The sequence below is a fragment of the Phaseolus vulgaris genome, chromosome 10, assembly GCF_051622355.1.
Source record: "Phaseolus vulgaris cultivar YP4 chromosome 10, ASM5162235v1, whole genome shotgun sequence".
In the NCBI taxonomy this organism is placed as follows: Eukaryota; Viridiplantae; Streptophyta; class Magnoliopsida; order Fabales; family Fabaceae; genus Phaseolus; species Phaseolus vulgaris.
The window spans coordinates 11938879-12010967 of record NC_143507.1 but is presented as its reverse complement, the minus strand read 5'-3'; the positions used below and the strand labels follow the sequence as shown (position 1 = coordinate 12010967).

The following is a 72089-nucleotide window of genomic DNA, read 5'->3' as shown; positions in this document are numbered from 1 at the left end:
GCCCATTTTTCAGCTTGTATACATGGTTAGGATGTTGATGATCTTCAAAGCTCAGTGGTTGTTCAACATAGACTTCCTCATTGATAATTCCATTGAGGAAAACACTCTTATCATCCATTTGAAACAATTTGAATCCACTTAAACAAGCAAAGGCCAGCAACAACCTTACAACTTCTAATCTTGCAACTGAAGCAAAGGTTTCACCATAATCTATGTCTTCTTATTGATTATAACCTTTAACCACAAGCCTTGCCTTGTTCCTTGTAATTACTTTAGATTCATCTAGCTTGTTTATTGAAAACCCATTTGCATCCAATGATGTTCTCCACTTAAGGATCCCTTGGAATTCTCCATTCCTTTGGCAACTCTTCCTGTTGCAGAATTTCAACTGGTTGTTTCGCAGAATCAATCGGTTGTTTTGCTGGACAGGATTCCAGGTTTTCCAAGGTGATGCTCTGCTCATCTTCTTCTGTATAAACCTTTGTAGAACCCTGATCACTATGAATGATTTCATCAAACACCACATGGACAGACTCTTCCACAATTATAAGCCATCAACAACACCATATCAGACTCTTTATTCTTGAAGTTCCTTTACATAGGTCATGAATTTTAACTTGTCAAGAATATGAGTAAGGTGGATATGCTCTTGAACCATAAGCATCACTTTGATCATTCTTCATCATAGCACTCTCTCTGAAGTTTCTCTTTTGATCAACACTATGCATGTGCCAAGGATGTCTCTTGACATTCAAAGAACCTTGCAAGACATATACAATTGAAAGTACAGGCACAGAGACAGACCTTTCTTTTGATGGTTTTCCCTTTAGCAGTCACTCTTCAAGTCCAAAAGTGATTCTTGGTTGCCAAGGATACCTACAACAAAAGATTAAGAAGCAAGATTTGGTCCCCTTATGAATTTGGGTCAATGATGTTAATAGGAACCTTAGAAACCTTAGGAACCCATTTCAAAATACCTTTAGGAACAGAAAACCTTCTTACTCTACAAAATCTAATAGTGTTGCCCCTTTTCATGCAATAATGACAAATTTCAACCGGTTGTTTCGATAAAACAACAGGTTGTTTTTCAAAGAAACTTGAAAAGCGTTTTGAAACAGATTTGTTCTTGCTGTTGGATTAAACCCCAACCCAGCCTTGCCAAAAACACATTTTTGAGAAGCAAGAACAGTTTCAAGATTGGATTGGCCTTTGGAAAGATAGTGAACCTTCTTTTGAAAAGATTCACAATTTTCACAAAAGCTAGAATCACACTTGCAAGAAGAGTTTTCGTAAATCATTTCCAAACTTTCAAAATCTGTTTTTGAATGGTTCAACTCTTCTTCCAAAGTCTTGACTCTATTTTCCAACGAGTTGTTTAAACCTTTCAACCGTTTATTTAAAAGGGTCAACCTATTAGCTTCCTTATGAGTTTCATTAAAGGCTTGAAAAAGTTTACTATAATTTTCAGCATTTAAAGAAGTACAAAAACTTACACTACTTGCATCATCTTCTTCATTGGCCATCAAACATAGATTGGCTTCTTTTTTATTTTGCTTTCTTTTCCTTCTTGCTTGACTTGATTCAGATTCTTCTTTTGTCATAAGACAAACCTCCTTTCTGGATTCTGAAGAGAAAGATTCAACAGAAGATTCTTCTTTGTCCATCAAGGCACTCCATGGATTCTTGTGATACAATTCAAGGGTATTCCACATTTCTTTTACAGAACTACATTCTGAAACCTTGAACAATTCATTAGAATCAAGTGCAGATACAATGATGTTCATAGCTACACAATCAAGATGTTCTCTTTCAGAAGAAACATTTTCAGATATAGGTATGAGATAGCTATTTGTAATAACATTCCAGATTTTTCTATCTATAGATTCAACAAAGAATTTCATTCTAACCTTCCATTATTGATAATTCAATCCAGAAAATAGAGGTGGCCTGTTAATTGAGGCACCCTCCCCAAAAGGTAGTTTTTCAGCCATAGAAAAAAGATTTAGGATTGAAAACTTGAATAACTTTCAAGAACTTAGCTCTTAATGCCAATTGTTAGAATATATGGCCTTAAATGAGAGGGTGGTGAATTGTTTAAGATGGATTTTCGCAAACTTTGAAGGTATAATGAAAATCATTGCTGAATTACAAAGAAAAGAATCAAGGAAACAAATACCCAAAACTGTTTTAAGATGATATCAGAAAAACAATCGGTTGTTTTGTCAAAACAATCGGTTGTTTTTATCAGCAGTTAATAAAAACAACTTAAAATAGATATATGTGAGATCAAGGAAAGATAGAATCACAAAAACAGATTTATACTGGTTCACTCTTACACCAAGAGCTATATCCAGTCCCCAGAAACCACTGGGTAATCCATTATGCAATCAAAACCAGATTACACACATCACACACCAAAGTAGTGACCTTGAACCCCTCAAGAAACACACTACCTTTGGCAAACCACACCAAGAATGTTGATCTTGAACACCTCAAGAACACACAACACTCCTTGGCAACACAACTACAAAAATACAGTAATCAAGGAAGAAGGGAATAGAATACACCTGGGTATTACAAAGCTTAAAGATCAGAATTACAACCCAATCCTATTTCACACACTTAAGAATGATCCAAAGCACTTTCAAATCTTGGAAAAACTGTTTTGATGAACTCTTTCTCTTACTCCAAGATTAGAAGCGTAAAACCACCTTTATATAGACCAACCAAGTGGTCAAAAACATTTAATAAAGGAGCCAAGTTAGTTAGGATCATTTAAAACATATTAAAACCACTTAGCAGAATTCTGTTAAGGTTTTCAGGAAAACAATCGATTGTTTTGGTTTGACAGCAAAGTCAACCAAGTTTTTCAAAACCTTTTCAAAAACTGCTAAGGTAAAACAACCTGTTGTTTCAAACAACCTGTTGAAATTTTGACAGCTATTTAGAAAACACATCTTTTCAAAAGGTTAAAGATTCAAGTGAACTTGGATCATCTTGAGGAGTGAAATAACATGTTTCAAACAACTAGACAACACACACACACCCAGCAGCAAGGTCTTCAAGTTTTCCTCTTGAATTTGGAGACATCAAAACATCTTGTTCAACACATTAGTGGTCCGAGTCAAATGCACTAAGGTACTATGTGGTGAGGAATCAATGCCGAAAGGGGTTACTGGAAGCATTCCCTAAGGCTGCAATGAGGTAGATCAGATTAGGGTAGAGTTAATAGTATTTCTACCCTAAGGGGGTGGTCAATTTGATCAATGCTATTGGTAGAGTAACCCACAAGTGTTAGTCTTTGAATTCAAGTATAACAGCGTTGTCTTCTGTAAAACGTTTTGATTGCATGTTATTTTTTACATATGATGTGATGGATATGCATTGAAACTATGTGAGTATATATACTTACATAAGGATATTACTTGAGAGTTGTTATTTTCTAATCGTTAGTTTATCATATGTTTCCCAATTGTTAGGCCTACTACAATCGTGGATGTTGCAAGTGAGAAAATGTTTTAACAACTGAGAGGGATGCTTCTAAATTTCAAAAAGTTAAAATATGAAATATTATTGTATAAGATGTACATATATAAGTTTGTTTCACGTTATAAAATCTTATACTAATAGTGATTTCTTTTATAGTAGATACATTTTTTTATATTGTTTACATTCTTATTAGTCAATGCAAATTATTATTGTAGATTGTGTGTGGTAATAGTAATGATTTCTAGGATCATTATACTTTATTCATATATCTTATAAACACTAACTATACTCTAAGGTGTTACACCTATTTTTGTATTTCTTTTTGGATATTTCAAAAATTTTGATGATTGAAAAAGATTTTTGTTTTATTCTCTCTCCTCCGAAGGGTTTTGGTGCGTCTAGGGTTTGTGTGTGTGGTCATTCATTCTCCAGCTTGGTGGTGGACGATGGTGGCACAGGGGTCATGGGTGCTGATCGGTGGCGGCGCGACAGTCTGCAGAGACGCTGGTGGTGGCACGGCGACTATACATCTACATACAAGGTGTATTCTTTCCTTAAATATTTTTCTTTGTAAAGTTGCCACCTTTTTCATGTAGCCAGTTTAAATTTGTGATAAACTTCGGATTTTTATCAAAATTTGTGGTAAAGTCAAGATTTTTATCAAGGAACGTGTGCGAGTGTTGTTGGCAGGGAGTGTCTAGGCATTGCATACAAAAAAATTGGCCCTTTTTCATTTAGTCAAATATAGTTTGTGGTAAAGTCAAGATTTTTATAAAGAAACGTGTGCGGTTGTTGCTGGTGTTGGTGCCAAGGCATTGCACACAACAAAAGTTGCCATCTTTTTCATGTAGCTAGATCTAATTTGTGGTAAAGTCAATATTTTTATAAAGAAACGTGTGCAAGTGCTGCTGGCGATTGTGGTGTAGGGTCAAGGGTGTCTTTTCTTTGAGTTTTGTGGAACTTCAAGAATGGCGAAGGCCTCTGCCAATTTTTTAATACATTGGGGTTGTTTGAAAGAGAACGAAGTGGTTCCAACTAAGAAGGTGGTTTCCACGCAAGGACATAGGAAAACCTTTGCTTAGGCCTTGGGCAATACTTGTGGCATCTCTTTGTCCCAACTACCTACTGTTAGGATCGATGGCTTAAACAAGAGGGGGGGTGAATTGTTTACAAAAGATTTTCACAAATACTTTGCTTAGAATGAAACTTTAACAATCAACTAAGAAAAGCAATTCAGAAAGCCAATCATATTACCAAACAGAAGCAGATATCAGAATTATAATCGGTTAAAATAATGATTTAACTGGTTGTTTATGACAGCGGAAAAATATCAAACAGTTATGGAGAGAAGAGATAGAAAGAATTACACACAAGGTTTATACTGGTTCACTCTATCCCAAAGCTACATCTAGTCCTCAGTCAAACCACTGAGTATTTCACTATGTAACCAATCACAGATTACACACACAACACAAAGAGGTGACTTTGAATCCCACAAAGCCTACTCACCCTCTTTGCACACAGCCAACACCTCAAGCCAAAATCACACTGACTTTATAGGATTTTACAACAATTTTATAGAGAGTAATATGAACAATTACAAGAACCTAAACAAGGGTAGAAAACACCTGGAATCATAGTACACCAGAAACCCTATTGATCAGTTCTTGAATCACAACAAAGCTCAAAAGCAATCTTGTTAAAACTTGGTAAAACACCTTTTCACAAATAGTTGGTAATCTCTCAAATCAGAGTATCAAGTTTTTTCTGTTTCATCAATCATTCACATTTGAAAGAAGACTTGTTTTATATTACTTGAGAAGCTACCGTTGAAGGCAGATTTGAACAACCAAATAAGTTAAAACAGGTTTTCAAAAAACTGTTATGAAAACTTACATTTAATCGGTTAAAACTGTGATTTAACCGGTTGAATGGTTTTGACAGTTATACAACTAATACAAAAACTAGTTTCAAAACACATTTGCCAGCTAAGTGACAAACAACCGATTATCTCGAAACTTTAATCGGTTGTTTTTCCCTTTGCATGGAAAAACACTTTAATCTTTAAAACAGATTGAAATAAGCTTTGTTTGAGAATCAAGACTGATCTTACAAAGATTCTAAACCCCATAACAAAGCCTAAACCTAAAACACAACACAGCTTCAGGCTTCATGAGGATTTGATACATCAAAGCTTCCCATCTTCAACACCTACACCTTGTATCAAGGGGGACATGGTTGTTGTCCAGGTTGAAGAGGAAGATTACTTGGATGCTCTTGAGGATTGCAAGACCCATCTACATGGTTGGATTATTCTATCTAAGAGGGATAAACCTCTCACACACCTTGATTTAACTAAAAAGTTGCAGCTTGTATGGAAGGTTATTAGACCGTAGAAAGAAATCCCTCTTGGGAAGGGTTTTTATGAGTTTGAGTTCTCTTCTTTAGAAGACATGCGATGGGTTCTCGATATGGGTTCATGGCAATACTATGAAGAGTACTAAAATCGAGGCCTAGGTTAAAATCTACAATTTTCCTTTGCAATATTGGAGACCAAGGGCGATATTTTCCATCGCTAGAGGCATTGGTACTCCTTTTTCTTTGGATGATCATACCATGAAAAAGATTAGGGGTTTATTTGCTAGAGTGTTGGTGGATATTGATCTTTTGTCCTCTCTTCCAAATCAGCTCTTAGTTCAAAGTTCAAGTTTTGTTCAAAGTTCAAGTTTTGCATTTATAGCCAACGTGGAATATGAATGGCTCCCTCTATTTTGATCTCACTATAAGATGATTGTGTTGGGTTTAATAGTGCCAAAGTTCAAGAGGGGGGGGGGGTGAATTGACCTTTTAAAACTTTCTCGCAGAAACAGTATTTAACACAGTTTTACAGAAAATAAATCGATTTATGTGAAAATGAACAGATTTATTTCAGCACTGTTTTTGTTTGAAAAGCTTTTAATTCAGCAAGATTAATCACAAGATTATGCAGTGAGAATTTCCAACAGCACACACACAAATATCAGATTTGAAAAGACAGTGAAACACAAAACAGCAAGCTTCAATTTCAAGCAAGTGATTAAGGTTCAATTGATAGCATACTAATTAATTGAGTGACCTTTGCAAACAAGCTGTTCCAGTGGCTTTTAACAGACTATGAGTGTTCTTCTTGATGTCAAGCAATTTTTCAGAAATTAAGAACGATGAATCACAGAACAGCAAGCTTCAACTTTAAGCAATTTGTTTAAGGTTCAATTAATAGCATTGACAGTTTCTTGAGCAACTTATCACAGTCAATCTGTTCCAATGGTTTTTAGCAGATTATATATGTTCTTATCAGATTCAAACACCTTTTTCAGAAATCAAGAACAGTATGCACACAGCCCAGAAAGAACAGATTTATTTTCAATTGAACAAATTTATTTCTTTGTTGTTTTATCAATTGTGCAGAAACGAAATTGCAGAGAATGAGAGAGAATGAACACAAGCAATTATACTGGTTCACTCAACTGAGCTACATCCAGTCTTCACCAACAACAGGTGGAAATCACTAACACACAGTACAACCAAGTACACTTCCCACTGTTCTTGAAACCTACAAGAACTTAGGTACTCTTGCTGAAAAAACCTATTTCAGCATACACACACACCCACTCTTCAAGAACACCTATCAAGAAGAGTGTTCAACCAAACTATTACAAGAAAGAGATGTGAAACGACTACACCTGATTGAGGATACACAGATCTGCCTTAAACCAGTAGGTAAGATTGCTAGAACAGTAGCTGCACCTCACACCAAGCTTTTGGAACCAAACCAAGAACAAGCACTTTGTGATTTTCGAAATCTTTGAAGAACAAATGCTAATCCTTTGTAAACACTTAACTCTCTGCTGTCAAAACTTGTTTTTGCAAATGTATGAATTGTTTGAATTGTTGTTAAACTCAGAAAACAAGTTTGCATTTTATAGAAAACCAACTTATAACAGATTTTTGAAAAACAGTTAAAGCTGTTATAAAATGAACAAATTGAAAATCAAATGAACTGATTTATTTTCAAAAGCAGTTAGAGAATTTGTTAAGTGAGGAGACTTTAGTCAACCATTCTGGTGCTGAGATAAAACTGAAAAACGTTTAAGCTTGACATGGCACCAGAGGCAAAAAGAATCTATTCATTTATAGATGAACAGATTTATTTTTCAAAACGAAAACAGAGAAAGTTTAACAATTTAAAACTCAGTCGTTTTGAAAAGAGGAAGACTTAGTCAAAATATCTGATGCACAAAATCTAATTTTTACAAGACTTTAGCCAAAGCATCAGTGAGAAAAATGAATCTGTTTATTTAGAAAAGAACAGATTTATTTTTATGCAGTAAACGTGTTTTTGTGTAAAACATGTGAAAAACAGTTTAAGAAAACTTATGCTTGTTCTTATCACATGGCCAGTGGTTATGAGGTGAGTTACTCAGCAAAAAGCCACTCTTAGACAACCTCTAAGCACTACCTAAAACATACTTAAAGCAAAGCAAAAATACATGAAAAGTACATAAAAGTCTTCATCAAACACTACATACAAGTCTTCATCAAACACAATCTTGAAGGGGCAGCAACCATCTTCAACAGATTGGGCATGAACTTGCAAAATGTCGCATGATTCATGCTCAAGGTCGTGTTACTGGATCTCAACATAAGTCTTCTCATAAGAAAATTTCTGATGAACGGGAACATGTGAAGGTTGTGGGGGACCCCGTGGTTCCTAAACAACATAGAGTATCGGAAGAAAGATCCGAAGCCGACACTTGTGGAAGGCCCTATTGGTAATATAATTGATGTTCCTAGCGGGACTAATGGAGGGTTACCCGGGTCAACATGACTCCGATAAAACAAATGGAGGTGAGGATATTTTGCAGATATTCCTTTCAAGGATGCCTCGTATCATGATAGGTCCTCACCTAGGCAGGAATTTTTCAATCCCATTTCTGATACATATTAGGTTTTAGAACTGGGGATGGTAGGGGATTTTTAGCCTGTTATGCAAGCCAAGGGCTTTGATTCACAACTTGTCGTAGATGAAAAGGATGTTACGACTCCTATTGATGGTCATGATGTGGAGGTCTCTGCTACTGTGGATGTACTGTCTCCGTCACGTCATGCCTCTCCTCGGATGGCTAACTCACTTCTTTTTTTAATGTTAGAGGACTAGCAAACCACAAAATTATGGAGATGTTGTTTAATTTACTTAAACTGCATAAACCTCTCCTTTTTTTCTTGTTGAACCTATGATGTCGTACACTGATGCTCTAGATGTTCTTTTTATTTCTGTTAATATGCATTTGGTTGCTACGTCTCCTATCATTAATAAAGTTGTTAAGCTTTGGTGTTTGTCGGTTCCAAATCTTGTCCGAAATTTCTAGGTCAATGATCAGTTCTATAACTTGCCTTCTGCATGATAAATCCTTTAGCTTTGCAGGTGTTTATGGTGCTAACACATACTTGGTTAGACAGCTTTTGTGGAGGGATTTTAGTTTCTTCACAAGAACGTGTTGTATTTTGGGAGATTTTAATGTTGTACTCTCGGCTAATGACTGCAAAGGGGGGGTGGCTCCTAATAAGGTTTCTTGTATTGAATTTCGTGATTGGATTAATACTAACGATCTTACTTGTATGCCTTTTACTGGACCTTGTTGTACTTGGTGTAATGGGTGGAGAGGGTTACACAGAATTCATAGAAAATTGGATAGGGTTTTATGTAATGGAGTGTGCCTGAATGAATGGGATTCTTGTACTTATCAGGTTCTTATTAAAAGTTGTTCTAACCACTCCCCTATTCTTGCTAGTCTTGCTAGTAATTTTTTAAGAAAGGTTAGTAATTTTTGTTTCTTTTCTGTGGCTTCAGGATAGTTCATGTATGAAGCTTATTCATGATTCTTGGGCTAATACAATTGTAGGTTTTCCTATGTTTATTTTACAACATAAGTTAAAAAGGTTGAAAATTGAGCTCTGAGCCTGGAATAAAAATTCTTTTGGTAATGTTCACAATGCAGTGCTTCTTAAGCAGGGTCTCCTCCTTGATATTCAACAAACTTTAGATATTGCTAGTTTGTCTGATATTGATGGGCTTCTCTATCAAGAAAATATTGCTAAAGAGGAGCTTGATCATGCTCTTCACTGTCAATATTTGTTTTGGAAAGAAAGGACCAGGATGCTCTGGTTTAAAGATGAGGATAAAAATACTATTTTTTTTCCTTATTGTGGTTAAGAGGAGAAATAATTCTAGTGGGATTCATCGTCAACAGATTGATAATGAGGTTATTGAGGATCCTCAACTCATTGAGGATCATATTTTGGATTTTTATAAAAATCATTACACTGAGTCTATTTCTAATGATCAGGATATAGGTAATATGGAATATTTTATTGGTACTTATATTCCTGAGCTGGTTTCCTCTTAGGAGAATATGATGTTGATTAAATGCCTTGATTATTTTGAAATTAAGAATGTTGTTTTTAATCTTAATGGCAATAGTGCTTCTGGTCCTGATGGTTTTAGTAGGGTTTTCTATCATTCTTGTTGGGAAATTATTAGGACAGATGTTTTCACAGTTGTTCAACAGTTTTTAAATAAAACTGAGTTCTTACCATAATGAATAGTAATGTGGTATCTCTTATTCCTAAGATTCAGGGTGTTGAATCCATTAAAGATTACTGGCTGATTGTTGTTGCTAATTTAAAATATAAGATTATTTCCAAAATACTTGCGGATAGGCTTGCAATTGTGGCTGCTAGAATGATTTCTCCTAATCAATATGGGTTTGTGCAGGGTAGACAGATTCAGGATTGTATTGGTATTACTTCTGAAGTTATTAACATGTTTTCTAAAAAGGTTATAGGAGGTAATGTGGCTTACAAAGTTGATATCATAAAGCATTTGACACTCTAAGTTGGAAGTTCTTATTATTAGTTTTGACATGCTTTGGTTTCCATCCCTTGTTTATCGGTTGGATTAGTACAATTCTTCATTCAAGATAAATGGTAGTTTGGTGGGTTTTTTTCCTTGTAGTAGAGGTGTCAGACAAGGAGATCCATTGTCTCCTTTACTTTTCTATCTTGTAAAGGAAGTGCTCAGTAGATGTATTTCTAAGCTTGTGAATGATAAGAAGATTCTGCATATGGCTAGCCCGCAAGGTTATGTCATTTCCTCTCATATTTTATATGCTGATGACATATTTGTTTTCTATAGGGCGGATAATAAGTCTCTTAGAAATTTGAGTGTTTTTCTTAAAATATATGGAGATTTTTCGGGTCAATATGTTAATAATTCTAAAACTAATTTTTTCACCATGGATAATTTTGCAAGATTTGTCACCAAAATTCGACCTCTTCTTTCTTGTAGTCATGGTTGTTTACCTTTTACTTATTTAGGGGTGTCTATTTTTGTTGGTGCTCCAAAGTGTTGATTTCTTCAACCTTTGGCTAATAAAGTCAAATTGAAGCTAGCATTTTGGAAAGGTAAATCTCTTAGCATGATGGGTTGGATTTAGTTGGTTAATACGGTGATTACTGGATTTCTAGCTTATACCTTTAATATGTATAAATGACATGTTTCCCTTCTTAAGAAAGTTGAGCAGTGGTGTAGAAATTTTATTTGGACTGGTGATATTATGAAAAAAGGCATAGATACAGTTAATTGAGCTAAGATTTGTTCTCTTCTATGGAGGTTTGAAGATTATTAACCTTCATCATGAAAGTCAGAGTTCTTAAATCAAAATATAAGCATAGAATGGTTTATAGATGCTCATCTATTTGGTCTGAAATTAAGCAGTTTTATGACACTATTCTTGACCATACTTTTTGGACTGTTGGTACAGGTACTTTTATTAATTTCTGGAATGATAAATGGTGTTCTACTACTTTTTTAGCAAATATTGCACGGTTATCTGATGGTGCTAGCATTCCGGATAGAGTCTCTAAGTTTTGGACTAGTTGTGATTAGAATATTCCCTTGTCTTTACAGTAGATGCCTCCTATTTTTAATCATATCATGGTTAGGGAGGAACAAGATATTTCTAATTGGATTCTATATGAGTCTGGTCATTTCACTCTTAAATTGGCTAGGACTTTTTTCTTGGGACCAAGAGTTCCTTGTGGTTGGGGTAAATTCATTTGGTCTTCATATATTCCACCTTCCAAAACACTAGTACTCTGGAAAGTTTTTCATGGGCGGCTTCCTACAAATCAGCATATTCAGAATATAGGTTTGCATATATGTTCTATGTGTACGCTTTGTGAAAAGCACGAGGAATCTATTCAGCATTTATTTTTTGAATGTTGTAATACTTTGCATATTTGGAGTTCGGTTCGATAGATTTGTCTAACTTCTCATTTCTTTAATAAGGATGATCTTCTTTCTTTTATTAAGAGTGATGGTAGTCCTTTGGTTATATTGATTAAGCTTGTTGTGATAACTTTTTCTATTTGGATGATATGGCGTATGAGTAATTATGCTAGATTTCAGAATAAGATTGATGTTTCTAGGACTATTTTGGTAATTAAAGATTTAACTTTTCTAGTGGGAAATTCATCTAAAACTTCAATGAAGAATGATATGTTGGACCTCAACGTGATTAAGATTTTTGGTATTAATACTCGTACTGGTAAAGTTTTTCATCCTCTTCCTGTTAGATGGGAATTCCCTTCACCAGGCTGGGTTAAAATTAACACTGATGAGGCTGCTAGTGGATATCCTAGTCTTGCTACTTGTGGAGGTATTTTCCGTGGGAGTATAAGGAAGTTTATTGGTGCTTTCTCTGCGTTTCTTGAAGTTCAGACTACTATGGTTGCTGAGTTTTATGGAGTTATACATGCTATGGAGGAAGCTCAAAATATGCTGCTTACTAATGTATGGCTTGAATGTGATTCTGCATTGGTTTGTATTGCATTTACTGCTAGGACTAATGTTTTGTGGATGCTTCGTAATCAATGGAGTACTTGTCTTAATTACTGTGGGAAAATCGGGTTTAGGGTTACTCATATTTTTCGTGAAGGGAATGTGTGTGTTGATAAGTTGGCTAATTTAGGATTCATTCATAGAGAATCATTTCATGGGTATAATAGGCTTCCATCTAGTCTATTCTTAGAATTCTTTATGAATAGGTATAATCTACCTATATATCGTTTTTGTTAACATATGGGGTTTGGTCTAGTACTCTTATATTTTATTTTATTTTGTATTTTCTTTCTTTATTTAATTTTTAATAATACTTTTTTCATGTGATGGTAGATGATTATTGTTACTTGAAGTGTCAGTTTAACTAAGATGTCAAGTTGCATAATGATCCCTAACATAAAAGCTTTAAAAAAGATTATACTCTAAGTTAAGTATTGTGAATCTAAAATTTGACTTGTTATACAATAACTTTGTTCCAGATGAATTCAAGAATATATATATTCCTAAAATGTTTTCTTTACAATATTTTTTAATTTTTTTTTAGCATGTGAGAGATTCTTATATATAAGTATTACAAATAAGGTCACATTATAAGTATTTAGTATTTACAATTTCAAATTTTCTTACCCATTCCTATACATGCATTTTAAAAACCTTATTTATTAACATGATTGCTTATATTTAAGTTTTATTTAATAATGAATTGTCAAATTTTGATTGTCTCCATGTTCATTTGATAATTAGAGGTGTATCACTTTTCTCCTATTCAAACAATTTCTATGTTCTTGGAATTTTCCTTACTAATTCTGCCGCCAAAAAACTTATATATCCTGAAAAACTTGCTTGGAAACCATTAATAAATCCTTTCAAACAGTTCAAGAAACTTGTTATAATTGTATGAAATTAAAAAAAAATGTTTTATAATTGGCTGTTAATTTCATATTGTTCCAAAGCGAGTTTCCCATTTTATTTGCATCTAAGACAGGCGATCATGGAGAAAGGCGATCATATCGGTGGTACTAGTTTGTTTACCTTCATTTATTTGTGTCAATCACTATGCCTCTTTTGGATAAGATGCCTTTTCTCACTCACATCTTTAAACATAATATTGGACCATTCCCTTTCCATTAAAACCCCAAAAGTCTATAGGTAACTTTATTTCTACTTAAGGACCACACATCATACCCCTTGTACAATCACAATATATTATTCATTCACAATTATCCTCATGAAATATCACATATATCATATAAACATATTTCATAATATATAAACAAATAATATTTTTATATTATCAATTAATTGTATCAAATTAAGTTAAATTTAAAATATATTTTTTAAAATAATATTAAAATTATTTAAAATTTATGAGTTTATTAAAATAATAAAATCATTTATTATCTGACCATACATAAATATATAATCATATTTACAAGTTTAAGGATTAAAAAAGTATATATTAAAATTTTATAAAATTAAACCAAACTAAATTCAATCAATATATCGTTAATAATAATACTCCATAAAATAAATTATTGAATGGCTTTTGCCAAAATACCTTTTTTTCTTTGATTTGGTGCTTAGTAAGAAGGTATTGTTAAAAAATTAAAATTGTTTTGAGAAAATTAAAAATCAATCGAACTTCACTTTCCACGGCTGAAGAAAGCTACCCTCTTAACATCTGTCTTGCTAAAAATAGTAATTGCTTTGTGTAAGTCCTCATAGTCACAATAATTAAGATGTGTGTGGACCTCTTAGGAAAACAGCTTTTACTGACCAAAATCAAATTTTCTGCACCGACAAATTAGACCGTGAAAAGAGCATCTTATTCACATGCTATTATTATCTTACGCACACTAAATATATAACTTTTTATTTATTTTCCTTTATTTAATCAAATTTCATTTAAAATACATTTATTCAATTCAAAATTATCTGTGTAAATTATTGTCTTTTATTCTTGTAATACGATTTACATGATTGTTTTCAAAACAGAGAATTGAAGGTCTCATTTAAAAAAATCGTAAATTAAAGTCTTTTCTAAATTAATATAAAGAATAATTTAATAAATAAACTGTTTTCTTAGAAACTGAGAAAATTAAATAATTTTCAAAAATCAAAATATTAATATAAATTGTTTATAGTTGAAAATAATAATTAATACATGGAAATCAATGATTTCCTGTAGTTTTTTTATATCGCATTAACATATCTTAAAAAAGTCTATAAAATATAGACTTTTTAAATTTATGATTAATATTCTTTAAAACTATTTATTATGATGATATTTTAGTTTATTTCTATTAATTTTACATATTCTTACTTTATTTTTTTCAAAAAACTAGTGAATATTATTTTTTCAAATTCATCACCGTAGTATTTGTGTTGTTACAATAATACTTCATATTTATCATTTGTTTAACATGTTAGATTCATCATACTTTTATCTGTAAAGATTAATAAGATATTATCTATTATTTATGTTGTATCATTAATATAATGTCGTTATTAATTTACTTTTTGAAAAAATAAAATTAAAAATATTTAAAATAATAGAAGGAAATTAAAAAATAAAAAAAAATATTAGTCCTTAAGTTTAATAATGTTGCATAGTAGAGAGTGAGTAGTTGTGGGTGATGGTAGAAATGATGGAAAGATGCTGATTGAGTTAAGTGACTATCCCAAAAAGTCTCAGTCCTGGATCGGATAGCGAGGGATTTGTGAAAAGAAGTAGTAGACATAGACATATAGGTGTTCTATGTACTTCCACACCCAAACATCTCTAACCCTAAATTATGCTACCTATGTTTAGGTGTACATTTTATTTCTCCATTGGATTCTCCCCATTTACACGTGTTAGATATGAATTATGAAAAATATAAACTTTAATTTAATTTATCTTCTCACAATCAAACCTAAGTCTCACAACCTTTAACTACCACACTAAATAAATTTAATGATTGTACCCTACGGTCCTCAGGGTTGACCAAGGTCAACACGGTGGGATCCCGAGCGAGGAATCCACTAGAAGTACTGCAAGATAGAAGAGAGTTTATTTGAGGTCTATGGTCTCCGGCGTTGACCGGTCTCGGGCGTTGACTGGCCTTAGGTGTCGCCCAGGTTCAGCACCAGGAATGCGCCTAAGCCAGAGGGGTGTCCTCTCCTGATCCCATGGGTAGTGATAACTGTGGAGGAGGCGGCACAGTAGGAGGCGGCCCGACAGGGGCGTGGAGGCCTCGGGCCTCGGCATCTCAGACAACAATAATAAATAAAGACAGGTGGCTTTTAGGCCACATCCCCAGTACCAGAAGGGAGAGACCTAGTTGACGAGGGGTTTGTGCGTGAGGTGTAGGGACGCGGCAGTACGCACCACCGTTGGAAAGCCACTGAGACAGAGACAATCCGTGAAGGGTCACGTTCCAGGAGGTGATCCGCATGCATGGCACGCAAGGGAGGCAGGGAACTCCAGGGCGAGTGACTTAAAGAATGGGCGTATGAATTGGCACCCATGCAGTCACCCCCGCGCGAGTCTCGTTCTATCAGGGCAATCTTACACACTGAGAAGTCCCTAAGACTGGGAAGAGTGTCGCTAAGGAGCGCCCACAGGATACACAAGTCTCAGGCTGACACGTGGATAGGAACATCAAGAAGGTATATAAGGTTTTACGACAAACAGAATGAGGTACGTTTTACATATTCAAAGTTTGAGAGCATTGAGAGTTACACATTTCTCTGAACATTGACCTTACGGTGTTCTGCGACGAGAGGTGTTTGGTGTTTCCTGTCCAGTAGCTGACTTGACCGTCGGAGTGCAAACGGCCGCGAGGGCGCCATTTGTCTCTCTATTTTAGGTGTTAGCGGTGGAGGGAGAACAACGTTGGAATAGAAACAAAGGTGTTCGTGAAGCGTAACTCGTAGAGACGTGCGAAGGTGTCCAAGTCAAAGCGACAGGAACAATGATATTTATAATTATGTTTATTATTATTATTATTTCTATTATTATTATTTCTATTATTATTAATAATAATATTGTTATTATTATAGATATTATTACTGATATCAGTTTTATAATAATACTAATACGAATACTAATATTAATAATAATAATATTAGTAATGTTAATAATAATATTATTAATTTTAATAGTTATGATAATAATATTAACAATATTAAAAAGTTAATAATAATTTTAATAATAATTTTAATGATATTAATAAAATTAAGAAAATAATAAAAAATATAATATTAATAATACTAATAAAAATATTAATATTAATATTAATATAATAACATCAATAATAATATTAATATTATTAATATTTTATTATTATTATTTATATACATCTGTAGTCCACGATGTGTAATATTAATAATAATATTCATATAAATAATATTATTAATATAAATAATAATAATATATTTATTTTTTTATTATTATTAATTTTATCATAGTATTATTATTATTATTAATTTATGGATTTATTATTTTTATTATTATTATTATTTATTGTTATTATTATTATTATTATTAATGTTATCATTATAATTAATATTTGTTCTCGTCGATTGACCTCTCTATCGGTTGACCTCTCTATCGGTTGACCTGTGTTGAGCTCCGCTTCTAACTTGTCTTCTTTGCGTTGATCTGTCCTTCGTCTCCTGAATTGCACTAGAAAATGACTCCGTTGAAATAAAGGGGGCTCTACCTGTTGATCACACTCCGATGATCAAGTCAATAAGAGCATAAACAAAAGTAGTATGTAACTTTAGTCTAGCACTCAAAAATTGCATACCTTCACCTAGGGTCTCATGTCCCTTTTATAACTACTCTTGTAATAGTTTTCTCTCATGAGAGTCTTATCTCGACTGAAAGAATAAAATAATAACAGAAAAACTACCTGCTACGGACACCACTTATTTCTAAACGCTAACTACAGGAAAACATTATGTTCATGTGGGCACCCTTATGGTGCAACGTTATATATTTACAATGCATGTAATTTATTCTATCTCGTTCCCTAAAATGCACACTTAGGTCAAACGTGTTTATATGACCTAGCCATCACGTGCAACAACAACCACTTTAGGTTAAAAAGTATATTTTACTAATAACCCTAAACCAACATATAGAATATTACTTTACTTATTCTCCAGTGGTCTCACTAAGGTAACTAGGCCAAACTTATGACCCGCTTCGTAGGACCAATAACCGAGTTAACCTACTCACACCTATGCATCAAGCTCCAATTACTTAGAACCGAACACTTTGTCTAGCACAATATTATTATTATTAATGTGTAGATAATAATATGCAGTTAATGTTGAATTTATTTATAAATTTGTATATGTGGATTGTAGTGAATGTTGAATTTATTTATTGTTCTCACGGATTGATTGGGTCACCGGCTGACTTCAGGTTGAATATCCCCTTCTGGATCTACCTCTTTTGGAGCCAAGTCCAAGCCTCCCTATTGCACTTAGAATAAGGCTCCGCTGAGACAGAGGGTGCCCTACTTGTTTATTACACTCCGACGATCAAGTCAGCTAGGGTTCACCAAAAGCAACAAGTTAAAAAAGTGCGTCCAAAACAGTGTACCTTTTCCTAGAGACTTCCTCCCCTTTTATCACCGCTCATGCAACATGCAACAACTCTCCGTAGAGATCAGCGAATCTTAACTAAAAAACAATTATATTAAACTTTTATCTGTAACAGAAAAAACCACCTGCCATGGGCACCAATGATCTTCAGGTGCTATCCGCAGGCCCACTTTCTGTTCCCAATGCTGTTAGAATGGATGGCTTTAAACTAGAGGGGGGTGAATTGTTTAAAGAGGGTTTTCGCAATCTTTTAAAACAAGAATGAAATTATCTCAAGAAAAAATTGATAAGAAATTCAGTTTGCCAAAACAGCAATCAAAAACAGCAATACCAGAAAAACAATCGGTTGTTTATACCATCAAAAAACAAACAAAACTGAATTTAAAGAGTTAGGGATAGAGAGATTGCACACAGATGTTTATACTGGTTCACTCCAAATCCAGAGCTACATCCAATCTTATCAGAAACCCTGAGGAAATCCACTAAGCAATCACACCTTGATCACTTACACCACAACCAAGAAAGTGACCTTGAACACCTCAAGAGACACCCTCTTCTTGGCCAACATACCAACACTAAGATTGCTGATCTTGATCCCCTCAAGAACACACAACCAATCTCAGCAAACACAGAAACGAAAACTTGTTTCACAGAGTAAAAGGATTACACTTGTTACAGAAGATAATCTGAAATCAATACAAGCAGAATCCTATTCCACAAACTTTGATCAATCACAAACTTTCAGCAATCTCAGCTCTTTGAAAAACTCAAAAGCTCTTAGCAAAAAACTTGTCAAAGATTAATTCTCAAATCTGTTTTTCTGAATATATTCAAAGATGTAGTTTGTTATCAAATCTTAACAAACTCTTAAATTGCATTAAAAGATTGGTCAAAGCATTTAATGACTGGAGCGTAAGCAATTAAATCATTTAAAGCTCAGTCAAAGATAAAACAGTTTTTCTGTTATGGTCCCCAAACAAACAATCGGTTGTTTCCTCAAATCAATCGGTTGTTTTGGTTCTAAAAGTTCAACCATTTGAAAAACAGTTTTCAATCTTTTCTTAAAACATCTAAGTATAAACAATCGGTTGTTTCGACAAAACAATCGGTTGTTTTAACTTAGTTTGAAAACATTTTACTTTCACAAAGATTGAGAATGCCTATGCTTTAGATTTAATCAAAGGGTGGATTACAACACTCAAACTACCCTAGAACTAAACTAAACCAGCACAGCAACAACAAGCACAGCTAAGGCTTCAACATCCTTCAAAGGGTTTGGATTCTTCAAAGCTTGAACACCACTTGGTTCAACAATCTCCCCCTATTTGGTGAAGACAAATCCCTGATGCTTGTGTTGTACCTGATTGAATCTGAAGCAGTTCCTGCAAGATACATTTTTGAACAAAGCATAGAACTTCTGATATTTGGTTAGTACAGATAAAGTAAAAAAGATTAAACTTCAGAGCTAAATCAGAAACAAATACTACTCATCCAAACTGTTCTAACAAAAATAAAATATATAAACACAGCAGCATATATATCTCCCCCTATTTGTCTTCACAAATAGACAAAGAGAAGATATAAAACAAAATATTGTTTTGATTACATCAAAATTAAAGCAGCAACAGCAGAAAGAAAGAGAATTAAAAAAAAAAGATATAACCACCAAAAACAATCGGTTGTTTCGATACATCAACCGGATGTTTTTCCTCATTCATTATCATCAACAAACTGAAGATCAAAGATTTGATTCTGGACAGCTTCAATCTGTTCATCTAGATTCATGAAGCGTGCATCCATGTTGTCAAACCTGTTGTCAATCCTCTGGAAATTACTAACACAGAGATCATGGAGGTTTCTTTGATTCTCCCCAAAGCTATCAAGCCTATTCATCATGAGTCTTTCAAAATGAGACATGGTTTGCATCTCTTCTTCTTGATTTCCAGCACCAGCACTAGGTTCAGCATCTTGATAATCTTCAGGTGGATCTTCATGTTGAACATCCATATCAGGAGGTTCATCTTGTTCCAGATCAGCAGCACCACTAGATGAGGCACTAAGGTCACCATCCTTGCTAATCCATTTGCCACCTACTTTGGTAAAACCCATTTTGCTGAGTGATCCATTGTTCAACTCTTGAGTTGACTTGACCAACTCAGATGTTTCATCCTCAAGGTTCACTTCAAAATAGAGTAAAAATTTAGATACCAAAACAGCATATGGATAGTGATAGTCACATAACCTCAAAGCCTTTTGCATGTGCTCTTTGATGATGTGGATCCAATTGATTTTGATTTTCTTCATGATGCAGAAGATATACACCAGATCTTCCTCAGTAAGAACAGAATGATTACTCCCCCTTGGAGTTAAAATCCAAGTCACAATGAGAGCAAGCAATCTTTCATCAAGCTTTAGACCTCCAACCGAGCATGTTCTCACTTGAGCATGTTGATTCTTCAAGCAACTTTTGTAGTATTGGATTTTGTTAAAATCCTCCACTACTCCAAGGTTTCCCTTGTTGATTCTAAGGTCATAGAACTTGAGACCAGCAACAACAATCCATACTTCATGAGTTATCTCCATTTCTACACCTTTCACATGAGAAACTAGATTGTTTCCCTCAAACTTTAAATTTGTGTAGAACACCCTTACCAAATCTGGATAAATGTTTCCCTTCATCTCTAGGAACTTTCTGAGAGATTGATCCTTGAGCAGCCTTCTTACATTGTCAAGCTTTTGACTTTTCAGCCAATCAAAGCATACAACCTTGGGGTTGTTTATCTTTTTTATACTTGTTTCATACCTATATCTCTCAATAAGATCATTGTCTCTAGAAAACCAGCCTTCTAGCCTTCCTCCAGACCTTACAGCCCTGGTTTTGACTCTCTTTGAGGTGGGAGGAGTTGATTGCATGATGGCAGAGAAGAAAACAGAGAATAGCTCACTTCACAGATTTTTGCAAGAGATGTTGCAATTGGTTGTTCTTGTGGAAGAGATCAGTTGCACCAGATTTTATAGCAGAAAAAGAATCAATTAGCATTCAATTTTATTAGTGGGTACCTGATTTTTCAGAGAGAGAGGACTTGACTCTGTCCTGCACAGAAAACGTCAGAAAAATCTGAAAATCACATGGTCTTCACATGTGATCTTTGACTAGTCATTAAGGCTCTTGAATTTCCAAGATTTTGGAATATATTCCTTTATGACTGTTGTAACTTCTTTCTGAACGTAATTAGATTTCAACAAAGATTCTTTGACCAAGATTCTCTCTTTGAATTGATCTGCAACAGATAGAAATTCAAAATAGCAATTAAAAAAGATTTCTTCACAGTGCTGTCAGACCTAAAACAATTGGTTGTTTCGAAGAGACAATCGGTTGTTTTTCTGTAGCAGTTAAAACTAATTTTGAATTTTAACCATGAGCAAAAAGAGTTCAAAGCAAATGATATTAAGCATATTAAAAGGATTTTTATCCATGAGAAAGAGCTATAAAACACAAATTAAGAACAAATAAAGGAAAGTCTTATCCTTATGTTAATTCTTCAATGAGCCATGTGCTTTATGATCAAGAAGCCTCTTTTCACTGTTGAGGTCCTTTGGACAGATGCATAGCATTGATTCAGCTTCAATGATTGTCTTTTTCTTCCAAGAACTTGATCACATGACTTAGTCCTTTTCACTTCTTTAGAATTCCTGCACAAGCATGAGTTCAAGCAACAAGATTTGGTCCCTTCACAAATGTGGGTCCAATAGATTTCTTTTTCTCATTTGGAACCTCACATCCTTTCGGAATCCATTTCATGTAGCCTCTAGGAACAAAGAATTTTCTTATTTTGCAGAATCTAACCGAATGGCCCTTTTTCATGCAATAAAAGCATGTAACAATTTTCGCAAATGAGAGTGTTACACTTGCAAGAAGCATTTTTGAAATGGTTTTCCAGATTTTTGAAATCATTTTTAGAATTTTCAATCTCATCTTCAAGTGATTTCACTCTCTTTTCTAGCCAGCTGTTAAGATCTTTCAATCTGTTGTTTGAAAGAACCAATCGATTAGCTTCATCATGAGTTTCTTGAAAAGCTTCAAGTAATTCACTGTAATTTTGTTTATTCAAGGAAGCACACAAACTTACCTCACTTGAGCTGCAAGATTCATCATCATCTTTAGCAACCAAGCAGATGTTTGCTTTCTCATCTTCACTTGATGAAGAACTTGATGATGATACCTCATTTTCATCCCAAGCTATGTAGGCTCTTTTTGTTTGCCTTTCTTTTCCTTGTAGCTAGACTTTTTCTCCTTGCTTTTGTTTGGACAATCTGCCTTTATATGACCTTGCTCACCACAACCAAAACAAGTATAGTTATTGGAATTAAAATCATTGGATTTCTTGTTTCCATACCTTTCTTTGTTGTTGTCTTTGTTGCGGTTTCTGTTTAGGAATTTGCTGAACTTTCTTGACAGCAAGCTAAGGTTTTCCTCATCACTTTCATCACTGGATTCTTGTTTTCCTTTGTGCTTGGAAGCTTTTAAGGCTATGCTCCTTGTGTGCTTGTCTTCACTCTCTTGAACATTGAGTCTATTCATCTCTAACTCATGTTCCCTAAGCTTTCCAAACAAAGAAGCAACACTTAATGATGTTAGATCTTTAGATTCGGAAATAGCAGTTACCTCGGGTTGCCATGCTCTATCAAGACATTTCAAGATCTTGATGTTCAACTCTTCTTTATCAAAGGTCTTGTCAAGACTCATGAGATGATTGATGATATGCGTGAATCTTTTATGCACCTCAGCAATTGTTTCTCCTTTAAGCATTCTGAACATCTCATACTCTTGAATTAGAGCATGCTTCCTAGCTCTCTTCACCTCATTTGTTCCTTCATGAGTGACTTCCAAGGTGTCCCACATTTCTTTTGATGATTTGCATTGAGAGACCTTGAAAAACTCATCAGAATTTAAAGCAGAGGTTATAATATTTTTAGCAATTCAATCGAATTTGGCCTTTTTCTGCATCAGTCCATTGAGACCATGGCTTCTCAATGACAGATCCATCTTTTTCAAACTTTGGGACAAAAGGACCATTTTCAATTGCATCCCAAATTCCTTTGTCAAGTGATTCCATAAATATTTTCATTCTCACTTTCCAAAATTGGTAGTTCAAACCACAAAATAGAGGTGGTCTGTTAATTGAAGCACCTTCCCCAAAAGGTAGTCTATCAGCCATTTTAAAAACAGTTTTACGATCAACTTGAATAACTTTCAAGAACCAAACTCTTGATGCCAATTGTTAGAACGGATGGCTTTAAACTAGAGGGGGGTGAATTGTTTAAAGAGGGTTTTCGCAATCTTTTAAAACAAGAATGAAATTATCTCAAGAAAAAATTGATAAGAAATTCAGTTTGCCAAAACAGCAATCAAAAGCAGCAATACCAGAAAAACAATCGGTTGTTTCACATAAACAATCGGTTGTTTATACCAGCAAACAACAAACAAAACTGAATTTAAAGAGTTAGGGATAGAGAGATTGCACACAGATGTTTATACTGGTTCACTCCAAATCTGGAGCTACATCCAGTCTTCTCAGAAAGCCTGAGGAAATTCACTAAGCAATCACACCTTGATCACTTACACCATAACCAAGAAAGTGACCTTGAACACCTCAAGATACACACTCTTCTTGGCCAACATACCAACACTAAGATTGCTGATCTTAATCCCCTCAAGAACACACAGTCAATCTCAGCAAACAGAGAAACGAAAACTTGTTTCACAGAGTAAAAGGATTACACTTGTTACAGAAGATAATCTGAAATCAATCCAAGCAGAATCCTATTCCACAAACTTTGATCAATCACAAACTTTCAGCAATCTCAACTCTTTGAAAAACTCAAAAACTCTTAGCAAAAAACTTGTCAAAGATTAATTCTGTTCCGTCCGGTTGACCGGGACGTCTTCGTGCGCGACCTCAACTGCCAGCTAGGGACTCCTTCCCACTGGTTGCCTGTGGATTCCTGCAAAAAAGAGGACAAAAAGGCGCCCTAGCGGCCGTGTGCACTCCGACGCTCAAGTCAGCCAGCAAGAAACACCAAAAACTGTCCACCTACGTGTCTGAGCACCGCGTATGGCACTCTGAAGGTGGTAAAAGAACTGTGTATATGTGTGTGTTGTCTCCTTCAGGCAAAAATATTCCCCAGTCACTTGTACGTAGCCTTGAAGCACGAGCAAGCAACTAGAGAGTTCTCTGGTAAATTTGCCGAAAGTTCCAACCCTTTTTCCAACATTCTCCGCGCTATTTAAACCACCCAAGCACTTAAAGCGCCTTAAAGCGCTTTTAATTACAAACGTAACGCACTCATTAAAGCGTTTAATTAGAGAACGTAGCGCATTTAAGACGTTGAAACGCTTGGGAGTCATTATAGTACCTGAATGCTCGAAAAGGGAAACTGTATTGAATGACTTTTAATTACCTGGCACCTGACTAAAGGGTGTTTCCATTCTGGCATGGCTGTCATACACGTGGAGGGCCTCACGACGCCATGACCCCATCTGGGGGCGCTTCTGCCCACCTGGGGACGTTTCTACGTGTGAGTCCTCTTGCTGAGAGTGCTACTGCGCTAGGGGTGACTTTTTGGGTGCCAACTCGTGCCCCCAAGTATCTAGTCACTTACTTTGAGAGCGTATCTGCCTTCCTTTTGTACCCTGCACCCGGTTGCCCTGGGCGTGACTTTCCTCTTGAGTCGTATCTGCCCCACGGGCGTCTCTGGGGCGGCAGGAGCACTTCACGAGTCAGGCTGCCCTTCGCTGGTACTATTGCTATGGCCTTGAAGCCACCTTTTCCTTCTCTTTATCGCTGCCCCGTGCTATTGGGACCTGAGGCCTTCCCACGGCGTCGCTCCCTCCATGGTCTTTCCTACCCATGGGTATTGGGGAACCACGCTGTGATTGCTTTGTATCTACACTGTTTGATCTGGCGACGCCTGCACCTAGGCGACGCCTTGCCTTGGCGACGCCTTGCCTTGCCTTGGCGACGCCTTGTCTTGGCGACGCTTCCTCTTGGCGTCTCTACACCTGGGCGACGCCTTGAGTTGACTTTGACTTTCCAGTTGTTGACTTTGACCTTGACTTAGTCAACGCCCGGATACGGGACGGTACACAAGCCCCCCAGTCTTAAGCCGAAGACTTGTCTTCAGCGCAAAGACTAAAGCCTCGCCCACGCCGTCCACGTGCCTTCCTGATGATGTGTCATTCTCTGCTGACTCAGCAATTTTTCGAATTACTGACGTGACACTTTCTGAACCACAGAGGTATTCTTAATGGCTGATTGGACATCCCTGAAATGGGAAAAATAATGTCTTTTGAAGTTGCGCTTAATCGCGTGCCACGTGGTTCATCGTGCGGTCGTCTTCAAGAACCTCTTGCGCTCCCCTTGAGCGCTTAATCTTGCAACTCGTGGCATCATCACACGGTTATCATTTGATGTCCCTCGCGCTTCTCGTAACGTTCAAGTTACCCAAACCCCGCGCTTGCCACTACTGTTACATCCACTTTCTCTGAATCCCTTCTCACTGTTCATCTTCTCTGAATCTCTTCTCTCGCGACCCCTGCTCATTCGTGCTTCCGCTCTCCACACCCTTCAGCCCCAAAGGTATGGTTTTCCCCCTCCTTGATGATTCTCTTCACTGTATGAACTGCCTGGGACTGTCCATATTACTGCATTTCTTTGGATATCGTTTGTGCGCCTCTTCGTTCCTCTCGTTCCTCTTTTCTGTCATGTGGGTAGGGTTTTCCTAGGGTTCTTCCATTTTTCCCTTTTCTTCTCCCCAACCCCTTTTCTCTGAACCCTTTCTTTCTCTTTTGATCTTCATCATTGGCATTGATGGCGAAAACTAAGACCACCGCGCCTCCCCCGCTCCCTAAGTCTTATTATAAGGGCGAATACGACTGGGCTCCCGACGAACTTCTGGACGAATGTTCCCTCCTGAACTCTGTTGAGGACGTGGAGGCTCACAGGGGGGACCCTGCTCTCTATAATTTCAATGCTTTCCACAAAAATCACGACTCCCAAGTCCTGGTAAGCCGGGTGCGACCTGGGATGCCCGTTTGTGCGGACTCACGGGATACTGGGGGATGCCCCTTCTTCTTCCTCTATCAAATGGTGCTCAAGAGGGTGGGCCGGCGTCTGCCCCTCACTTCTTTCGAAAAAGAGCTACTGACAGAGATAAACACTGCTCCCGCCCAACTCCACCCCAACAGTTGGGCTTTCGTGAGGGGGTTCCAAATTCTCTGCGGCTATCTAGGTGTTCCCTCTTCTGTGGACGTTTTTCTTCACTTCTTCGAGGTAAAGAAGCAGGGGAAGAGCCTTTGGATGAGCTTTTCCGGCATCGCCGGGCGCATCATTCTTACGCTCTTCCAGAATTTGTTTAAATGATGGAAGGGGAAATTCTTCAAGGTACGTGCGACCAAGCGCGATCCTACCATCCTAGAGGGCTTTCCCCTGTACTGGACAGATAAACCCATAACCATGAAGCCCTTGGCTTTGGACGAGCTTGCCCCGCCTGACCGGGATGTGTGCAAAGCCTTGGCGGGACTGGGGATAGTCTTCGATACCGCCAAACTCATCGCGAACGAATTCAATGCCTATGGGCTTTCTACCTACTTCGGTATCTGCCCTTGATTGTTTATGACGCATTAGTTGTTGTGGTTATCTGCATATGTTTGGTCATAGAATTTTCCCTCTGCTTCCTCTGAACCAAACTTTACCCTACTATTTTTCACTGTTGCAGGTTCAGTGATGACTTCCTCGAGACGGCTGGCTCTTGCCAAATTTTTGAAAAAGGCAAAATCTACCAAGGAAGGCGGGGACGCCGTAGCCTCCGATGTGCCCACCGTTGCTTCCCTGCCGATCCCATCACCACCTGCCTCTCCTTCTCCCATCGCTGCGGTTCCGTTAGCCATGGCGTCAACCCCTGCCTCAGCGCGTCCTAACAAAGGAAAAAGGGTGTTGATAGTAGACTCCGACAACGAAGGCTCGGGTTCTGCTTTGGTTCCTCATAAGAGGAGGGCTACGGGTCTCATTGCTTCACCCGCCGCGCCCCCCGGCGATGGGAACTCTCTCAGGGACGATCCTCCCAGTGCCACCTCACCGCCGCCTCCGCCAGTCCACGAGGAGCGAGAGGAAAGGATTGACTTGGTTCCCCCACCTTCGCCGTTGCCGCATCGTGACGTAGCTGAAGCGTCGGGCTCCGCCCCTCCTGTATCAGTCCCTGGCTCGACTTCGCGCAAACCCCGGATTCCTCGCTCCATCCATAGGGAGTTGACGCAGGGCTTCACCGAAGGGATGACGCCGACTGATCCTCAAAAAGGGGGAGGTATGCCTTACTATATGGGGGCCTTCCTGGCGGTGGCAATCAAATGGCGCACTCAGGCTCAAAATGCCATCAAAGGGAGGGAGGTTCTTCGCAAGCTAAGGCAAGAGGTGGTGGCGTTGAAGGAGGAGAAGTAGAACTGGGGACTCAAGGAGGAAGCTTCCCAATCTCTGCTAAGACTGGCCCAGGAGGGCAGGGAGGGAGCTGAGGCGTACGCGCGAGAACTGGAGCAGGAGCATGCCGCTCAACTGGCCCAACTCACCTCCTATCAAATCCAAAACATTGGCCTCCAGGAGGCGGCTCTCACATCCGAGGTGCAGCGGAAAAAACTTGATGAGTTGGATGCTGCTTGGGGGCAGAAGCTGGGTGAAAAAGAAGACGCATTGAATGCTAAGGCTGAAGCTTTGAGCCTTCTACAAGCCGAGGCTAATAAGCTCCGGGTGGAGAAGGAATTCCTGGAGAAACAATTGACATCCAAGGATTCCAGGATCACCGAACTAGAAGGGGAGGTCCAAGAGCTGACTGGGGAGATGGCGGGGGCGTTTGAGGAGGGTTTCCAAGAGGCTCTGGCCCAGGCGTCCTGCGAGAACACGGGCATCAATATTTCGAACTGCGACCCCACTCACCACGTCGTCGACGGGAAGGTCGTGCCCATGGACTTGGAAGACTGAGCCGCCGTCTCTCACCCGCCACCTTCAGCTTCACACTTAACTGCTTTATACTTTACCTTCGTTTTTGATTTTATTTATTAAAAATTGTAATTCTTTGAACTATCCGTACTCTTGTTACTGATTTGGGATGTTCGTATGATTGCCTTTATGTCTTTGCCACATACGATTCTGCTTATGCGATCTCATTCTCATCTTTTCCCTTCACGCGCTTCGATTATTTTATCTGTGTTCCGCCCATTTCTTTCACTTCGTTGGGCGGTTTTGTATGATCGGGAAAGGTTGCACGTCAACCCTCACGCCCATGGAGAGGCTCACTTAGTGACGTCGTATCGTCCACGGGACGTTTCTGATACCGAAAGGTTCTTTCTTTGACCCTTAACGCTCGGCGCCACGCCTAAGGAGAGGACTGCTACAGCAGCACCGTATCGTCCCCGGGTGTCTAAAACGCTGAGTGCTATGGGGGGGGTCTGTTCCCTCCATGGTCTTTCCTTCCCATAGGTATCGGGGAACGCCCTGCCAGTGATTTGCTGGCGTTTGGCGGTCTCGTCTCCCTCCACAGTCTTTCCTACCTGTGGGTATCGGGGAACGCCTTGCCAGTAATTCGCCGGCGTTTGGCGATCTTATCTCCCTCCACAGTCTTTCCTACCCGTGGGTATCGGGGAAACAACGCCAGCAACTAACTTTGCTTCCTTCACTTTCGTCTCCCTCCACAGTCTTTCCTACCTGTGGGTATCGGGGAGGCGACGCCAGTTGGTATTTGGGTTGGCGATGCCCGTGACGTCTCACACTGGTGTCGCCCTTCACATCCTTCCGGGCGACGCCTCGGGCGTTACCTTTACTTCGACATTGACTTTGATTCTTGCCTTGGTCGATGCCTGATGGCAGCGAAGAGCTCAAGGCTTTGTCTGTGCCATCCACGTGGCGCTCCTTGTATAGCTGATGGGACGTTCCGTCATTCGACTTGATCCACGTGGCGCTGCTTGTCTGGTTGATGGGGCATCTAGTCATTCCATTTTCTGACTCCTGCTGTACCCCTGACTCACTTTCGACGGCGCATCGTACCACTGGATATTCTGCTGATACGACGTTTTCTGATTTAAACCAGTGGTGCCAGCGTCCTCCTTTCATCTTCTGCCACGTGTATCAATCGTGCGGTGCATCCATTCACGTCGTTTGGCGCTCTAACCGCTTTATTTAACTCTTCAAACTCTGGAACTATCTTCATCATTTTCTCACTCTTCATAACCTACTTGCGTTCCTTCTTCTTGCACCCTTCCTTCTTGCACCCTTTCTTCTCTGCCGAAGGGTTGTTCTAGCCTTCGCTCCCCTCACTCAACTCTTGCATTTCTGGCAGTCCTGATCTTGTTAAAGAATGTCATCTCACGCTGCTTCCTCCAGGGTTCGCCCCAAAGACTTGTACCCTTGGGCTTCGAACGAACTTCTTGACGAGTGTTCATGCTTACTCTCTACCAGGGCCATACGGGAGCACAAAGGGGAGTCATGTTCCTATGACCACCGAGCCTTCGCGAGGAGGCATGACGACGACATCGCTGTGCTCCCTTGCACTCTAGGGGAGCCAGTATGTGGAGACGAACGGGCCAACGACGGGGTCCCTTTCATTTACTTTTACCAGGTGGTGTTCAAGACCATCGGGGTGCGCTTACCCTTCTCCTGGTTCGAGAAGGAACTGCTGACGGAGATCAACGTTGCTCCGGCCCAGTTATACCCCAACAGCTGGGCCTTTGTCAAAGCCTTCAATGTTCTCTTCGGGTTTTTGGGTTGTGCACCCTCGGTTGACCTCTTTCTTCACTTCTTTGAGGTGAAGAGGCAGAGACACAACCTCTGGGTAACTCTCAGCAATGTGCCTGGAAGAGTTCTCTTCACACCCTTTCAAAGCTCGTTCACGGGGTGGAAAGGCCGGTTCTTCAAGATCTGTCGTACTGATCTTGTTCCCGACGCTCTGGATGGGTTTCCGCTGTACTGGGTGAGAGAGGAAAAGGTCCTCAAAGCCAAACCCCTCAAGAATCTGGCTCCAAGTGATCAAATAGCTTGCCGGATTCTTGCTGAGGCGGGAGGTTTTGACTCTGCTACGGTAATCAGCCTGGAGTTCAACGCTGGGACTCTTGAGAAGTACATATGTAAGAACCACTGCCTTAGGAAACTCGGCCTTCGTTACTTTCTAACTGTGCCTGTCTTTCTTCATGGTGCCTCTAACACGTCTTTTCCCCTGGTGCAGGTTCGAAACTAAACCAAGAAAAGAGGACACGACTTACTCGAGCGCTGCGGGCTGGAAAAGGGGCTTCGCCTTCCTCTAGTGATGACTCTGATGAGCGCTGAGAAATGGCTTGTTCGTGTTTTTGCATGATTTGTAGCGTTTGTGTCGTTTGTGTTGCTCCCATTGTATTGAACATTGCTTGTAACAACAACTTTTCAATGTCATACTTGATTTTTGTAACGCTACTTCACTTTGCATATGCTTCATGTACTGCACATTTTCCTTTCGTCTCGTTCTTCCAACGATGCCTGTCTTCACTTGGGCGACACCTGCTCAGGGCGACGCCCTTATCTGGGTGGCGCCTTCTTTCTGGGCGACGCCTTCTTTATTGGCGGCGCCATGGCCTAGGCGGCGCATCACATAATCTTCAAACAAGGAAAGATAAAGGCTGAAAACCAAGGCACTTCTTTTTCTCAAACTGGGTTTTCCTTTTATTAGGGTGACATCATTAAAAAACCCCCGAGAGGGAAAAAGAGCGTCCCCTTCAACTAAATTGTTACATACTGCTTACATAAGTCAACTGAAATAAAATTTTAAGTTGGCTGCATTCCAACTGTGCGGGATGGGCCCTCCATCTAAAGTCTCCAGGTTGTACGAACCATTGCCCTTAGCCTCAGTAACCCTGAAGGGCCCGGTCCACTTGGGAGACAGCTTATTCTCCAACTCGTATGGGTGGGCTTTCCTCATCACTAGGTCGCCCACCTGAAACTGTCGCGGCTTTACCTTAGAGTTATATTGCCGCTCTACTCTTCTCTTCATCGCTTCAGCTTTTATTCTAGCAGATCCAGGTTTACCCGCCTCTCTTCATTGGACTCCTCCACCACAAAGTTTTGAAAACGTGGTGAGCTTTCATGTATTTCTACTGGAATCATTGCGTCTGACCCGTACACCAGACTGAAAGGCGTCTCCATAGTAGAGGATTGGGGCGTGGTGTGATATGCCCATACAATCCTTGGCACCTCTTCCGCCCACGCCCCTTTGGCTTTCTCTAACCTTCTTTTTAACCCCCTCAGCAGAACTCTGTTTGCCGACTCTACTTGTCCATTGGTCTGGGGGTGTTCAACCGACGCGAACACTTGTTTGATTCCTACTTCAGCACACAGATTTCTCAACTGCTGACTGGCAAACTGGGTCCCGTTGTCGGATATCAGGCGCCTAGGTACGCCAAAGCGATACACAATGTTTCTCCACACGAAATGCTGTACCTTATGCGCAGTGATCTGTGCCACGGGCTCTGCCTCTATCCACTTAGTGAAGTATTCGATGGCGACGATCAGATACTTCATCTGCCTGATTGCCAGTGGGAAAGGGCCCAGGATGTCAATTCCCCATGTATGGAAAGGCCACGGGCTGTATATGGACCGCAACTCTTCTGGCGGCGCCTTGTGCCAATCGGCGTGCTTTTGGCACTACCTACACAGCTAGGCGTGCCGTGCGCAATCCTCTTTCACTGTTGGCCAGAAGAAACCTGCGCGTACTACCTTGGAGGCTAAGGATCTTCCCCCTACATGGCTTCCGCAGATGCCTTCGTGTAGCTCCGCCATTATCCTGGTGCACTCATCGCCACTGACGCATGTTAGGATAGGGTGAGTGAAGCCGTGCCTGAACAGCACCCCATCCACCAAAGTGTATCTTGCGGCATTTCTTTTGACTTCTTTACCCTCTTCAGGGTCCACTGGAAGAGCCCCATCCTCCAGGTATCGTTTATAGGGCGTCATCCAGGTGTCTCCCTTGGACAAAACACAGACCTGCATCTGCTCTTCTTCAGGCACACCCGCGTATATGCTGATGCGGGGCGCCCTCTGCGTATCTTGGGTCAAAGAGGAATGACTCATCGGCCTTCCCCTTGATGTATAAATCTGGAGGACATCCACCCTGTTGTCTTCCACGAAACGACGCGGAGCTTTGAGAGTCTCCTGGATCACTGTCCTCTGTCTACCCCCCTTGCCTGATCTGGCCAGCTTTGCGAGCAGGTCAGCTCTGGCATTCTGCTCCCTCGGGACGTGTATCAACTCAAGAGCGTTGAACGCCCCCCTCAACAACTGGACGTATTTTAGATACGCCGCCATCTGTGGGTCCTTCGCCTGGAACTCACCCGACACCTGCCCCGTAATCAACTGAGAGTCGCTCTTCACCAGGAGGTTCTGTGCGCCCATCTCCTTGGCCAAGAGCATTCCTGCTATCAGGGCTTCATATTCTGCCTGATTGTTACTTGCCTTGAAGACGAAACGCAAGGCCTGCTCGATCAGTATGCCGTCGGGTCCCTCCAAGACTATTCCTGCACCGCTCCCTTGTTGGTTTGAAGAGCCATCAACCGAGAGCAGCCACTGCGAACTCGCTTCCACCTCTTGCTCACCTCCGGGCGAAAGTTCTGCTACAAAATCTGCGTACACCTGCCCTTTGATGGATCCTCTAGGCTCCTACTGGATGTCGAATTCTGACAGTTCCACTGCCCAGCGTACCATTCTTCCTGCCACATCGGGTTTCTGCAGCACTTTCTGTATAGGGAGATTGGTCATCACCACCACCGTAAAACTGCGGAAGTAATGACGGAGCCTCCTAGCAGAGAACACTACCGCCAGCGCCGCCTTCTCTAGTGCTTGGTACCTCGTCTCAGCCCCCTGTAAGGCCTTGCTTACGAAGTAGATGGGCTTCTGACTCTGGTCCTGCTCTTGGACCAACACAGAACTGATGGCCCGCTCCGTTACAGTAAAATACAACCGGAGGGGCACGCCCGTTACCGGCTTGCAGAGGACCGGTGGCGTCGCCAGGTACTCCTTCAGCTTAACGAAAGCCGCTTCGCATTCATCAGTCCATGCAAAGCGACTGTTTCTCTTGAGGCACTGGAAGTATGGGTGCCCCTTTTCTCCTCTGGCGGAAACAAACCTCGAGAGCGCCGCCATCCGCCCTATCAACTGTTGCACCTCCTTTACCGATGTCGGGCTCCGCATGGCGATAATAGCTGCACATTTGTCGGGGTTCGCCTCTATCCCCCTCTCGGTGAGCAAAAAACCCAAGAACTTACCGGCCTCTACCCCGAAAACACACTTCTCGGGGTTCAACTTGAGGCGGTACTTGGATATTGTGTGGAACAACTCCTCCAGGTCTGCCATGTGCTACACCCTATTTTGCGACGCAGCCACCATGTCGTCTACATAGGCGTACACATTCCTCCCAAGCATTGGTGCCAGGACCTTGTCCATTAGCCTCTGGTATGTGGCGCCCGCATTTTTCAGCCCGAAGGGCATCACCTTATAGCAGTAACTGCATGTCTCAGTCATGAATGCAGTCTTGCTCTCGTCTCTTGGGTGCATCTTGATTTGGTTGTACCCTGAAAAGGCGTCCAGGAAACTCAGCACCTTGCTGCCGGACGCACTGTCTACCAAGGCGTCGATGCTGGGCAGCGGATACGAGTCCTTTGGGCATGCCTTGTTCAGGTCCGTGAAGTCAACACACATCCTCCACTTTCCGTTCGCCTTTTTTACCAAGACGACGTTGGCGAGCCACTCAGGGTATTGGATCTCCCTGATGTGGCCAGCGCTCAGCAGCTTCTGCGTTTCATCTTTCACCACCTGTTGTCGTTCCTCATTGAACTTTCTCCTTCTCTGACGCACGGGGCGGACCGTGGCGTCCATGCTGAGGTGGTGACACAGGAAATCGGGGTTGATGCCTGGCATATCCGAGGCGGACCATGCGAAGGCATCCAGGTGGCGTGAAATCACTCCTGCCACCCCTTCCTGTTCTTCGGAGCTTAGCGAACTTCCTAACTTGAAAGTTTTGCCGCCAATCTCCCTTTCTATGGCGTTAGCTGCAGGCTGCTCCCTGCTATCATCTTCAACGGGCGCCACCTCTTCTACGGGCGCCGCGTCGTCAGGGCCTTTCTCCATCGGCACATCTGCTTCGGGCATCGCCCTCTCCGCCATGGCCTCTTCAGGCGTCAACCCAGCGGGCATCGCCTCAATCATCGTCGCGTCCGCGCTCGGCGGACGTTCATACACCATGAATACGCCTCTCTTCGTTTTCAGGCTGTTTTCATAGCATTTCCTCGCCTCCTCCTGGTTTGACCTGATGACTATCACCCGGCCACTGAGGTCCGGCAGCTTCATCTTCATGTGACGGGTGGAGGACACCGCGCTCAGACGGTTTAACGCCGGTCTGCCCAGCAAAATATTGTAGGCAGAATTAGCGTTCACGACGAGGTACCGGATGCTCTCGGTGCGGGAGGCCTCTCCGTCTGTGAACGTAGTCCTCAACTCCAGGTACCCCCGGACTTCTACCTGGTTATCCCCGAACCCATACAGGCACCCAGTATAGGGACTCAACAGATCAGGGGACAGCCGTAACTTATTGAAGGTCGACAGAAACATGACGTCTGCCGAGCTCCCTTGATCAACGAGCACTCTGTGGACCTTCCTTCCAGCTGTGACGACTGAGATGACAACGGGGTCGTTGTCGTGGGGTACCACATCTCGGAGGTCTCTTCTTGTGAACACAATATCTGACTCCCAAGGCTCCCCCGAGAGCCTCTCTTCGATTGAATTCACCCCCCTCGCGTATTTCTTTCGCTGGGAGGCAGTGGGTCCTCCGCCGGAAAAACCTCCAGCAATGGTGTGGACCTCGCCAAGCACTGGCATCTCGTGTGCTGGCTCCTCTGTCGGCGGCGGCAAGGTGGCGGTCGTTGTGGAATCTGCGACATAATCTTTCAAAAACCCAGTCCTCACCAGCTCATCTAGCTGGTAGCCCAACGACAGGCAATTATCAATTTGGTGCCCGAAAGCCTCGTGGAATTCGCACCAAGAGTCTTTACGGGGCCCTAACACCTTGTCGGTCTTCGCTGGTCGCCTCAGCCTCTCAGCTATGTTGGGCACGGCGATCAAATCCTTCAACTCAACCACGAAGTTGTACCTCGCCGGTCTTGCTCTTTCTCTGGCGGGGCGTTCGCCTCCTGCTGGGCCCCGGGGCTGGGGCTTTCTGGCCTCGTAGGGGCGTCTCGCCTCTGGCTCCTTTCTCCCCGTCGTGGTCTCATTAACTCTGACGGGTTGAACCCGCGCCGGTCCCCTCGGGCGTGAGGGCACGGCGCTGGTGCGCTTCACACATACCTCCCCTTCCGAAGCAATATGCTCTACCGCCCTACGCCGTAATTCAGCGAAAGTCCTAGGGCGATTACGGATAATGGATTCTCCGAAGGGGCCGGGGCACACGCCTTTCACAAATGCGTACACGATCATAGGCTCCTCTGTTGTGCCAACTTTCACGACCTGGGCCCCGAAGCGATTGATATACTCCTTCAGGGTCTCCCCCTGATACTACTTCACATCGAGCAGGTCGTAGGAGACCGGCGGCGGGGCCTTGTTGGCTAAGTACTGTTCTCGGAACAATCGCGACAATTGGCGGAAAGATGTGATATGACCTTCTGGGAGGCTAATGAACCAGTCCATAGCCATCCCGGTCAGGGTGTTCATGAAGAGCTTGCACTTGGCAGCATCAGAACCGCCTATCAGGACCATCTGCGTGTGAAATGCAGCCAGGTGCGTCTCTGGGTCCTCCATCCCGGTGAAGATCACCTTGGGTCCCGCGAACGTGTTCGGGATCGCTGCGTCTAGGATCTCTTGTGAGAAAGGAGTGGAAAACTCCCTTGGTGGGGAATGGTTCTCCATCTCGTCATGCCCAGGCCGCCTCCTATCGTTTCTCAGGCCCTGGCGCAACTCCTCATTCACACGGTGGAGCTCTTCGTTCCGCTCATGCGAGGCGTCAAGGTCTGCCTGCATGCGTTCCTGCTCCATTTTCGAATCCGCCATGTCCTGCTGTAGCCCCCTCATTATTTCCAGGACCTGCTGCATGGATAGGACTGCTGGGGCTGCGCGTGCTGCTCTTCGTCTGGTGGGGGCCATTGTCACTCCAACCTCCTTCAGCGCTACTGCAACCTGATAGATTTTCTCGAACTTGTGATGGGACTGATGTTTTATATCGGCCCCACGGTGGGCGCCAAATGTTCCGTCCGGTTGACCGGGACGTCTTCGTGCGCGACCTCAACTGCCAGCTAGGGACTCCTTCCCACTGGTTGCCTGTGGATTCCTGCAAAAAAGAGGACAAAAAGGCGCCCTAGCGGCCGTGTGCACTCCGACGCTCAAGTCAGCCAGCAAGAAACACCAAAAACTGTCCACCTACGTGTCTGAGCACCGCGTATGGCACTCTGAAGGTGGTAAAAGAACTGTGTATATGTGTGTGTTGTCTCCTTCAGGCAAAAATATTCCCCAGTCACTTGTACGTAGCCTTGAAGCACGAGCAAGCAACTAGAGAGTTCTCTGGTAAATTTGCCGAAAGTTCCAACCCTTTTTCCAACATTCTCCGCGCTATTTAAACCACCCAAGCATTTAAAGCGCCTTAAAGCGCTTTTAATTACAAACATAACGCACTCATTAAAGCGTTTAATTAGAGAACGTAGCGCATTTAAGACGTTGAAACGCTTGGGAGTCATTATAGTACCTGAATGCTCGAAAAGGGAAACTGTATTGAATGACTTTTAATTACCTGGCACCTGACTAAAGGGTGTTTCCATTTTGACAAGACTGTAGTACACGTGGAGGGCCTCACGACGCCATGACCCCATCTGGGGGCGCTTCTGCCCACCTGGGGACATTTCTACGTGTGAGTCCTCCTGCTGAGAGTGCTACTGCGCTAGGGGTGACTTTTTGGGTGCCAACTCGTGCCCCCAAGTATCTAGTCACTTACTTTGAGAGCGTATCTGCCTTCCTTTTGTACCCTGCACCCGGTTGCCCTGGGCGTGACTTTCCTCTTGAGTCGTATCTGCCCCACGGGCGTCTCTGGGGCGGCAGAAGCACTTCACGAGTCAGGCTGCCCTTCGCTGGTACTATTGCTATGGCCTTGAAGCCACCTTTTCCTTCTCTTTATCGCTGCCCCGTGCTATTGGGACCTGAGGCCTTCCCACGGCGTCGCTCCCTCCATGGTCTTTCCTACCCATGGGTATCGGGGAACCACGCTGTGATTGCCTTGTATCTACACTGTTTGATCTAGCGACGCCTGCACCTAGGTGACGCCTTGCCTTGGCGACGCCTTGTCTTGGCGACGCTTCCTCTTGGCGTCTCTACACCTGGGCGACGCCTTGAGTTGACTTTGACTTTCCAGTCGTTGACTTTGACCTTGACTTAGTCAACGCCCGGATACGGGACGGTACAAATTCTCAAATCTGTTTTTCTGAATATATTCAAAGATGTAGTTTGTTATCAAATCTTAACAAACTCTTAAATTGCATTAAAAGATTGGTCAAAGCATTTAATGACTGGAGCGTAAGCAGTTAAATCATTTAAAGCTTAGTCAAAGATAAAATAGTTTTTCTGTTATGGTCCCAAAACAAACAATCGGTTGTTTCCTCAAATCAATCGGTTGTTTTGGTTCTAACAGTTCAACCCTTTGAAAACTAGTTTTCAATCTTTTCTTAAAACATCTAAGTATAAATAATCGGTTGTTTCGACAAAACAATTGGTTGTTTTAACTTAGTTTGAAAACATTTTACTTTCACAAAGATTGAGAATGCCTATGCTTTAGATTTAATCAAAGGGTGGATTACAACACTCAAACTACCCCAAAACTAAACTAAACCAGCACAGCAACAACAAACACAACTAAGGCTTCAATATCCTTCAAAGGGTTTGGATTCTTCAAAGCTTGAACACCACTTGGTTCAACAAATGCATCTCCCTATCTTACTAGGATTAATAGCCACTAGCCACGTGCAAAACATGCAACAAGAAAATATTGCCACGTAATAATAACAAATATGCACAATAATAACAAAATTATATTCACCGCCCCAAACATATCTATAAGCATGTTATATATAAAATTACTTTGTGTAATAACCCTACTGCGCGCTTAGGGCCTACCCTGGAAAAGAGCCATCTGCGCAGGTCTCACCCAGGCCTAACAACCGAGTTGACCTCCCATTGCAAAAAAGAACCGAGCCATCATGAAAATACAATCGAGAACCGAGCTCTAGTCATTACATTTATAAAATTGTATATATGGATGATAATCTTTTAATAATACTAAATTTATAAATTTGTAAATAATAATTTATATTTAATACTGAAATTATTGATTGCATTCGTTAGGAGTGCTCGAAATTTCGGTCCAAGCGTTTCGGTCAGCTCAGTTTTTGGGCTAGTATGGGTTCAAAGGGTGGGACATGAGCTTAGCCTAGATGCTGGTAGACAACTCGAAAAAGTTAATTAAAAGAGAGGGAATATTCAGGTTGTCTATAATACATACGCTAATTAAATACCAATAAAAGTTGTTGGGAATAAAGTAGTTAGCACCTAGGAATAAAGGTGCGCATAAGCATTATGTTTTTCTGTTATGATTATATACTTTTTGTTGAGATTATATTCTCCCTGTTGAAATCTTGCTTTGTTGAGATTGGAAAAATTCGTTGAAGGATATATATAAAAGGGGCATGAGACCCCAAGTAAAGGTATGTTGTTTATGAATACTTGAGACTAAAACTGATTTGATATTTTTGAATGCTCTCACTGACTTGATCGTCAAAGTGTGACTAACAAGTAAAGCCCCCTTTGTCCCAGTGGAGCACCAAGTACCTCGAAGCACCAATTGGAGACAAATCCTGGTCCCATCCACATTTGACGTGCTGAGAAAAATAAGGAAAGGCTTGCTGGGATCCGAAGGAAGCGATGCCCCTGCCTTACAACAACTGATGGAGGCCATGAGGGCCCTCCAAGAGACGAACGAAGAATATCGAAGAGAGTAAGAGTGAATCCAAGAGGAAGCCAAGGTCGAGCAGGAGTGGCTACGAGCAGAAGCCCGAGCTGAGCAAGAGCTCCTGCAAGATCGTCTAATGGATAGTTAGGGAGGAACATGCGCAAACCAATGAGGAGTTGCACAAAACCTCATTATATCACACCTAAAATCGCCTTTTTCTCGAAAGTAGAAGATCCAAAAAAATCATCTCGCGACATTCAGGGCTCAAATGAGCATCTCTGGAGGATCTTATGCCATCTGATGTAAGATGCTCATGGATACTTTTACAGGTACAACCCTTCAATGGTTTACTGGAATTCCAGATGGTCACATCACCTCTTTCCCCCAGTTCTCCAAGTTGTTTATAGAACAGTTCTCTACCAACAAGGTCAAACCCCTAAAGTTGTACGACCTTTTCAACGTCAAAAAAAAGGAGGGAGAGGAACTGAAAGATTATTTGAATAGGTTTTGTGTGATCAGGGTAAGGCTTCAAACACACGATGAAGAGATGATGGTCGCAGCCTTCGTCCAAGGGATGACAACAGAACCATTCAGCGATTCGTTAATCAAGAATCCAACGAAGACATTCTCCGAGGTACGTGAACGAGCTATCGCTCACATCGAGGCAAAAGAGACCATACTCAGGAAGAATGGAAGCTCGCGGTCAAAGCAACCTAAGCCCAAGGAAAGCAACTGAGATTGGTCCCTGAGGGAAAATGATACCTCCACCAAGAAGAGAACAGACTCAAGGTACGTCCCATATGTAGCCAAGAGAGATCAGCCCAAGACAAAAGCCAGGGAAGGGTTAGCAACCAAGCCCAAATTTTGAGTATCCTATAAAGAGCTCTTGAGCATTCCAGGGGTAGCAGATAAGCTAAGGTTTCCCCATAAGACAGATCGGTCCTTGGGATCATGAAGAGATGCATGGTGTGAATTCCACTAAGCATTTGGGCACAACGTCGAACGATGCATAGCCTTAGGTTTCCAACTCGCTATCATGGTCAAAGGAGATTCTTGAAGGAGTATCTCAAAGCTAACTAGGAAGAACCGAAGGAAGAGGTTGCTATCAAGGACCAAACACATGAGACACCGGTCCATGGAGATTTGAATACCATCGCGGGAGGATTTTCTGAAGGAGGAAGCATGACTTCCAAACGTAAGTGATACGCACGGGCAATGATGTCCCTGGATACAATGGGACTTGACCGCCCTACGAAGCCCACTCTCTGCTTCACGAGTTCTGACTTGGAAGACGTGTTTCCTCACGAGGATGATCCGGTAGTGATATCCGTCATCACAATGGGGAGAAAGGTGCACAGAGTCTTGGTCGACTAAGGAAGCTTGGCAGATGTGATGTTTTGGGAACGTTCACCAATTTGCAACTATCCCCTGATCAGTTGAGGCCATACGAAGGATGTTAGATCAGTTTTGCGGGAGACCAGGTAGAAGTACGTGGGTACGTTGAGCTAAGGACGACCTTCTCCGATGAAAGTGTGTCTAGAACGATTGCCATCAAGTATATCGTTATTAACGTGTCTTCTGCCTGCAACTTACTTTTGGGGCGACCTTCCCTGAACAGGTTGGGTGTAGTAGCCTCCACCTCTTATATGAAGATGAAGTTGCCCTCTTCTGAAGGCGGGGTGATCACCATAAAGGCCGAACAGAGGATGACGCGAAAATGTTATGAGAGTAGTTTGAAGAATCGAAGGGGAACTTACGTAATCACCATCCAGGTAGGAGAACCAGGATGGATTGTAGAGGCAGATGTCATCAATGAGAGATGACCTGGACTTGTTGGAGATGTTTATGAGAGAAAGATGAAAGGAAAGAAGTTCAAGCTCGGCACCTCGTTGTGCAAGGAGTTAGAAGATAAGATAATCGATGTGATATAAGAAAACATGAATGCTTTCGCATGATCATCCGTAGACATGCCCGGGATAGACCCAGATTTTCTATGTCATCGGCTTACCATGGATGAAAAGGTCAAATCCGTGGTGCAGAGGCAAAGAAAATTCAATGAGGATAAGCCCCCCAACATCTGAGAAGAGACTCAGAAGCTCTTGGATGTTGGCCACGTAAGGGAGATCCAATACCATCAACTGTTGGCAAATGTTGTGTTGGTAAAGAAGGCATATAAGAAGTGGAGGATGTGAGTCGACTTCACTGATTTGAACAAGGCTTGTCTAAAGGATTCCTACCCACTCCCGAGCATAGACTCCTTGGTTGACAATGCCTCAAGTTGTTTGTGGTTGAGTTTCCTAGACGCGTTCTCAGGGTATAATCAAATTCGTATGCACCCGAAGGAGGAGAGTAAAACAACCTTTATAGCCGAGGTCGCCAGTTACTACTACAAGGTCATGCCCTTTGGCCTGAAAAATGCTAGCACAACTTATCAAAGGATGATGGATCGGATCCTCACCCCAATGCTCGGGAAAAACGTTCAAGCATATCTAAACGACATGGTCGCCACGTTGGGAAGGAAAGATCATCATATTGCCGACCTGGAAGAACTATTTGCAACAATAAAAAAGTACAATCTGAAGCTTAATCTAGACAAGTGTGTGTTTGAGGTGGAAGCACAAAAGTTTCCTGGCTTCCTGTTGACTGAAAGTGGCATAGAGGCAAACCCCAAAAAGTGTGTGGCAATCATAGGGATGAGAAGCCCGACCAATGTGAAGGAAGTACAACAACTAACCGGGCGCATGGCCGCCCCATCTCGTTTCTTGTCGGCCAGTGGAGATAAGGGGTACCCCTACTTCCAATGTCTTAGGAAGAACAATCGTTTTGCGTGGACTAATGAATGCGAAGAAGCTTTCACCAAGTTGAAAGAGTACTTGGGCAGTCCCCCTATTCTTGGTAAGCCAATCCCAGGAACCCCTATTCGTCTATATTTTGTTATTACAGATCGAGTCATGAGCTCGGTCATTTTGCAAGATCAGGATAGGGTCCAGAAGCCAGTCTATTTCGTAAGTAAGGTGTTGCAGGGACCAGAGACTTGGTACCAAGCTATTGAGAAGGCTGCCTTAACTGTGGTGTTCGCAGCTCGACGACATCGCCATTATTTTTAGAGCTTCATCATTATTGACATGACCGACCTTACCATACGTAAGGTCCTCCAAAATCCTGATATAGCAAGTCGAATGGTCTGCTAGGCGGTTGAGTTATCCGAGTTTGACATACAGTATGAACCACGAGGGCCAATCAAAGGTCAGGTGTACGCAGACTTTATGGTGGAACTTTCATCCAAGGACTCTCAGCCTAATCCTAATGACTTCCAATGGGTCCTTGCGGTGGATGGATCCTCCAACCAACAAGGGAGCGGAGCTGGGGTCATTTTAGAAGGGTCAAATGGGCTCTTAATCGAGAAAGCCCTCAGGTTTGCATTTAAAGCAAGCAACAATCAAGCTAAGTATGAAGCCCTAATAGTCGGGATGTTGCTAGCCAAAGAGTTGGGAGCTCGGAGTCTGCTAGTGAAGAGTGACTCATTGCTCGTCACCGGGCAAGTCACATGCTAGTATTAGGCCAAGGACCCACAACTAACTTCCTACCTCAGGTACGTAAGGATCTTGAGAGCAACTTCCTCTACGTGTGACCTTATTCATGTTCCCAAAGAGCAGAACTCCTGAGTAGACCTGTGGTGTCAAAGCTCGCTAGCTCAGGGTAGGGAGATCGACAGAGGCCAGTGATCCAGAAGACATTGAAGTTACCCAGGATAGCTTTAGAAGGGTTGTCTGAAGTCGACCACTTTGAGGTCTTAGGGATAAGCTCAAGAAATAGGAGAAGGCATCGATCGATGATTCAATAAACCTTGAAAGTCCCAAGAGTGGACCCATGGGTTATTGGGGGACAAGTTTCTTGAAGTTCTACAAGTTGACACCACAGAGACTTGAATAACCCCCTACAAGCATTACCTTGCTGATGGGATACTTCCTACCGAGCCTACGAAGTTCAAGATTGTTAAGAGGAATGCAGGGTGGTATAATCTGATAAATGGAAACCTTTTTCGTCACAGTTATACCCACCCGATACTCACATGTCTAAGTGGAGATCAATGTGCCCGCATAATGGCCGAGCTCCATGAAGGCATTTGCAGTAGCCACATAAGAGGACGAGCTCTCTCATCGAAAGTCGTCCAAGCTGGATATTATTGGTCGACGATGAAGGAGGATTGTGTGAGATACGTCCAACGCTGTGAGCAATGCCAGAAGCACGTTGATTGGTGTCATGCACCAGCCAAGGAGTTGCGATCGATTTATAGCTGATGAGAATCAAAAAGATGTTGTTAATAGGAAGAATGGACAAGGGCCAAATCATTTAAAGTTCTTCTTATTAGTCTTTTCAAAAGATGAGGCCCAAGCCCAAAGCCCAAGCCCAAGAAGGCCAAAGCCCAAAAAGCCCAAGTTCATCCCATGAGGTGCAAGGCCAAGCATTAAATAAAAGAGCATCATTTGAATTACTCTTGTATAGTTGTAGGAGGTGTGGATATTAAATAAAGGAGTGTGAATATGTAAAATAAAGTCACATTGTCCATGTGACTTAGGAGAGTAGGTGTAGGTGTAGTTTTTAGGAGGTGTCATAGTAGAAAAAGGTCACACCTCCCATGTGACTTGTTTTTTGTGGGAATTTCAAATGAGTTTCATTTGAATTTTCCCACCTATTTTTCAGCACCCTCACACTATAAATAGAGGTGTGGGCTCTTGTAAAATTCAGATTTGAGAATTATAGTAGCAAAACTCTCCCAAATTGGTGATAGAGTGTGTGAGAACTTGTCTTCTCCTCTTCCTTGTCTCATCTTGAGTGCCTTGGTTCTCTCAAGTGGCGGCATTAGCTCACTTATCTTGGAGCCTTCACACTTCAAGTGGTGTGACCATCAACCAAACTCTTCATTCTCATAAGTTCCTATCTTCTCCATCTTTTCATTTCATCTCCATGTTCATATGGAGCTAAAACATGTCTTAGGTTCCTTTTCTAGCATTTTCATTCGGTATTTTAGCTTATTTCTTAACATGCTTCGGTTCATCTTCTCCTTGGCTGGTTCCATTTGATTCTTCTTCTTTTCTTATGAATTTGTTCAGTTCAATTCAGTTTTGAAGCATTCTATTCGGTTCATTTACATTTGTGCACCTTTTAATCGGTTCAATTGGCAAGAAATGGGTCTTCCGTGTGAGTTTGGTGTTTGGTGCAAGTTTTGGTGAGTTCTTGAAACATAGAACATTGATCCAATTCTATTAAAAGTGCCTATTCATTCTCCAACTCAAGTTGATTCCATAAAGTGTCAAAGAATCATCTATATCTAGCTATTGGAATCATATCAATAGCCCATGACCCTTCCATACATGAGCAATAGACATTTTAGGCCATTTCCCTTTGGCAATACATCAGATGAAGTACCTCATTGTGGCCATTGAATACTTCACCAAGTGGATTGAAGCTGAGCCAGTTACACAAATAACTGCTCATAAGGTCCAACATTTTGTGTGGAAGAACATTGTTTCCCGTTTTAGGATTTCGAGGCACCTAATGTTCGACAACGATACTCAATTCGCTAGTCAATAGTTGGGCAAAGTTGTGCTCAGAGCTCGGGATAAAATAGGTGTTCGCTTCGGTAGAACACCCCTAGGGAGTGGGTTTATTATATTTAGTTTGACACATTCTAAGATGATCTAGCTCGAGATGAATGGCAAAGAAGGTTGTCTGAAGTGGACTGGCCCATTTTGCGTAGTCAAGGTGCTCGAAAATTGAGCATATAAACTGGAAACCATGGAGGGGGGAGCCATCCTATGAACGTGGAATGTGGCCATGTTAGAATTAATGGCTTAAACAAGAAGGGGGGGGGGGTTGAATTGTTTGTCAAAAGATTTTCAAAAAGATTGGATAAGAAGGAAGTTTTAACAACAATCACAGAAGAAGTAATCAAGGAAGCCAATCAAACAATGTAATTAAAATTGTTTGCAGAATTTCAATCGGTTGAAACTTCGTTTTAACCGGTTGTTTATGGCAGCAGCAAAAACAAAATTAAATCAAACAATTTATAAGAAGTGAGAGAGGTAAAGAGATTACACATTCCATTTATACTAGTTCACTCATCCTTGAGCTACATCCAGTTCCCATATTACACACACTCAAAGCCACAAAGAGGTGATCTTGATACCACAAGAACCACTCACCCTCTTTGCCTTCACACAACCTTAGTCAGAACACCCTCTGACCTTACAAGTTTACACACTTCAAAATTACATAAAAAAAAAACTATTACAAGAATCAGAAAGGAACAGATTACACCCTAATTTACAGGAATCATAGAGCTTCTAAGATCAGACCTTGAACCAATTCACAACTACTTAACAATCTTTCAAAACTTTGAAATGAATCTCTTCTCAAAACTAGTTTCAATCTCACTTTCTTGTTGTTGTATTTGTTGATTTTGAAATCCAAAGAGAAACCATATTCACAACTCTTAAAACTAGTCGTTCTAGGCAGTCAATCATAAGCCAAAACAGTTTAAATCCAACTGGAAAAAAATCCAACAAGTTTTTGAAAAGTTGTTATAAAAATGTGACAATCAATCGGTTGAAATGTCGTTTTAACCGGTTGAATTGGTTAGACAGTTAGTTAACCAAGTCAAAAACAGTTTTAAAAACCTTCAACCAAGCTAAGTGACAAACAACCGATTATATCGTGGTTTCAACCGGTTGTTTTTCTCTTTGCTTAGAAAAACACTTTTCTCTTTTAAAATGGATTGAACCAGCTTGCGCAAAGGACTAGGAATGATCTTTACAAACAATCTAGACTAAGCTTTAAACCATAAGCAGCACAACATCAACCTTCAACACAGATTTGGATCATCAAAGCTTCCATGTTCTACAGGCCAATCTCAAGTTTGACTTCAGTTAAGAAATTTCGTTTTGATGCTTTTCTTTTGAACAATATGATGTTTAAGGTGATGCTCTTTTTCCCTTGAAAGGTTTTTTAACGATGCCACCTCGTGATAAATTTGTAGAAGATGGTTCATTAGTTTTGATTGAATAGCGTTGATATCGCACATGGTAAGTCGACCTAGCTCAGCGTAATTACGTCTACCCGAGCATAGGCGCCCTGTGAGATTAATTTGTTTTTCTGATTTACTTGAGTTAGTACATGGTAAGTTGACCTAGTTCGGCGTAAGTACGTCTACCCGAGCATAGGCGCTCTGTGAGGTTAACTTGTTCGACGATTTACTTGATTTAATGCATGGTAAGGCGACCTAGCTCAGCGTGAGTGCGACTACTCGAGCATAGGCGCCCTGTAAGATAAATTCATCTGTTGAATTAACTAATTTGGCACATGATAAGACGTCCAAGCCCATAATGAATATAGTCATTCAAGTATAAGCGCCCTGTGGAGTGGGTTTATTATATTTATTTTGGCACATTCTAAGATGATCTAGCTCGAGATGAATGGAGTCATTTGAGTATAGGTGCCCTATTATGAGGAGTTTATTTGATATGATATATGGTGAAGTTGAGTGAGCATGGGATAGGTGCAGCTACCTAAATAGACACTATGAAGTAAGGCATCATGAAATTGATGCAGTAATCATACCAATGGCTGCCTAGTAAGGGGGCCAGAGTTATTCGTGAGATTCAAGTTGAAGTAAAGGTTTTCCTAACCCCGAATGCATCTCTTTCTTTAGGTTCCCTATCTCGCCCATAAGCTTGTCCTTCTCTTCGGATAGGGTCAGTGCCTCTTGGGTCTTCTCGGTATAGAGATGCTCAGTTTTTTTATGTAAGGCGTTAAGTCGGTTGGCCTCCATCTGAAGGCGGTCCATTCCTTGGCGGAGCTCCACGATCTCCTTATTTTTGTGGTCTTCAAACACTTTGTGATCTTGCGCTCTGTCGTCGGCTAGGCAGGCCAAGGAAAACTCTTGGCTGAATAACCTCAAAGAGTCACGACGAAGGAAGTCTTCGTCATGGACTATTAACCTATTTTTGTCTTCGTGGGGTAGGAAGAAAGCCTTGCCATGAGCAAGGACGTCGAAGTCAGCATCCCATAAGCTTTTTCCGCGTGAGCTTTCGGCCTCACACTCTTGGATGGTAACGACCTCCTAGTGTGGAGCTCGGCCATCTGAGTTGGAGTGTTTCCAAGGGGGAAGTTGTCTCTCGCCTTTTTCTCTTAAAAACAAGGCCTGCATTGGTTTGGTCATCCTGGTCAGATTGGACTAGAGTAACCTCGACAAGGGCCTTCCTTTTTAATGCCAACGAATCCTTGCTCATGTTGGCAGCTGGTCTCATCTTTCTAACGCGCTAAGCCATCTTCGCTTTGCCAATGTTGGCCAACATCCTTTCTGCGAAAAAAAAAGACAAGTGGTTACTAACAATGATATAGGTACCTTTACAAGGGTAGGAAATGAGGAGTACCACTATAAGCCTTCAAGGCCCCAAGGAGATACTCTTTTGTCAGTAGAAAAGATATGTCAAAGACAACCTTCAAGCTTGTCAAAAATTCACCTATACCTTGGTCTTTTGGAGACAAATCTTCTAAGTGTCGAGCACCCTGGAATTTGGGTTTAGGGGTCCAATACAGGGGAAATTCGTCTAGTAGGGTCGGATCTCCTGTTGATGCTAAGACTTTAACAAATTTACCTTTAAAATTTTTGTATAAAGACTGGAAGAGGGTAAGCAAACCTCTTCCAGGGGCACCCATAATTTACTTCTCGTATGCTTAGCCTCGAAGAAATAAAGAAAAACTTCCACAGTTGACGAGATGTCAAGTTGTGAACACAAAATAATAAAAGCTCGACATCCAAGCTATTTGGATGTAGTTTGGCATGAGCTACATTGAGCTTGGTAAGTAGCTGCTTTTCAAAAATGGACAGGGGAAGGCGAAGGAGAACCTTCTTGAAAAAGGTGGCGCAAAAGTAGCAAAATGGACCATCGGGGTCCGACGACTCGTCACAACAGATAGGTTCCCCCTCCCTACACTCCATGGTTTAAACACACCCCTCGTATTTTTTACTCATGGTACACCCGTTTTCTCTTAACTCCCTGAGACGTAAATGGGTTGTGTAATAAGAAACCTCTTTTAAAAGCTCATTTTCGGTCCAAAGATACATTGAACCATAATCCATTGCAGATATAGCTTAAAAACAAGCATAAACACAAACAAAATACAGGAACAGTTCAGGCCAGGCAGAGAAAGCGAATCAAATTAAAATTATAGTTCAGGCAATGCAATCGGTAAGATGAACAAATAATTGGCAATAAAGGTTAGTGGAGGAAAATACCTGGTGCGATAGAGGTGGGTGATAGCTCGACGGTGAGAAGAAAGCTTTTTGAGTAAGAAAAGTTATGAGAATAAGAAGGGTTGTGTAATAGGTTAGGCAGAAGAAATGGGTTTTTAATTATTTGAAGAAGGAGATGAAGCGGCAACGCTTCCTCGTCGTCGATGCGCGTGCCACGTGGACACTCTAGATTTAGTGTGGTGCAATGTCTCATCAGGAAACGCTTCGGTAACCGTGCCTCACCTACTCTCTGCGAAAGCGTCTTATCAGTTGCCAACACTAGAAAGACTCTTCGCCTAGCTAAGCTCAGCTCGAGCCTGGGGGGCTTGTGTATTGGTCAAGAGTGCTCGGGACCTCGGTCCAAACGTTTAGGTCAGCTCAGTTTTTGGGCCAGTATGGGCCCAAAAGGTGGGCCATGAGCTCGACCCAAATGTTGGTTAACAACTTGAGAAAGATAATTAAAATAGAAGGAATATTCTAGTTGTTTATAATACATACGCTAATTAAATACCAATGAAAGTTGTTGGGAATAAAGCAGTTAGCACCCAAGAATAAAGGTGCAAGTGAACAAAATGTTTATTGTTGTTAAGCACTCGAGAATAAAGGTGCACGTAAGCAGTATGTTTTGCTGTTATGATTATATGCTTTTTGTTGAGATTATATTCTCCATGTTGAAATCTTTCTCTGTTGAGATTGGAGAAAATAGTTGAAGGAATATCTATAAAAGGTGTTTGAGACCCATGTAAAGGTATGTTGTTTCTGAATACTTGAGATTGACACTGATTTAATATTTTTGAATGCTCTCACTGACTTGATCATCGAAATGTGATCAACAGGTAAAGTCCTTTTTGTCCCAGTGGAGCGCCAAATACCTCGAAGTACCAATTGGAGACAAATCAGAAGAGGAGTTTGTCCATTCAATCTATCTGAGGTGAACCAACAAGAACATTGATAATATAAACTTATCGTCAATATATATAATATTAAATTTATCTACATAGATTTGTATATAGTAATTCATTAATGAATTTGAAATTTTTTATAGTGTTAGTCGAAATATAAGGGAAAGAAAAAGTTCATCTCTAAAATCTAACTTTCCATTTCACTCACTTTTCCTAAAAGACCAATTTTTTACATCTAAAAGTTGATTCTCATGCTATTTTCAGTAACAATATGTGTGAATCATAAATTTTATTTAATCTAATTTAATGAAAAACTAAAACATGTATACACTGGATACACATTTGCCTTTTAGTGTTAATAGCAACCTTTTCTTTATAGAAGCACACAATAATTTTTTAAAATAATTAAAAACGTTATAATAATATATAAGAGACATGGTATTTTTTTTTAATAAAAATACAATGTATAATATTTCTCAAACAATAAAAAGGGATAACCTAATCAAAGGAACAAGAAGAATTTATGCAATTATACGAAACTTTAAGAATTATTGAACATTTTTAAAAATAAGAAGATAGGCTTGATGTAAAAAGATAAAACAAGAAATATTTAACAAATAATCCTCACTAAAGATCAACAAAATTTATTTTATGTCAAGAAAAATATTCATCACCTATAAGCATTTAGAAAAAAATAAAATTTTAAAATTATAATCATTAACTAAATATTAAAAATTTAAAAATTACATACGAGCAAATGGACCACTCCAGTGAATTTAAGGTATGGAGAAAATTTATACTTTAAATGAGTCAAAAGTTTGATGATCTATTTAAAATTTGAAGAAAACTAATATTTTAAATAGGTTAAATAAATTTCATACGTAAAACAAATAAGTTATTTTTTTTCTAAGTTTGTACTCGATCAACAAAAATTCGTGAATAAACAGATGAACACCTCAATAGAATAAACAATATTTAAAATACTTAAACAAGTCTATCAAACTAAAAACAAGTTTTTTTTTCATTTTTAAACTAAACTTTATCAAACGTAATATATCATGTAAAAATTACAGTAAACTAAAATATGTAAATATTTTTTTGTTGGTTATTAATTCTAATTTTATTATTATTTTATTACCCTTAAACTATTTTACCGTTATAATGCATTAATGGTCAGGCTTGTTAGTGTTCCTATTTTATAGCTTCCAGTAATTGTAATTTTATTATATATATGATTGAGTAAATCAAAATGAATAAGATTAGTTTTGCAATTTTGTGCAATTACATTCAATCAGTTGCTACAACCTTTTGCCTTCTCTTATTTCCTTCAATTATTTCCTACAACTGGTATCAAGAGCTAGGTTGTTATCATGAACTCTACCCAATTATCAGTCCCTATCCTTGATGGAAAAAATTACAATCGGTGGTGTGTGCAAATGAGAGTTTTGTTTGATTATTATGAGTTATGAGATGTCGTTTAGAGTGGAGTGTCTGCATTAGCTGCTAATGCAACTGAGGCGCAACAAGTAGCGCATCGTGATCAGAAGAAGAATGACAATAAGGCTTTCTTTCTCATCCATCAAGGGATGAATGATGAGACGTTTGAGCATATAGAAGGAGCAACAACTGCTAGTGAGGCTTGGACAATTTTGTCAACCAATTATAAAGGTGATGATAAGATCAAAAGGGTGCGTCTTCAAACCCTAAGACGCCAATATGAATTGCTGCAGATGGAAACCACAGAGACTATTGATGTCTATATAAACAAAGTTATTGCCTTGACAAATCAGATGAAGAGCAATGGTGAAACACATTCAGAGCAGGCAAATGTAGAAAAGATTTTGAGGTCTTTAACTCCCAGATTTGAACATGTTGTTGTCGCAATTGAAGAGGCCAATGACATTTCAAAAATGACAGTAAGGTTATTGTCTGGTTTCCTACGAGCGCATGAGCAGCGGATGAATGACAATAAGATTGAAAAACCAATTGAACAGGCTTTACAAGCACAAGCCCCAATTGGTATCTCCTATCATAAACATGGTAGCTATTTCAGCAAAGGTCGTGGTGGCCAGAATCATGGAGGCGCTTGGCGCGGGGAACGTGGTCGCGGAGGACGAGGAGGCATTTATAATAAATCAAATATTGAGTGTTATAATTGCCATAAACGTGGCCATTATGCAAATGAGTGCAGATCAAAAGGTGATAATCATGCTGCCAATTGTGCTCAAGAAGACAGTAATCATGAACAAGATGAAGAGGATCATGCAGTACTAATGGCAGCCACATCAAATGAAACTCCAAACAATCAGACTTGGTATTTGAATACATGTTGCACAAATCGCATGTGTGGTAAGAAGGAGTTGTTTGCAGATTTGGATGACTCATTTCGCACAAAAGTGAAATTCAGTGATGGTAGGTTCGTTCCAGTGACTGGAAAAGGGCAAATTCTTATCACATTGAAGAATGGTGATCAAAGGTACATCTATGATGTTTTCTATGTACCTTATATGAAAAGTAATTTGTTGAGTATGGGACAGTTAGCCGAGAAGGGTTATGTGATGCACATAGTTGAAAACAAATTATCAATTTTTGATAAAAAAAAAAGGTAGTTTGATTCTTAAATCCTTTTTATCAAAAAACCGCATGTTTCCAGTAGATATTCATATGGGTGATTTCAAGTGCTTGAATGCAATAGCGAATAATGAATCGTGGTTATGGAATTTACGCTTTGGGCACTTAAATTTCCAGAGTTTGGAAAATCTCTCCAAACGAAATTTAGTAAATGGTTTACCCCATATTCATCATCCTGATCAATTGTGTGAGGCTTGCATTTTTGGAAAGAATCACAGGATACCATTTGTTAAGGAGCCTGGGCGTGCAAAATTTCCTTTGGAGCTTGTTCATACAGATGTTTGTGGTCGGCCCGATGAACATATCATCAGTTGGAGGTAATAAGTATTTTTTAACCTTTATTGATGATTTTTCAAGGAAAACCTGGATTTATGTATTGAAAAACAAGGATGAGGTATTCCACTGCTTTAAAATATTTAAAGCATTTGTTGAAAGAGAGAGTGGCAGACAAATTAAGATGGTGCGTAGTGATGGAGGAGGTGAGTACAAGTCTAATGAATTCAAGAGGCACTGTGAAGAACTTGGGTTGCAACATAACATAACTTGCCCCTACACACCTCAACACAACGGAGTTGCTGAGAGAAAGAATAGAACTATCATGGACATGGCGAGGAGCATGTTTAAAGCGAAAGGTATGCCAAATTATTTCTGGGCTAAGCCTGTAACATGTGCGGTATATTTGATAAACAGATCACCCACTCGGAGTATTCCTAACACAACTCCGATTGAGGTATGGAGTGGATTCAAACCCAATGTGCAGCACTTGAAGGTATTTGGGTCAATTACTTATGCTCATGTTTCCAAGGCAGCAAGATCGAAGTTGGATGATAAGGCAGTGAAGACCATTTTCATTGGATATAAGCATGGGGGATACAAACTGTACAATCCAATGACAAAGAAGGTGATTGTTAGTCGTGATGTTATATTTGCCGAAGATGAGGAATGACAATGGAATGCAGCAATTGAAATGGATTCCAAAAAACGATATATTTACGTTTTGAACGATGATATGGAAGATGGGGTCACTCTTGAAGCACCTGCAGTTCAACCTGAAGTTGTAATTCAACCTGAAGTTGCAACTCCAATTGCAACTATGATGGAGCGACCAAGAAGGTAGCAGCGACAATCTGTACATCTTCAAGATTGCGAAGTAAATCTTGATGATGAAGTTGATGACAATAGAGATTTAGTTCACTTTTCTTTTCTTGCAGATTCAGAACCCGTGAGACTTGCAGATATCATTCAACACCCCAAATGGCAAAAGACTATGAATGAAGAAATGATGGCGATTGAGAAAAATAATATCATGACTCAAATTGGAAAGGTTGTTCCAAATAAGAATTAAGGGAGGATGTTGGTTATTAATTTTGATTTTATTATTATTTTATTACCCTTAAACTATTAACTATTTTACCGTTATAATGCATTAATGGTCAGTTTACAGGCCTGTTAGTATTCCTATTTTATAGCTTCCAGTAATTGTAATTTTATTATATATATGATTGAGTAAATCAAAATGAATAAGATTAGTTTGTAATTTTGTGCAATTACGTTCAATCAGTTGCTACAACCTTTTGCCTTCTCTTATTTCCTTCAATTAGTTCCTACATTTTTAACATCAGAATTCAGATCTCCTAATTTAAAAAATAAAAGTCTTTAAAGAAAAGTTAAATATATTTTTATATAATGTAATTGGTTTTTTTTTCCTAATCCAAACTTTAAGATTCTTTGAATATTTGTATTCATAGTTGAAGTAGATATTATAATATTGTTACATATATTAAAAATTTGTTTGTTAAAAAAAATATACTAATAATAATTTCCTTATTATAAATATAGAAAAAATTTAAATTTAAATTTAAAAAATTAATTTTGATAAATAATACATCAACCAAAAACATATTTAACCCTCTAAAATTTTTATAGAATTTGCAAGCCTATGAGTTGGTTTACACAAACGATACTCAAGTGGAGAACTAACTACATTAAAAATATGAAAGGCAACAATTTCTTATTAATTTAACGAGGCAAAGGTGTGTCCCTCTGGGGTTTTGTGCAATTGCAAAACAAAAAGTAGAAAAAAAAAATGCTACCTTTGGAAGCAACATAGCCAGAAAAGCAAAACTAAAATAACTATAATAGTAGTATCCAACACTTCCCACCGTCCCATGCGGAAATCACTTTCAGAGCATAGACCGTTTCAATTTAATATCACTCTTTCTTTTGGCTGGCAGAGTTGGTCGTTGTTAATTAATTTGCAAGCAATTTCATGCTTATAATTTATGGAAGTTGATAGAGACTAGAAAATGTGGTCCATATACCTAATTTTTTTGTGGTAGGTTGATTTACCTTGAATTGCTTTGAAAATTTAAACATCACTATTAGAAAAAACATTTTTTATCATAGTTAAAATAGATTTTTTTATCTCATTTTAAAAATAACATAAAAATTTGTATTTTTTATGATAATTATATAATAAAAAATTATTTTGCATAAAATAATATTTTAATCATCATAAATATATTATTTTGTATGACAGATAATGTTTTTAACCGTCATAATGTGTTACTTTTTATAATAATTAAAAATAACACAGTCTTAACAAATAATTTTTTTTATAACAAATTTAATAATAATTTTTTTTTTTAAATTCTGATACAAATATTTGTTGCAATAAAATAATTATAATTTTTTTACGGATACAAGTTAATTAAGAAAAGAGTAAATAATATTAAAAATTACACATAATAATAAAAATGAATAAATAAAAAATATTGTAATAAATTTGAAAAAAAAAGGAGAAACATAATTGATAGATTAAGGAAAGTGGAAAACTAGTTACTATAGACAATAGATGCAATGGTAAGGATTTTAATCTATCAAAGAGGAAGGGAAATTAATTAATAAAGATGAGTTGATGACTTAGTGGTGGTGATTTATTTTTCAAGAACATATCTATTCAATCTTATTCTGTTATGGTAGTTCTTATTTTATTATTCATTCATGATAATAATATCTAAAATTTTAACAATAATTTAGTATACTATATATTAAATAGTTGTTTGAAGAGAAACTTAGATAAAAAAGATAACAAGAAAATCACTTATCACATTCATTATTGATTCATTCACACTAAAATTAATTAAAAGTCTTTGAATTCATATCACAATGTCATTAATTTTAAATTTTGTCATATAAATATAAATATAAAGTCACAAATTCTCCTAAAGAAAGTCAAAGTTTATATTTCTAGTCTAGCCGTTACGTTTCTACTAAGGAAAACATGAGTCAAACGTCTAATGGATGCAAACAAGTAAAACGAGAAAGGCGAAGGAAAAGAAAGGTTAAAATATATTTTTACAATGTGTGATTATAAAATATGCACAGCCATAGCCTATACCCTATCTTTTGCATCTTTATTCTGTTTCTTAAACAACTTTTTTTCTTTTTATCTTGTCCCAAAAAAACGAATAACATCATCAAGCGGTTACCATTATGAACAAATAAATGTAGGATTGTATAATATATTAGAAATAATGAGTAAAGTTACTACCACTTCCAAAATCAAAACCTTCTCTTTTGCTAAAAGAGTCTTCAAAAAATTTTCCCTGTTTTCCATAGACGGTAGTGCTACCATAATTATGCCTTAAATAGATTCAAATGATAAAAAATATTACTGAGCTTCATGGTCTCAGGTTCATATATTAGAGATCAATCATTGACTATAATACTGCACCTCTCATCTGCTTTCTCCCACCCTTAAACATAAGGAAGATGAAGTACTAATACTATCAATACAAATGGAGAAAGTAGAAATGTAGTGGCAAGATGAAGGATGGATATTAAATCAAGAACTATTATAGGTACCAAAAGATAAAAGTTGATATTTATAAAGCCTTTAACACTCTGAGTTGGAATTTCTTATTATTAGTTTTGACACGCTTTGGTTTTCATCCCACGTGAGTCAGTTGGATTAGTACAACTTTTCGTTCAGCTATGTTTTTTTATCAGAATAAATGGCAGTTTGGTGGATTTTTTCCTTGCAGTAGAGGTGTTAGACAAGGTGATCCTTTGTCTCCTTTACTTTTCTGTCTTGCAGAGGAAGTTCTTAGTAGAGGTATCTCTAAGCTTGTGAATGATAAGAAAATTTTAAATATGGCTAGTCCACAAGGTTATCTCACTCCTTCTCATATTTTATATGCTGATGACATATTTGTTTGCCTTTCAATTATTTGTTGGTGCTCCAAAGTGTCGATTTTTCAACCTTTGGCTGATAAAGTCAAATTGAACCTAGCATCTTGGAAAGGTAAATCTCTTAGCATGATGGGTCGAATTCAATTGGTCAATACGGTGATTACTGGATTTCTAGCTTATAGCTTTAATATGTATAAATGGACTATTTCACTTCTTAACCAATTTGAGCAATGGTGTCGAAATTTTATTTGGACTAGTGATATTCTGAAAAAAAAAGGTATAGTCACTGTGAATTGGGATATGATTTGTTCTCCTCTTGATAATGGAGGTTTGAAGATTATTAATCTTCAACACGAAAAAATGCATATCTTCTTAAGTTTGCTGGGACTTTTGCTTATAGCAATAGATCTTGGTCTTTACTCTTGAAAGTCAGGGTTCTTAAATTAAAATATGAGTTTAGAACGGTTTAAATATCCTCATCTCTTTGGTCTGGAATTAAGCAGTTTTATTCTACTACACTTATTATACTTTTTGGATTGTTGATACAGGTGTAAGAATTGATGGCTTAAACAAGAGCGGGAGTGAATTGTTTATCAAAGATTTTTGTAAAGATTGAATAAGAATGAACCTTTATCAAACAATTACAGATAAGCAATTAAGGAAAGCAATCAAACAATGATTCAAAAATTGTTTACAAAATTTTAACCGATTGAAAATACGTTTATATCACCAGCAAAAGCAGAATTAAAATTGGTTGTTTATATCACCAGCAAAAGCAGAATTAAAATAAACAGTTATAAGGAGTTAGAGAGAGAGAGAGATTTACACAACCAATTTTATACTACTTCACTCAACCTTGAGCTACATCCAGATCCCAGAACAACCACCGGGTTCCACTAATAATCACTTATACATTACAACAACACAATCACAAAGAGGTGACCTTGAAAACCACAAGACCCACTCACCCTCTTTGCAACCACACACCTCAAGTCAGAACACCCTCTGACTTTGCAGGATTTCACACACTTGAGATTACAAAAACCAGGAAGTCTTATAATCAGATCTTATACCAGTGCAAAGCTAAACAACAATCTTGCAAACTTTTGAAAACTCCTTTCAAAACTAATCTCAATCTCACTTTGATTTCAAGCTGTGTAAAAACTTGTGTATTTTTTTTTAAAGAAAGGCTATATTTATAACACTAAAAAACTAGTCGTTCAAGGCAGCATTTATGAGTCAAAGCAGTTTTGATCACACCCAAAACATATTAACAGGTTCTCAAAAAACTGTTAGGAAATGTCACAATCAACCGGTTGAAAAGTCGTTTTAACCGATTAAATTGGTTAGGCAGTTACATAACCAAGTCAAAAACAGTTTTAAAACCTTTAAACAAGCCAAGGGACAAACAACTGATTATTTCGATAATTCAACCGGTTGTTTTTCTCTTTGCTTAGAAAAACACTTTTCTTTTTAAAACAGATTAGACAAGCTTTGTGCAAGGGTCAAGAATTGATCTTTACATAGATTCTAAACACTCTAATCTAAACTCAAACCAAAAGCAGCACAACTTCAAGCTTCATCATGGATTTGAAACATCAAAGCTCCCATGCTTTACAACAGGTTCTTTTATTAATTTCTAGAATGATAAATGGTGTTCTACTACTTCTTTAGCAAATATTGCAGGTTTATCTGATGGTGCTAGCATTCCGGATACACTCTCTAAGTTTTGGGCAAGTTCTGATTGGAATATTCCCTTATATTTACAACATATCTCATTTTTTTAATCATATCATGGGTAGGGAGGAACAGGATGTTCCTAATTGGATTCTAGATGAGTCTGGTCGTTTCTCTCTTAAATCGGCTAGGACTTTTTTCTTGGAACCAGGAGTTCATTGTGGTTAGGGTAAATTCATTTGGTCTTCATCTATTCTGCCCTCCAAAACTCTAATATTCTGGAAAGTTTTTCATGGGAGGCTTCCTACAGATCAACATATTCAGAATAAAGGTTTGCATATATGTTTTATGTGTACGCTTTGTGAAAAGCATGAGGAAATTATTCAACATTTATTTTTTGAATGTTCTAATGCTTTGCATATTTGGAGTTGGGTTCGACAGATCTTTCTTACCGATACCTTTTGGGTTGGTCGAGCTGTATACCACTTCAACCCAACCTATGCATCATTTGCTTGTATATTTTCAACACAGTTCGTTTCTCGAGTCATCACGAGGTATGACGTCATAAATTTTGCTGTGGTGATTCGAGCTCGGTCTTGACCAGATAATGAGCTCTGACGATATTCGCCCCGATCTGGATATTCTTACCGCACGATTACCACATCTACTCCAGGTTAACTTGCCTCACAGGGCACCTATTCGAACAACTGCATCTGCTCCGAGCTAGGTCATCTTACCATGTGTTGGTTCGGATAACTACACCTGTTCCAAGTCAACTCATTTCACAGGGCGCCTATACTCGGGTAATTACACATATTCCGAGTCAGGTCGTCTTACCATGCACCACCTCGGGTTGCTACCTATATTCTGAATTAACTTGTCTCACAAGGCACCTATACTTGGGTAACCGTGTGCCATCTCGGACATCTTTACCCGATCAAATCAAATTATCTCACACGGCGCCCATGCTCGTGTAACCTATTTTCCCCGAGTTGGGTCGTCTTACCATGTGTCATCTTGGGTGATTACACTATTCAATTCAAGCCAAATTATCTCACACATATTTCCAAAGAACGAATTTATTACTGGGTGACCTCATTAAAAAAAAAACCCTTTTAGGGAAAATAGTGTCACCCCAAAACGGAAATATAATGTTCGAAGGAAAGAAATGAAAATCTAGGCATCTTAACTGAAATACAATTTGAGATTTATTGCATTCCATGTTCGTGGGATGGCTCCTCCACCCAAGGTTTTCAAGTTATATGTGCCATTTCCGAGTACCTCGACCATGCGGAATGGGCCAAACCATTCCGGAGATAGCTTGTTCTCGATCTGATAGGGGTTGGCCTTCCTCATGACCAAGTCGGCAACCTTGAACTACCGAGGTTTTGTTTTGGTCTTTTACCTCAATTCCACCCTTCTCTTTAAGGCTTTCGAGTTTATACGGGCATGATCATGTGCTCTTCTAGCAAATCTAAGTTCATTATTCTTCCTTAGTTGGATTCTTCAACGACGAAACTTTGGAATCTAGGAGAATTTTCTTGCACTTCCACTGGTATCATGGCATCTGACCCATATACTAAATTGAATGACGTTTCTTTTGTTGTTGATTGTAGGGTGGTGTGATAGGACCATAAAATTCTTGGAATTTCTTATGACCAATTTCCTTTCGCCTTTTCTAGTCTTCTTTTCAGACCTCTCAATATAAGACCCTGTTGGTCGACTCGGCCTACCCATTCGTTTGTGGGTGTTCTATAGAGGCGAGACCTGCTTTATCCCAAGCTTTGTACACAACTTTCCCAATTGTCGACTGGCAAACTAGGTTCCATTGTCAGATACTAGGTGTCTCGGAATTCCAAAATGGCATACAATGTTATTCCATACAAAAAGTTGGACTTTGTGGACAGTTATTTGTGCAACTGGTTCAGCTTTAATCCACTTAGTAAAATATTCGATGGTGACAATGAGGTATTTCATCTGGCGTAAAGGTAAAGGTAAAGGGCCCAAAATGTCTATTCCCCAAGTATGGAAGGGCCATTGGCTGCAAATCGATCCCAACTCCTTGGCCGGTGCATGGCATCAGGCTGCATGCTTTTCACATTATTCACACCGCTTGACATATTTCATGCAATCTTCCTTCATCGTCGGTCAGTAGTACCCTGCTCGAATGATTTTTAGTAAGAGAGCTCGTTCGTCGATGTGATTGGCACAAATACCCTCGTGAAATTCGGACATTATCCGAGTCCATTGATCTCCACTTACACAGGTGAGGAGTGGATGAGTGTAACCATAACGAAATAGGTGTCCATTTATCAGAGTATACCAACCTGCGTTCCTCTTGATAAATTTGGCCTTCGCGGGCTTGGAGGGAAGTAATCCATTATCGAGATACTGTCTATAAGGTGTTAACTAGGTATCTATGGTACTAATCTGCATAACCTAATAATGCTCATTTTCGGGGAGTTCATGAATGGTTATTCTTGGGGCTTTCAGGGTTTATTGGATCACCGATCAATGCCTTCTCCCTTTTTCTGGGCTGATCTGCAAAACTTCTAGGTGGTCAACCTCAGACAACTCTTATGTGATTGTCCTATGTGATTTCAAGGTCTCATGGATTACTGACCTTTTTCGACCTCCTTTTCTTGAGCTAGCCAACTTAGACAAGAGGTCCGCTTGAGAATTTTGTTATCTGGGGACATGAATAAAGCCAATTGCAAAGAAAGTCGCTCTTAGGATCTTTACATACTTGAGGTACGAGACTGGTTGTGGGTCTTTGGCCTGATATTCGCCAGTGACTTGTCTGGTTATAAGCAGCGAGTCACTTTTCGCCAGCAAGCGTTGAGCTCCCAACTCCTTTGCTTATAGTATTCCTATTATCAAGGCCTCGTACTCGGCTTGGTTGTTGCTCGCCTTAAATGCAAGCCTAAGAGCCTGTTCGATTAAAACCCATTTGATCCTTCTATAATGACTCCAACTCCGCTTCCTTGTAGGTTGGAGGACTCATCAACTAAAAGACCCATTGGAAGTCATTAGGGTCAGGCTTGAAGTCCTTGGGTAAAAGTTCAACCATGATGTATGCGTATACCTGACTTTAATTGGTCATCGCAGTTCATACTGTATGTCGAATTTAGACAACTAAACCGCCCAACGAACGATCCGATCGGATATGTCAGGCTTTTGCAGAACCTTACAAATGGGTAGGTCGGTCATTACAACTACAGTGAAACTTTGGAAGTAATGATGGAGTCGTCGAGCTTTGAACACCACAACTAGAGCATCTTTTTTGATAACTTGATATCGAAGCTATGGTCCTTGTGGCACCTTGCTTACGAAATAGAATGGCTTCTGCACCTTCTCCTGTTCCTGCAAGATAACCTAGTTGATGGTCCGATCTGTTATTGAAAAGTGTAGACGAAAAGGAATTCCTAGGGTCAGTTTGCCGAGAACTGGAGGACTAGCCAGGTATTCCTTTGATGTGAGTTGAATCAAGCATAAACACTTTAGGAACACAATAAGGTAACAAATGAATGAAGAATAAGCAAAGAACAGAACTGAAACGAAATTAAATCACCAAAACAAAATGCTAAAACAGAATTGAACTCAAGGAAGCTTAAGGAATCATCAATGGAGACAATGCCTTCCAAAATGATGAACCAAACTCAAATATGAGTGTTATATCCTTGTACACCACAATTGATATAGGAAGAACACAAAAAAAAAATAACAGAATTGGAAAGAAGAACAAAATTACCGAATAAAAACACAAATTGAGACAAAAGAACCGATTGAGATTGAAGAACAAGGCACATAATCAAAACTACCGATTGAAATGACTATGGAAGTTGAAAGAAGATGAAACTTATGTGGTTGTAGCCATGGATTGGGAATGGACATGCCACTTGGAGGTGATGATCCAAGACAAGTACATATTTGCCGCTACTTGAGAGCTCCCAAAACTCAGAAGATGAGACTAGGAAGAGGAGAACAAGTCTCACAAAATTCACTCACAATTGGAGTATAGTAACTTTACTTCTATTTCAATCTTATTTTACAATGACCAAGCACCTCTATTTATAGTTTTAGAGGGCTGAAATGAAAGTGAAACAAATTCCAAATTCCCTCTTAATTCTAATTCAAATTTGGAGCCAATCTTGAGTCACATGGAAGGTGTGACCTTTTTCTACTTTGGCACCTCCTAAAAACTACACCTACACCTACTCTTTATGTCACATGGAAGGTGTGACCTATCTTTATACATTGGCACCCCTTATTTTAATATATACACCTTCCTTTAATGTTCTACTAAAAAACTATACAAAAGGAAATTACAAATAGAGACATCCAATGATGCTCATCTCCTAAAGCCTTGGCCTTGCTCCTCATGGTTGGGCTTGGGCCTCATCTTTTGAAAAGACTAATAAGAAGAACTTTAGATATTTTGGCCCTTGAACATTCCTCCTATTAATAGCATATTTAAGATTATCATCATACCCCCCAAGTTGGAGAGAATTCATCCACGAATTTAGTACTCCTGCATAAAACAAAGTCAGTTTGCAATTAGATAAGTTAATGCAAGAAGAGATAGGCAAACTTGACTTATCATTTTGAAATGTTGGGAGTTCAGAAAAAGAGGTCCTATAGACAGACCATGTTGGAAAAGATTGTTTGGGAATGATGACATTCTTTGGAAAAAGTCCTCTTAAATGGTGAAAACCATTAGGAGGTATGTAAAAATCATCCTTACTAATCTTTAACCAATATGGTGTGGAAGGAGGCACCTTAGGTAATGAAAAAGAAAAAGAAAAAGAATACCGTGGAGGCGTAGCACGAGTCAACAAAATTGATTTAGTTGATAAGGTATTGTGACTCGGTTTATCATGCACTTCATTTGCTTTTTCATTTTCTCTTTTAGTTTTCATTTTTATTTGGTCCTCATGAACCTCTTGGGGAGAGAGGGGTTTTAAGGTAACCTTGTGCCTTTTGGAAAGAAAAAGACATTGTATTGGTTAGGCCATCATGTAAAACATGACGATCATATTGCCAAGGCCTTCCTAAAAGAACACGAGTTGCTTCCATGGGCACAACATCACATAAAACCTCATCTTTATACTTTCCTATTGCAAATTTTATGAGGACTTGTTTGTTAACTATGATTTCCCTAACCTCACTTAACCATTGAAGTTTGTAGGGCTTTGAATGAGAGATAGTAGACAATCCAAGCTTATCTACTACTCTTGTGCTAGCCACATTAGCGCAACTTCCCCCATCCACAATTAAAGAACATAACCTATCATTAATGAGACATCTTGTATGAAAAATATTTTCTCTTTGACTTTCATCAAAGGGTTTCAAAACTTGACCAAGCATTTGTCTCACTACTAATAGATCACCTTCATGTGGACTTTCACTCTCTTGCTCACTTGGGGATCTAGGAGGTGTGGAAGATCTAGAGGAATCCGAACTATGCTCACTCACCACTACCCCATCATGTATCATCATATTTTGCTTTGAAGAACAATTAGCCGCTATATGACCATAGCCTAAGCATTTAAAACATTTCTTACTTGAAGATTTAGATGGTGATGTACGAGTAGAAGTGGAAGACTTGGAATCTCTAGGTTTGAAAGTTGAATCTTTAGAAGGATACTTTGAAAAAGATTATTTTTTTCAAAAGAGTTGTAGTAGCCATCATTATGAGAATTTTTAAAAGAATTTTTCCTTGCAATTTGAAATTCTACCTTGATGGCAAGGTGAACCAAAGTTTCTAAAGAAGAATACTCATGAAGCTCTAAAACATCTTGGATTTCCCTTCTAAGACCACTAACAAATCTAGTCATTTTAGCTTCATCACTTTCATGCATATCAACTTTGATTAAAAGCATGTCAAGTTCTTTAAAATAATCATCCACACTAAGCGTTCCTTGATGAAGCCTTTGGAGCTTCAACCAAATGTCTTTCCTAAAATGTGGAGGTACAAATCTAGCACGCATACAAGCTTTTAAATCATCCCAAGAGACCACGAGCGGCCTCTTGTTTAACCCAATGTCCATAAGAGTTGTGTGCCACCATTGCATGGCATAGTCCATGAACTCTAAAGAAGCTAGTCTAACCCTTTGGTCTTCTAGGACCTCATGTACATGAAAAAATTGGTCCACTTTGGCCTCTCATCCCAAATACACATTAGGATCCCCCTCACCACTAAAGCTAGGTAATTTTACATAAGGCAAATAAGGCTTAGCCATATTTTGGCGCCTTTCTTCATAGTATCCATAAGAACTTTGAGAAGTCCTTGAAGAATGCCTATGATGATGTTGTCTTCTCTCACGGTATTGGTGAGTATCTTCATGGTTCATCTCCAATCTTTGGAGCCTTGCCTCCATTTGACGTATCACCTCATCCTTTTGTGCAATTGTTTGTTTAGCATCCTTTAATTCACCAATTAGGTATGCTTTTTTAGGTGAATAAGGCTTAGAGGATTCTCCACTAGAAAAATTAGCCATTATATCAAAGAAATACAAACGCAAAGAGCAAACAATTAAAGAAAACTTGTTAGAAGAAAAACAATGCTTGCTGGAAAATAAAAGAGCACTCAAACCACTCCAAGAAAATATATTTTGTCCTTTACCAAGCCTCTCTTGTGGATTGGATGAGCTTCAAGTGAAAAATACCAAAGCAAAAAAACACTTACTCAAAGAACAAATCACCACCAAGACTTGAGGAAACAAGAAAAGACAAGCAATAAAAGGTATAAACAAGAAAGCTAAACCAAAAACAGAATTTAAGATATGACAAAACTTGGAGAAGAATATGAAAAGAAAAAGACAAGCAAGAAAATTAAAGCACTCAAAGGAAAGCTAGCACACAAAGGAATCCTAAAGAATAGTACTAGAATAGATGCAGAAAACCAAAAAACAGTGCTACTGGATTTTTTTAAAAAAAATTGTGCGTGACTTAAAATATTTAACTGGAACTGGATAAAGCAAACTGAAATGTGAAATTTAAACCACTGGAAATTCAAGATGTTATCTAAAATAGGCACTGGAATCACTCAAAAACAGTGCGCCAATTAATTGTGATAAATATTTTAAAATCACTGCCACTCACTTTTTTTTTTCGCGCCAGAATTGCACTCTGTACGTATTTGATTTATCATTTTTTTTGTACTTTTAATTTTGATACACTTCTTTTTTTCACTCTTTTATAATACTTCAAACTACTAAAATCCAGAGTTTCAGAATTTTTCTCCAACAGAATTAATTTTCATAAGCAATTGAATCAGCACAAAAACTGGAAAACAGAGAAACCTATGCTGGAATTAAAAAACAAAATTAAGAAATTTCAAAAGCACAATGGAATTGATGTATAGAACTTGTATAAAACTAATACACAAGCATGAACTCAAATCTAAAAAGAAAATGCACCAAAGGATAAAAAAAAAACACAATCACAAAACTGTACTCAAATAAAATCAATCAACCAAAATTAGCAATAAAAGTACTACAAGAAATTGATGACATTGTAGGAAAAAACATGACTAGACAAAACATGTATGGATTCAAAAATTAAAATGACACAAACACAATGAATTTTTACCAATTAAAACAGCAAGAAAGACTCAAGATAAAGCAAAAACAGAATCAACTAACACAAAAACAGAATTAAAGTGTCTATCAACTAAAAAAAATAAAAAATTGCACACAACCTTAGCTTTAGATACCACATGATGTGAGTTGAATCAAGCATAGACACTTTAGGAACATAATAAGGTAATAAATAAATGAAGAATAAGCAAAGAACAGAACTGAACCGAAATTAAATCACCAAAAAATAATGTTAAAACAGAATTGAACTCAATGAAGCTTAAGGAATCATCAATGGAGACAATGCCTTCCAAAATGATGAACCAAACTCAAATATGAGTGCTATATCCTTGTACACCACAATTGGAAGAACACAAAAAATATAAAAGAATTGGAAAGAAGAACAGAATTACCGAATAGAAACACAAATTGGGACAAAAGAACCGATTGAAATTGAAGAACAAGTCATAAAATCAAAACTACCGATTGAAATGACTATGGAAAATGAAAGAAGATGAAACTTATGTGGTTGTAGCCATGGATTGGGAATGGACACGCCACTTGGAGGTGATGATCCAAGATAAGTGCATATTTTCTGCCACTTGAGAGCTCCCAAAACTCACAAGATGAGATTAGGAAGAGGAGAACAAGTGCCACAAAATTCACTCACAATTTGAGTATAGTAACTTCACTTCTATTTCAATCTTATTTTACAATGACCAAGCACCTCTATTTATAGTTTTAGAAGGCTGAAATGATAGTGAAACAAATTCAAAATTCCCTCCTAATTCTAATTCAAATTTGGAGCCAATCTTGAGTCACATGGAAGGTGTGACCTTTTTCTACTTTGGCACCTCCTAAAAACTACACCTACACCTACTCTTTATGTCACATGGAAGGTGTGACCTATCTTTATACATTGGCACCCTTATTTTAATATCTACACCTTCCTTCAATGTTCTACTAAAAAACTATACAAAAGGAAATTACAAATAGAGACATCCAATGATGCTCATCTCCTAAAGCCTTGGCCTTGCTCCTCATGGTTGGGCTTGGCCTTCTTGGGCTTGGGCCTCATCTTTTGAAAAGACTAATAAGAAGAACTTTAGATGTTTTGGCCCTTGTCCATTCCTCCTATTAATAGCATCTTTTAGATTCTCATCATCCTTTAACTTGACAAAAGCCCTTTCGCATTCATCAGTCCATGCGAAATGGTTATTTTTCTTAAGGAATAGAAAATAAGGATACCCCTTTTCTCCACCGGCTGATAAAAAATGAGATAGGGCGGCCATGCGCCCGGTTAGTTGTTGGATTTCCTTGACATTAGTTGGACTTCTCATTTCTACAATCACTGTACATTTATCGGGGTTCGCCTCTATACCTCTCTCGATCACTAGGAAACCAAGAAATTTCCTAGCTTTTACTCCGAACACGCATTTATCAAGATTAAACTTTAGATTATACCTTGCTATAATGGCGAATAGCTCCTCTAGGTCGGTAACATGTTGGTATTCCCTTTCCGAGGTGATGACCATGTCATCCATATATGTTTGGACGTTGTGCTCGAGCATTGGCGAAAGGATTCGTTCCATGAGTCTTTGGTAGGTCGCCCCAGCGTTTTTCAGGCCAAAAGGCATGACCTTGTAGCAATAACTAGCGACCTCGGTCATAAAAGTCATCTTACTCTCGTATTTCGGCTGCATACGAATATGGTTGTACCCTGAAAATACATCTATAAAACTCAACAAACGACACCCTGAGGCGTTGTTTACCAAAAAGTCTATGTTTGATAAAGGATAAGAGTTATTGGGACAAGCCTTATTTAAATCAATGAAGTCGACACACATCCTCCATTTCCCATTTGCCATTTTCACCATTACAACATTTGCCAACTATTAGAATTGTAGGCCTAAAACAAGAGGAGGGGGGGTGAATTGTTTTTAAATGTTTTTTGCAACTTTGAAGGTGTGGAGAAAGCCAATGAAGAATCAAGTCCAAAGGAATGAAAATGCTCAAGTTACAAAACTGTATTAGTTTATTTCCATAAAATCAACCGGTTGTTTTTGCGATTCAACTGGTTGTTTTTATCAATAGTTTATAAAAACAACTTTAAAACAGATATAATAGAGATTATGGAAAGAGAGAATCACACAACCAAATTTATACTGGTTCACTCTTACACCAACAACTACATCTAGTCCCTAGAAACCACTAGGTATTCCACTATGTAATCAAACCTAGATTACAAATTACAAACACCAAAGAGGTGATCTTTAGCCCTTCAAGAACACTCACCCTCTTTGATACACAATTCACTACAAGTCAAAACACCCTCTGAACTGTAGACACCAGTACCTTACAAGTTTTACCAATATGAAACGAATACAAGTAAGAATAGGAAAGATCACACCTGATACAAAAGGATTACAGTAGTTTCCTATTTCACTCTTAACCAAAGTAAAGCCTTAAGCAATCTTACAATCTTCTTGGTAATTTGATCTCCTTTTCTTCAGAGATGTAAACACCAGTTATATAGTCTAAAAAATAGTCGTTTAAGACTTTTAATCAAGGGCCAAAATAGTTTAGAATCGTGGAAAACAGATTTACCAGACTTAACAAATTTTGTTAAGATTTTTCAAAAAACAATCGATTGAAAACTCGATTCAACTGACTAAATTGACCTTGATTGTTAGGTTAGCCAATTTCAGCTTTTTCAAGTCCTTTTCAAAATCACTAAGTGTAAAACAACCGGTTAAAACAATAAATCAACAGGTTGTTTTTCACTACTGTGAAAAACAATTTTCTTTTGAAAGAACTTGAGTGATCTAGTTTTGGATTAAGCTAAAAGTGGATTGAAAAATTCTAATCTACCTAGAACCCATCCCCACAAGCACCAACCCAGCCTTAAAGCAATCTTCATGGATTTGTAGACATCAAAGCTTTAAGTTCAATAATCTCCCTCTATTTCATGAAGATAAATCCCTGGTTTGCTTGGATTGTTCTGTTTGAATTTGACAATACTTGAAAAACACAAAATATGCATGTACCAGAGAGTAATCATATCCAGATCCCCTTGCACTACCAAACCAGTTTTCACTATGTGATTTCCACAAGGAAAATCAGCAAAATCAATGTGAAAAACCAGTATGAGTAAGATGCACAATCAGAGTTTCTGCACAACTTTAAAACAACAATTAAAATAGTTATAAACCAGCATACAAACTACATGCAAACTAAACCAAACCAGAATAATTCTCCATCTATTTGTCTTCACAAATAAAATAATAGGAGGGATAAAAAAAATAGAATTGTTCAGCAATTTAAACCATAAAATAGCATAGCAGATTGTTCAGCTTAAACATAACCATTAAAAGACTTCAATTATCCTTGCCATATTGTAGCTCAAAAAGCTGATTTTGGACAACTTCAGTCTGCTCATCAAGATTTTGAAACCTTGCATCCATGGTGTGGAACCTGCTGCACAGAGCTCATGAAGACTCCTCTGTTCATCAGCAAAGATATCCATTCTACTTACCATCAGCTTTTCAAAAGGTGACATTAATGTGATGCGTTCTCCCATGTTTCCTACACTTGGTCCAATATCAAAGGCACCAGCAGTTACATCATCATGAGCATCAACACCAACATCTTCACCATCAACAAAAACTTGTTTTTCATCCTCATTTTCAACTTGAACACCACTTGGGGAGCTAGCTTGATCTCCATCATTGCTTACCCATCTTCCACCAATTTTCGTGAAACCCATCTTGCTAAGTGAACCACTTGAACAGGTTTTGGGCGTTCACGGTGAGACTCCAGACCCATGGCGAAAACGTGATGGTCACCGCCTTTGAGCAAGGAATCGTTGCGAGACCATTCAACGACTCCTTGATCAGAAATCCATCAGAGACGTTCTCCGAGATCCGACGAAGAGCCGTTACACACATTAACACCGAGGAGGCTATAGCTACAAAGAATGGTAGGTTGTATTCCAAAATGTTTAAGTCAGAGGAAGTGGTTAAGACCTCTCGACCTTGGAGGGTCAATGAGACCTCAACGGGAAAGAGGGCAGACTCGAGATACACACCATACAAGAAGAGCGGACCCAAGACAAAGGGCGGGGAGGAGGAGACCCGCCCCAAGTTTCGGGTATCATACAAGGAGCTAATAGCAACACCCAAGTTGGGCCATATAACCCAGTACAATCTAACCATTATAATATTAACCTAATCTGAACCACTCTTTTTGAACATGGTTGTGATTATTAATTATATTTTTATATGTTTATATATTTTAAATTATATTTTTTAAGTATTATGTTATATTTTTAAAATATTTATGAATTTTACGATTCGTTCGTGATAGAAAACGATTCACAATTTGAAATATAAACTCTACAATTCAAAAATACAATTCACGATTCAACTACCGTGCTTTATAATTATGTTAAACAAAGAAAGATTGTGTAACCTTTTAAGCTTTTAGCTCTCCAATTAAATAAGACAAATTCTTCCTACATTCAACCTTTTTTAACCCGTCCCATTTTGTTTAAAGGTATTTTCGTCATTTCAACTGAAATCGGTGCAGTAATATGGCGCAGTAAGTGATTGTCTTAAATAAGAAGACAAACCCAATTGACTTACTAGCCAGATCAATCACTCAGGTCTTTTTCGATAGCTAATATTCTGGTCTAAATAAATCCATCAAATAAAAACTTACAATAGTTCCAAGAGCTTCAATATTTAACGGTTTTCCTTCTTACACCTCCATGATTATTACCTGCACTTTATATTAACAATAAAAAGATTAAATTATTATAAGTTATAATTCAGTCTCCAAGCTTGATTCTTTTCCATTGACATAAAGCATTTTTCTCTTCTCCATTGTACTCCTCCCTCCTAAACCACTGAATCACGGTTACAGGTAATATGTTTTCTTAACCTTCTAGATTGTTTAATCTAAAAGCCTTTCGATTGTTGAATTCTTAATATTTTCAGACTACGTACTTCGAAATGAGAGTTGTATGTTTTTACAATGACTTAGATTGTTCATATGAAATATTATTTTGAATTGTTCAATTTAATACAATTAATATGGTTCAATTCAAAATTCACGTTTTCAGAAGTCAGAGTATGTTTTCGATTGAATGTTCATAAAAAGTCTCTTAAAGAAAATATATTTAAATTATTTTTATTTAACTCTTAAACGACTTTGTATTATTAGACATATCGAAACAATATATATTCTATAAAGTTTATTTTGAAAGGTTTTCCGAAAAGGATATAACGATCATTTTAAAATTATGTAGGTGTAGGTACTGATTATGAGGGTACTGGAAGCATAATACATATTTAGACCCGTTTCACGCACATTAACTATCATATTATGAAATGGAGTTTTCTCCTACACCCTATACTTTTTCTCCCTGCACTCCACAAGTATACTGGATGGACAAAATTACCCTTTTAGAATCTTTGACACATTCTACAAAATGCTTCAAATATAACAACTTCTTGGTTACTCAATCCAAATAAGGGAGTGTTCCAAATGCATAATCTCAAATATCTTTCTATCATACAAATGAAGCTTACTTTGGGAGAAAGTTTCACCACATGTCAACACCAAAAAAAATGCAAAACAAAATCATTTAAAAAATTATATGGCTCATTGTGGGAATGACATGTGGTGCATTAAGAGACAAAATGTTGCACACTTCTTCAAACACTCATCCTTTTGTGTTTTCAGAGCATTTCAAAGGCACCGTAGAGAAGTTCATAAGCCATTTCAAAAGGCTACTCTACCTTTGTCCTACTTTACCTTAGTTGTGGGAACATTATGTCTTTCTCACTCTTTATATGGATGTCCCTATCCTATTTCCATCTCTCTCACTCTCGTCATACCTTCCCAAGACGTGTATCTGTCTCAAAATTACCTTCCCCTTCTTCTATCTCATCCACACACGCACAAAATTTTTCAATATTTTTCAAATCGGTGTTACCATGATGATTTTCGTATTATGTTGGCATGTACGATATATGATTTTGTACGCTTATTTGTTCACAAGTCAGATGGAACAATTTTTGTTTCCTCTGTAAAAATAAAAAAAATGGTAAGCATCATGTTTCCGCCGGTTGACTCACTTCGCAGGTTGACTCGCTTCGCCGGTTGACTCGAACGGCAGTCTTTGGCACTCCTATCTCCACCTGAGAATCGTACTTCCTTGATCGAAGAATCTCTCACCTGCAAAGACAAAGGGCGCCTTGACGGCCGTTTGCACTTCGACGCTTAAGTTAGTATAAGAACAAAGAAACACCAAGTGTATAAAGTAGTTTCAGTCTTAGAAAACTGTGTACCTTGCTAGGGTTCTTAGCACCCTTTATATAGGTTGAAACTAGGTTTTACCTTTGTTCCTTTACTCATGTCTAGGGTTCCTTGGAAAATGTTCCTGCGCCGCTATTACATAATCTTAGCGTAATCTAGCACATGGAACTTCCCTTAACTGGAGTGCAACGACTAACAGAATGGTCGCCTAGGTACCAACTTGTGCACCAATTCTCTAGGACCACCTGTTCTGCGGGTGCCCTAAGTATTCACGTGTCATGCATGCAGCATCCTTCGGAAACCGTAACCCTAATGGGCCTTAGCGCCTCCAAGGACTGTTTACTCGTGTCGCGCCTGAATGCGCTATACACACCACTTGCATGGATCCCTCGTGACTTAGGCTTTCCTCATATCTG

The 72089-nt window shown here is 39.2% G+C and overlaps 1 protein-coding gene across 1 annotated transcript; it reads left to right on the top strand.

The window, feature by feature from the left end:
* Positions 1-39377: 39377 nt before the first annotated feature.
* LOC137814158 (uncharacterized) lies at positions 39378-39806 on the top strand. Its single transcript, XM_068616752.1, has one exon. The coding sequence runs from the start codon at positions 39378-39380 to the stop codon at positions 39804-39806; it is 429 nt and encodes a 142-aa protein (XP_068472853.1).
* The last annotated feature ends 32283 nt before the right edge of the window (positions 39807-72089 follow it).

Bases quoted from the DNA above. Each gene is read 5' to 3' on its own strand.
- LOC137814158 (XM_068616752.1), top strand. From the start codon at position 39,378: ATGCTCATGGATACTTTTACAGGTACAACCCTTCAATGGTTTACTGGA.